Source organism: Nicotiana tabacum, chromosome 10, assembly GCF_000715075.1.
Source record: "Nicotiana tabacum cultivar K326 chromosome 10, ASM71507v2, whole genome shotgun sequence".
Classification (NCBI taxonomy): domain Eukaryota; kingdom Viridiplantae; phylum Streptophyta; class Magnoliopsida; order Solanales; family Solanaceae; genus Nicotiana; species Nicotiana tabacum.
The window spans coordinates 159,549,494-159,621,582 of NC_134089.1; the positions used below are offsets into that span (position 1 = coordinate 159,549,494).

The following is a 72,089-nucleotide window of genomic DNA, read 5'->3' on the forward strand; positions in this document are numbered from 1 at the left end:
AGCTTGTCCCACAGGAAGATTGTATAAGTGTGACATGTAGTCACTTGATTAACTAGAAATTTAAACCAAGTATGAGGATTTTGGTAATATCATCCATTTGAGAATTTATGCCTGGAGGGCACTCTGCTTATTGGGTTATAGACCTGTGAAATATTATTGGTCTAGCTTGGCACGATCAGGATCGACTTGAGGTCGGGGGATAGATTTAAATGTGGAAGTGAGCCTTATGTCAGGCCAGTTGTGTTTATTTCAGCAATGCGCTCTTTATGGAAGTATAGTCGCGGTCTTATTTCGTGGTCAGATAATTCATGTAAAGATATATTGCGATGTATGAGTTGTGAGACGGCTTGGTAAATTCCTTATGTGTTGAGGTTCCGCTCAGCGGTGATGTTATATGAGTAGGATGGCTCTTGAGACTTAGATCATGTATCGCACCTCAGTTGTGCTTGAGTTGTAGCCTATAACGCTATATGTTTCCTTGGGAATGGTATTATGCACCTTAGTGTGTTTATGACCGATATTCGGTATTTGGATATGGTGAGCTATTCAGCTCGACGTGTATCTCCTTATGTGAGTTCTATATGTGGATCGGGTAGCACACCGCCATGGGTATGTTGTTTGGATCGGGTTGCGCGCCGCAACAGTGTGAAGTTCAGTTCAGTGCCCATATTTGCTTTTATGTGTTATGTTTCCCTATTTTCTGAGGAAGTCCATGTTAGTGTGCGAGTTGAGTAGTTCCTCCCAGAGTTTACCTTCCTTTTGTATCGCGTTCGAATTGGTAGCCCACTGGCACATTGTGGCATCTTGTGGGATTTTTGATTATGTCCGAGGTGACTTATTGCCTGAGCAGTTCGTACTGGGTGAGACGAGGTTACTAGATTTGGGGTCAGTGCAAACTGATTATATGAAGTATATTATAGAGCAAAGATCATTCTTTGGTTTGAGACAAGGTAATGGAACTTGTCAGGAGTATAGATCCAATGAATTGTTGATTCAACAGTTGATTATGAATTTCGGCACATCTCTTCAGTCGTATCGGTGTTGTAAAAACTAGAGCAAGACCTATATAGGTCATGAGATACAATGGGAGCATTAGATTTGTGGAATTTCGACTATTATGTTTAAAGAATGTTATTGTGGTCCTATAAGTAAAGTGATGCAAAGTGTGAATTCAGCAAAGTTATGCAGACATGTTTGGGTACAGTGTATGGAGATTGATATGGTGGTCGTATGATGGAAACAGGCTTGGCAGGAAATTCAGGATATGGGAATTGGACCTAATGGCTTATTTGCTTGAATAAGGGAGTATATCTACAGAGTTATCGAGCTAATGTGCTCAACTGAGTGGTGGTAGCACGGGAAGGTGCATGAGGTGTTAAACAAGTGATTTCAGACTACTTCAGTGTAGTTCTCAGCACGTTCGAGGACGAACGTATGTTTAAGTGGGGGAGATTATAACGACCCGATCGGTCGTTTTGAGCTCTGACGTGTCATTCAGCAGTTTGAGGCCATGAGCAACTTCATCTCAGGTATATTGACTTGTGTGTATGGTCAGAATTAAAATTCAGGAAGTTTGGAGTCAAATCTAAATGGAAATTCTCATTTTGAAAGCTTAAAATTGAAGAAATGAACTAGGATTGGAATTTTGAGTAAACGACCTCAGAATTGGGATTTGAAGGTTCCAGCAGGTTTGTATGATGATTTCAGACTTGGGCGTATGCCCGGATTGGGTTTTGGATAACCCGGGAGCGTTTTGGCGCCTATTGTGGAAGATAACATTTTAGAAGAAATTGCATCAGTTTGGCCTAAAATGAATCTCAGTGTTATTGATGTCCGTTTGGAATTCCAAGATTGGGAGTAGCTCCGTATGGTAATTCTGGATTTGGGAGCGCGATCGGAAGTGAATTCAGAGGTCCGTAGGTCATTTTGGAGTCGTTTGGCTAAATATTGAAATTTGAAGGTTTTTGAGAAAATTCGACCGGAAGTGGAAATTTTGATATCGGGGTCGGAATGCGATTCCGAAAGTTGGGGCTTGTCCGTAATGTCGAATGTGACTTGTGTGCAAAATTTGAAGTCATTCCTGAATGATTTTGGTAAGGTTTGAGACACTTAGTCTCTTTTAAGGAAGCTTAAGTTGGAAAAGTCAACCGGATATTGACTTATGTGTTAGAGCACTCAAAATGCAAATTTTATGGTTCAGATAGCTTTGTTAGGTGATTTGGGACTTAGGAGTGTGTCCGGAATATTTTTGTGATGACCGGTGTAGAATTAAACTTGAATCGGCAAAGTTAGTATTTTGGCGAATTCTGGTTAATAGGTAAGATTTTGATCCGAGGCTCGGAATGGAATTCTGAGAGTTGTTGTAGCTTCGTTATATCATTTTGGACTTGTTTGAAAATTTTAGATCATTCGGACTAGTTTTGACGTGTTTCGACATCGGATGTGAAAATTAGAAGTTTCAAAGTTCATAGGCTTGAATCTGAGGTGAATTTAGTATTTTTGCGTTGTTTTTGGTGATTCGAAGAAACAACTAAGTTTGTGTCATATTATGGGACTTGTTAGTATACTTTGTTGGGATCCCATGAGACTCGGACAAATTTTCGAAGAGTTTTTGGAAGATTTTTGCCGTTTTGAGCATAAATGTAATGATCTAAAGGTTTATTTTTAGTTCTAGAGATCTAAATTTGATTCCGAGACTTCCGGAATTTTGATAATGAATTATAGGACTGATCTGGAAATTTTGGTCTAATTTCATCAAGTCGCGATTGGGTTTTTGACGCGAAACATGAGTAATTGTTTAACGAGCAAAATGGATATCGCACTGGGCAAATGAGCGAGTGCTAGTGCATCAGGTCTTGTGTGGCACTTTTAGCGACCAGATTAGCACCTTTAGCGACCAGATTTGGGTCTTTAGTGACCAGATTTGCTTATTAAAAGCTTCTGCATTTCTGCTCATTTTTTTTACCTGTTTTCTTGCGAAATAACACGGTTTGGGGCGATTTTTGAGCAAGAAATCATGAGAAATCTTGAGGTAAGTCACTTGTGATTATTTCTACTCCATAATATTGAATTATCATCGAATAATCCAACTAGATTACATGTTTTTGAGGTGTAAATTGGAGATTTTGGACCTAGAAATTTGAAAATAAGATTTGAAGATTTGAGGGGTCATTTGAACTCCGATTTTGGTAAATTTTATATGTACAGACTCGTGGCGAGACGAGGAATCCGGTGATGTGACTTTCGTAATTTTTCGAGAAGTGAGTCCGGGGCTCGGGTTTTGCCAACTTCGTGATTTTTAGCGTTTTTCGAGTATTTTCGATTGGGTATTGTTCCCTTAGCATATTGTGATGTATTCGCTCTGATTTTGGTTAGATTCGACGCGCGTGGAGGCCGATTTGAGGGGCAAAGGCGTCGTAAGATATAGATTTCACCGGTTCCAGGTAAGTAATGATTTTAAATGATGCACTGAGGGTTTGAAACCCCGGATTGCACAACATTCTGCTATGTTGAGATGAGACACACATTGTATGACGAGCGCGGGGTCATTTACTATTGGGGATTGTGACTTTGTCCATCCCAGTTGATATTTTTTACCGCGTAATTGATAAAGATTTATTGTTTTTCACTATGATTGGGCTTATTGCCATATTTGGGCTTCGTGCCAATTATCTAAAATCTTTTGTGAATTTACATCACTATTTTCCTCACGAATTGAAATATTATTTGAACTCAGTCCAATTGAATTATATTATTTTGTGAACTCAGCTACATTTATACTCAACTCGAGATTTATGATATTTATAATGTTGTTGAGCTGAGCACTATTGTTTTACTGATGCCCAAGAGGCTTATGATTATTTTCTGGACTGATTGAGGTCGAGGGCCATACGTGAGGATATGTTGAGTGATGTGAGGAGGCTTTCAGGCCTCGAGTGTTATATGAGGAGGCTTTCAGGCCTCGTGTGTGATGTGTGAAGGCTTTCAGGCCTATTGATATTGCGCTTGGGCTGTAGGAGCCCCTTTGGAGTCTGTACACACCCCAGTGAGTGCAGGGTACCCAGGTGAGTTGCGAGTGGGCCCAAGAGGCCGTTGCTTGTGTGTGGTGAGGTGGGAGTGAGCCCGAGGGACTGATGTTGTGTGCTGGTGAGTTGGGAGTGAGCCCGAGGGGCTGATGTTGTGTGCTAGTGAGTTGGGAGTGAGCCCGAGGGGCTGATACTATACAGAGATTTACATATTGAGCCCGAGGGGCAAGCTTTTGATTATCCTTACTGTGAAAATTATTTGTCTTTACTGTTTTAAAAGAAGAATTATCTGATACTCACTGTTTTACTGTATAACTGATTTTACTACTTGGGATAGCGCTATATTGTGTCGTTATGAGATTTCATATTTTCAGTCGTTATTATTTTTATTACTCACTGGGTCGGAGAACTCACATTACTCCCTGTACCGTGTGTGCAGATACAGGCAGAGCTGAGTTCGCTCCTGAGCGCTGATTCTTTCCAGACCATGCAGTTACTAGGAGTAACGAGATAGTTGTTGACGTCTGCAGCCCTGTTTTCTCCCTTATCTTTGTTATTTATGATAATTTCAGACTTTGTAAAATATTAGTAAACTCTGTAGTAGCTCATGACTTGTGACACCCCGATTTCGGGATGAGTTGGGATAGTTTTCCTTGTTCTATCACGTTTATTTCGCATTTAAGATTATATTGCCCATGATTTAGACTTATTCCTGCTTAGTAATTATAAAGAGATGTACTGTTTTGTTGATTGACTGGCCTTGGTCGTGACAATTTGTCCTTGATTTTCCCTGATTCTTGCTGATAATTGAGTTATGTTGTCATTTACGTTTATTTACTGATTTTATTTCGAGGTTATAGATTCCCTTACCCTATTTGACTTGTGATTGTTGTTTGGGTGAGGAAGAGCGTAAAGCACAAAGGGTGATGTCGTGTATTGTTTTGGTGAGGAAGAGCGTTAAAGCACAAAGGGTGATGTCGTGTATTGTCTTGGTGAGGAAGAGCGTTAAAGCACTAAGGGTGATGCCGTGTATTGTTTTTGTGAGAGAGAGTAAAAGCACGAAGGGTGATGTCGTGCATTTTCTACAGCTGTGTTTATTTGTTGTTATCAATTCAAGTGTTTAAATTGTTTGAATTCCTTTATTGTTGTGATCCTTTGTGTTAGAACCTACAGTGTTTGCAATATCTCACCGCATTTATACATATATATACATTCCAATACTTCAAACTTCAATAATTGTTACACCCTTAATTCAATTAGTTCCTCAACTATATCCCCTTAAACTGTGTGAGGTTGTACTTTACTTAAAAAGGAATTTCTACTATGTTTTGGTTTATTGATTTCTCGTATTAGAGGTAATGATTCATTCGATATTGTACTTTAATGGAAAAGGGTATTTTCTTTATCGAATGATTTCTAAAAATAATTTCATCTTTTCTTGTTGATTTCCTAATTGGGTTGGAAGTTGTACTCTACTTTATATCAAGTAAATGAGGCTCTTTGAACATTCTTAATTGTATTGGGTTATGGACCCTATGAATTGAGTAACATGAGAAGGTTGTTGCGAAATGTGAGACAGAAACATGTGGGAACAAGGTGCCGGGAAAAATATGATGATTTTTATTAATGATAGATTATGATATAGGCACGAGGTGCCGGGGAAAATATTATGGTTTTATTTAATAGCACGTGAGTTGTCAGTGCGGTTGTGATATAAATATGGGCACGAGATGTCGTGAAAATATAAAAGTGGGTTGAGACCTATATTATTTATGATTATGAAATGAGGCGTCACAAGGTGACCTTTACTCGAAAGAATTATATTCAAAAGATGCTTATTTGAAAGATATTTATTTGAAGGAAATATATTCAAAACATATTTATTGAAAATCATATTATCTTAAAGATTATTACTTGAAGGAATTATATGCGAAAGATTTATATTTGAAGGACTTGATTAATTGATTGCACTTGTATTTATTATTTGTTGAGAAGCATTTATAGTGTTCTTGTTGCCTGCTAATTATATCACTGGTTGATCAGTGTTGTCACCATTGTTATCTGCTTCCTATTATTTTTGTACACTATATTGTACAGGTTTATTTGGTAGTCTGGTCCTAGCCTCGTCACTACTTCGCTGAGGTTAGGCTAGGCACTTACTAGCACATGGGTCGGTTGTACTGATACTACACTTCTGTACATTTTTGTGTACAGATCCAGGTATTTGATCGATAGTACTGTTTGTTGCGGTGGAGACTCAAGGTAAACCTGCTGCAGCGTTCGCAGTCCTTGAAGTCACCTTCAATTGAGCTTATTTCCATATGTTCCCTTGTTTCGGAATAGTGATGTACTTATGTTGTATGACTACTCCTAGAAAGGCTTATGACTTGTACTACCGGTTTTGGAAATTGTAAATTGTTTAGAGAAATTTCATTTAAAGTTGGTAATTTTCAATGTTATTTCAGTTAATGTTAGGCTTACCTAGTTTAGAGGATAGGTGCCATCATGACTACTTCGGAGGGATTTTTGGGTCGTGACAGCTGGCCAAGGAAAAAAGGATACTAGAACACTCTGTAAACTAATATGTGGATTTAGCTATACAGAAAAGGGAAAAGAAGTAGAGTAGGACGATAGCTACTCTATTGCTGGGATCGGGGCGGGTTTGAATTTAAAAAAAAATGGGGCGGGTCAGTGGGTCCAATAAGGGAATGCCATGTGGAATTTAAAAGATGGGAGAGTATTTTTAACATGTAATGGATAAATATGAACCTAATGTATAACGGTAGGGATATTTTTGATAGAAAACTTTAACGAGGGATAAATAAGGCTTATTTATGATAGTAAAAGGGTAAATCAAACCCTTAACCGTAAAAGAAATATGGCAACTTGTGAAACCTAAGAAATTGAATAATAAAATTGAAATCAATTTTAGGTTAGATATTAATTGGGATGATTTAGTACTTTTATGGGATAACGTTTCTTTCTTTATTCAATAACTAAATAAGACTAACAATTAATCATTTTAGAATGTAATTTTCTTCTTTTAAAATTTTATTTCATAACCTAAACACATATTCTAATATCGAGACGAGGCACACGTGCACCGCACGTATCCTAAGACTAGTATACTAAAAAGCAAAAAGCGTCTTCTTGTAAAATAGAACGAAGGGATAGTAGCAAGGATTACTATACTTCTTTTGTCTAACTAGAGAATTGGTATTAGTACATATTTTCCCTTAAAGCCTTATAGTATCAGATTTTTTTCTCTTACAATGAGAAAAATCTAGGTTAAGATTTTACACCTTAATTAAACGATTTTAGTAGGGGTATACAAAGAAAACCGACAAACCACATCAAATCGATAATTCGAGTCCAACCAAAAAAAATTGACTATGGTTCGGTTTGATTTGGTTTGGTGTTGGGAGAAAAAGTCCGACCATATTTGGTTTGGTTTGGTTTTAATTTAAAAGAGTCAAACCGAAACCAAACCAAACCAAACCGGCATTACATGTATAAAAGTTTAAATATAAAAATATTTATTGTAATGTAGTTTATAAATATTTCTTAAACTTTTTCATAGTTATATCTTTTAATGTATTATTTCAAGTTTGGACTTATAATTTTTGAATGCTCCATAAATATTAGTAACTCAAATAAATGTTAAACCAAAATCAAATCAATATTAATGCTAAAATATGATATTCAATTCAATTGTATTAGGAATAATAATAGTATTGAATATCTATTTTTTTAGTTTTTTCATGATTTAGATAAAATGCATAACTTATTCTTTTTAGTGTTTAATCATATAACTAGTACTACTTATTAGTTGAACTTATTTTGACAACTTAGTAAGTTTAGATTATGTTCATTTTCGTTATGGCTTATTAATAATATTTATTTTATGTGATTTTATTATCTTTATTGTTGTATATTTTAGTATAATGTCATGACTCATTTTATATTTTATTTTATATTATTTTCTTGAAAAATACCTTATATAGTTTTGTCTTACTAGGATTAAAGAAATATTTGGAGCATAATTTCTATATTTTATGCTATAAAGACTTTAGGGGGAAAACTCCGAAAAAAACTAGACTAAAAAATTCTACTTCTATTGATTTGGTTTGGTTTGGTTTTTGGATTTAATAATCCGACACAATTAATTGGTTTGGTAATTAAAAAATCATAACCAACCCGATCAACGTACACCCTAAGTTTTAGAAACTGTTCAAAAATAGTTGTCTTAATATAACTCGGTTAAAGTTTTATAGTCTTTTCTAGTGGACTATGGAGATAAATTTGTTATACTTGTAATTTGGATGTTGCTAGTTTTTTTGGGGGGTGGGGGGTGTAACGACCCGGCCGGTCGTTTTAAGAATTAACGTCTCGATCTCTTATTAACTGCATTCCCCGTGTTTGTTTCTGCTATTGTAAGTTGTCAGGAAGGTTCGTTTTGGATTTCAGAGTGTTTTGGGATACTTAGTCCATAAATGAGAGTTCAAGCTTTAGAATTCAGATCGAAGTCGGAGCAATGTGAAGACATCCTCGGAATGGAATTATGTCGGTTCTGTTAGCTCCGTTGGGTGATTTCGGGCTGAGGGGCGTGTTCGGATTGTGTTTTGGAGGTTCGTAGCTTATTTAGGCCTGAAATGCCGAAAGTTGAATTTTTTATGTTTTCGGTTTGATGGTGAGATTTTGATATCGGGGTCAGAATGGATTTCCGAAAGTTTGAGTAGGTTCGTCGTGTTATTTGGGATATGTGTGCAAAATTTCAGGTCACTCAGACGAGGTTTGATAGACTTTTTGATAGAAAGCGAAATTTGGAAGTTTTGGGAATCTTTAGGCTTGGATTGGAGAATGATTTGTGGTTTAATTGTTTTTTGATGTGATTCGAGGGCGGGAATAAGTTCGTATGATGTTTTAGGATTGGTTGGAATATTTGGTTGAGGTCACCGGGGCCTCGGGTGAGTTTCGGGTGCTTAACGGAAGTTGAATTGGACTTAGGAAAATTTGAAGTTGGTTGAACCTGTCATAATCGCACTGCGTGTATGGGACCGCAGGTGCGGCACCGCAGAAGCGGTATGAGGACCGCAGGTGCGGTCTGAGGTGATTTTGAGATTGGACGCAGATGTGGCACCACATCTGCAGAAAAGAGGTCGCAGGTGCGGAAGGGTGGCTTTTAATGAAAAGTCGCAGGTGCAGGTTATTTCCGTAGAAGCGGGACCGCAGGTGCGGTCCCATGGTAGCAGAAGCGGTTTTGCTGGTCAGAAAAAGGGAAATTTCAGGGGTTTGAAATCAAAACTTGGAAAAACGATTTGGAGCTCGGTTAAGGGCGATTTTGGGAGGATTTTGAAGAGAAAATCAGTGGGTAACGATTCCTAATCCCTTTCTAGTTGTATTCTTATAATCTAATCTTAGTTTTGTCATTTAAATTCGGATTTGGGATGAAAATTTTGGGAAAAGTTGAGAAAAGTTCTTAGGCCTAATTTTGGGGTTTTGATCGAGGTTTTGGTATCGGATTTGAGAGATTTTGGTATGGTTAGACTCGTGAGTGAATGGGTGTTCATAATTTATGATTTTTACACGATTTCGAGATGTGGGACCGGAGAGGATTTTTGGGCGTGTTCCTATTTTCTTGTCTTAACTTCGTTTCCTTTAGCTAAATTAGTTGTTTGTAGTTGTATTTACGCATTGGTATTAATTTGATTAGATTTGGGTCACCCGGAGTTGGATACTTGTGGCAAGAACGTGATTTCGAATTGATTTTGAGCTGGTTCGAAGTAAGTGGCTTGCCTAACCTTGTGGGGGAAAACTCCCCTTAGGATTTAGTATTGTTGATATATGAAATGCCTTGTACGTGAGGTGACGAGTGCGTACATGTACTAATTGTTGGAAAATTCTATTTTCATTAAGTAACTATAACTGTGTTTTCTTCCCTGTTTATACTACTTGCAATTTAAGCCTACTGTTAGCTTAGGGAAGCATGTCTAACTGACTTAATTGTTTTACTTGCTCAAACTGTTTTATTTGAATTTTGTGCAGCATGCTAGGTTAGAAATACATGTTTTACCTTGGTATGAAATTTGGATTGAATTGAATATTTTTTGTGATGCTGCTGTGTATTTACTTTGGGACTACAGGACTATATCCCGAGAGATCCTCCTATATTTTTACTTTAGGACTACGGATTTGTATTCCGGTAGATCCCCTTGCACATTTATATTGGAACTACAGGACTACACCCGGTAGATTCCCACAGTACTGGGTATTTACATTTGGGACTACGGATTAGGATTCCGGTAGATCCCCGTGCACTATGAGTTGGACTACGGGACGACACCCGGGAGATCCACTGGATATTTACATTTGAGGCTACAGGACAGTATCCTGGGAGATCCCTGATTGCTATCTCTATGTGGAGTTATATTCTTTCTGTGATTTCTCTCTCTATTGTAGTTGTCATTATTCTTATCATCCTATGTTACTTCTTACTGTTTCATTTCCTTGTATATATATATGACCGTTAGGGCCCTGTCCTTCCTCGTCACTACTCAACTGAGGTTAGGCGTGACACTTACTAGGTACCGCTATGGTGTACTCATGCCCTTTCCTGCACATGTTTTTCGTGTGCAAATCTAGGTTCTTCGACTCAGCCCTACTATCCTTGAGGCGAGGCGATTTTTCAGAGACTTCGAGATATATCTGCCGCGTCCGCAGACCGAGGAGTCCCTCTCCATTCTCTATTATAGTTATAGCCCTTCTGTATTTATTTTGATTTAGACATTCTGGAGTTAGAGCACTATGTAGTATCCATAGCTTGTGATTTCATGAGATTCCGGATTTTGGGAGATCTTTTCAGTTGAGAGTGTGTATTTGTATATGCCGAGCGGCATCTTAAACGTTTTCATTATGTTATTCCGCAGTTTCTATTAGTTTTTATCCGTTGTTTCCTTTTTCCGCAAATTGTTAGGCTTAACTAGTCGTAGAGACTAGGTGCCATCACGATAATTTGTTAAAGATTTGAACTGATTTTGGACAAGAATTATAACTAAAAGCACAAAAGAAGTTCGTTAACTAGCAACAATTATATATTATATTGTTAAACACTTTTATACATGCCAAATATAATATATATATATATATATATATAAGTGTATAAAAGTGTATAATGATGTATAAACACCTGTATAACTTTGTTTTAGCTATGCAGCTGAAAACTGAAAAAAAAATACAAAAATGCAATACCCTATTTGTAATCAACATAACATAATCAGTGATAAAATGTGTGTGTTTGGGTGGGGTGGGGTGTAACGATCCGGCCGGTCGTTTCATGAGTTACCGCTCCGTTTCCCCCATTTCTGCTTCTTATTGTCTTGTTCAGCTGTATTATGTGTTATCGGATTGGTTGACTCGGGTTCAGAGAGGTTTTGGTAAGATTTGAGACACTTAGTCTCTTTTGAGTAAGATTAAGTTGGAAAAGTCAGCCAGATGTTGACTTATGTGAAAAAGGGCTCAGATGTGAATTCCGATGGTCCGGATAGCTTCGGGAGGTGATTTGGGACTTAGGAGCGTGATCAGAATGTGTTTTGGAGGTCCGGAGTAGATTTAGGCTTGAATTGGCGAAATTGGAATTTTGGCGTTTTTCGGTTGATAGGTGAGATTTTGATATAGGGGTCAGAATCAAATTTCGAAAGTTGGAGTAGGTCTGTTGTGTCTTTGTAACGTGTGTGCAAAATTTCAGGTCATTCGGACGAGGTTTGATGGACTTTTCGATCGAAAGCAGAATTTGGAAGTTTTTTGAATTCTTAGGTTTGAATCCGATGTAAATTTAGTGTTTTGATGTTGTTTTGAGCGTTCCGAAGATTGGAATAAGTGTGAATCATGTTATGGGATATGTTGGCAGGTTTTTGTAGACAATGTACGTAAACAAGTGTAAACAATACCAACTCCAAATTTCTCAAAAAAAAAGAAAAAGAAAAAAGAAAAGGTTTGAAATTCAAACTCATTTCTTTAAATTTGTTCAATGATGGTGGGTTATCTTTTTAAAAATATCTCTTTTTTTTGTAAGAGGGGAAATCCGCAGTCGCTATAACCTTTGTCCTTCGGGTGAGCACTCTGTAGTGAGCACTTTGTGCGTATTGGATAAACTTCCCCCTGTGTAATAGCCTGCAAACCACACAGGAGATGTAAATCGCACTAGGCAAACCCTGTGCAACATACTCAACCTAGAAGGCATTGAGGGGGGATTCGACAACGGTCATCCATATGGATTATCACCCTTCAAATCAACTGGGCAAACCCGTAGGGTTAAAAAAAAAAACTCTTTTAATTAGCACACTTTAGCGGTGACGTGGGAGAATTAGACACTCTGCTTCTACTTCCTTCATTAAAGAAGTGGTTAGTGTTTTAGGGTAAATTATTTTATCATTTTTCATCAATTTAACCTTATCTTGCAAAAGAGATCTTCCTTCCTTCTTAATTACTAATCTTGCAATCATCAGTCTTTCCATTAAAAGAATATGTCAAACAAGCACCATCTAATGAATAAACTATTGAAAAAAATGTAGCATAGTCATTCTTACTCTTCCATAAAAAGAAAAAACAGAAAATGAAAAAAAAAAACAAATATTTATCTAAACTAACCCTGATAAGGATTGAAAACCCAAATTTGAAGTCCCAGCTGAAAAATGGATTTGTTTTGTTGTTTAAATTAGGGAGTTTTTCCTATCTATACAATATATGAAACCTTATTACGAAAAATGTTCATAATTTGTTAATTATTCGCCCAATCCACACTTTTACTACAATTTATATATCAATCCATAATTAGGAAGATTCTGCCATTTAAAACGCGCTAAAAAGAAGGCACGAAATCTGTGTTTGATTCTTTCCACATTAAATTCGAATTTTGAAACGGAAAGAGATCACATTACTACGTAATTCTCTCATTCACTACAATTCTAAAACAACGCAAGCTTCATAAGCTCCAGTAGTCAAATTGCTTTTACAAATTCTACAACGCAATACAAATTGTAGAATTCAAAATTGTTCTTCATCGACCTCAGTACTCAAATTGTCGAACTTATATCCGTTCTTCATCTTTTTTCTGTCAACTACACGAAATCATGACAAAAATCCCAATAATGCTAAAATTGAATGGAAATTGGAATCACTATGGCAGATTTAGAGATTTTGAAGTTGATGCCATTGTGGTAGATGAGAATGCAAGCTACGAAATTCTGATTTCTACAATTGCAGAACAACTATCGATTGATACATCGGATAAAATTGTAGAAATCAAATACATTATGAACGACAATTGTCCTCCAATGAAGATTAGGAATGATATGGGGGTTCGTGTGTATATAGAGACCAAAAAGGAGAATAAGAACTTAGGTTCGTATCCTTTATGTATAAGCGTAAGAGATTTCAATATGGAATTGGCAATCACCAACAATAGCACAAGTGCAGGTATGTTTAATTCAACATTGCAGAGAGTTATTGTGTTATTGTGTTATCTACAATAGTACAACATTTATCTACAAATTAACTATATTAAACAATGTACTGAAGCTCATAAAGCAATGTTGTTTTCAAAATTATCTACATAGTTACTACATTTATCTCTATGTTGCTGCAGGTTCGTCTGGATCCCTAAACTTACTTGAATTTCCATCCTCACCAGCTATAGAGGAATATCAAAGTGAAATAATAATTGAATCTACGCAAACATATATTGAAGAAGGACAAGTTTATCAGGACAAGCAAACTGTAGCTGCTGCAATGAAGAATTTTTCTGTGATGCACAAGTTCCAGTTCAGAGTAAAAAGATCTAGTCATAGAAGGTATAGATTTATTTGTGGAGAATATATCATTTAAAGCAGTGTTTTAGTGAAGATATGTGGTTTTTATAAATTGTAGTTTAATTGTAGTTAAATTGTAGTTAATTGTAGTTTTAACGAATTTGTGTTAAAACGGTCTTTTTTGTTACTTCTACATCTATAACCTGTATTAAATATTTTATTTTTTTTGTAGCTACTGGCTTATACGCGTTGCTGAAAACTGTAAATGGCAATTCAAGCAACGTCAATTAATGATTCGGCAATGTTCAAGATAAGGAGTTTTAGCCGACAACACACATGCTCCTTATTGGACGAAACATTCATACAACGCAAACGTACTGTAGCTGTAGTTGGTAGCATGGTCGTTCCAAAGTATTGTGATCCTAAGACTGTTTACACACCAAAGGACATACAAACTGACATGTTATCCGAACATGGACTGAACCTAAGCTACATGCAAGCATGGAGAGCCAAGGAAAAGGCTTTACAGTTTTTGAGAGGGAATCCGTCTGACTCCTACAACAAATTACCCAAATATTTTTATATTCTTGAGGAGACTTATCCTGGTTCTGTTGTTAAATTGAAGAAGGTAGCAGATGATTGCTTCTTATACGCATTTGTTGCTCTTTGTACATCAATAAGTGGTTGGCAACATTGTAGGCCAGTAGTAGTGGTTGATGGGACATTCTTAAAGTCAGCCTACAGGGGGATTATGCTTACAGCAAGCACCATGGATGCAGTAGGTAAATAATGTAATAATTTTGTAGTTATTTTGTAGGCAGTCTATAAAATGTAGTTAAATTGTAGTTATTTTGTAGCTAAAGGAAAAAAGTGTAGATAAATTGTCTATATTCTAAATATATATTGTAGTTGTTATTTAATTATATTTTTATATACCTTTTCATGGCTTCCAATTAATATTTTATGAATTAAAAATGTAGGTACTATATTTCCCTTGGCATATGTTGTGGTTGATTATGAAAACGACGCGTCTTGGAAGTGGTTCTTTGAGCAATTCAAGGAGGCATATGGTGAAAGACCTTCAATGTGTGTTGTTTCAGATAGGAATGAGAGTATACCGAAGGCAACATCAATTGTCTATCCGGGCATGCCACACTACTCTTGCATGTGGCATATTTGGACAAATATAAGGTCCAAATTCAAGAAGGGACATTTACAATTACATGAATTGTACTTTGCTATAGCACGGTTATACACTCTGGATGAATTTAATGAAAGGATGTTGAAGATTAAAGAGGTAGACCCGCGTGTGAAATCTTACCTATATGATATTGGCTATCATAGATGGACAAGAGTACATGCAACGGTGAATAGAACTTTTACTATGACATCAACATTGCCGAGTCGTTGAATGTTGTAACAAAAGAGGCAAGAGAGCTGCCAATATATGATCTATTAGAGTATATGAGGACGCTTCTTGAACGTTGGACGAAAGAGAAGTTATTGAAGGCAAATGGTACTTTCACATATCTTGGGTACAAATTCAACAAAGAATTGGATGAAAACAATACATTATCTCAGAAACTAAGGGTAAGATCTGTTTGTTTTGTGCAAAAAAAATTTGCTTAATATGCATTGTTTCCAGATTGTAAATAAACTGTAGTCAAATTGTGGGTAATTGTAGATTGTAGATAAGTTGTAATGTATGTGTAGCTGATTTGTAGGTAAGTTGTGGATAATCCTTTTTAATGATTGATATATTATTATTAATTTTTGTTCTTCAATTATAGGTGAGGGCTTCAACAGATCATTTACATACTATGTTAGATGGTGTGAAGCGGTACATTGTGTGTCTAGAAACCAAGAAATGTAGCTGCGGAAAATTCCAACTTGATGAACTTCGATGTGCGCATGCTTTGGCAGCATTAAGGCATAGGAAGGAAACGTACGAAAACTATTGCTCTCCGTATTACAGAAGGAAGAGCCTTCTACTTACCTATGAAATGCCAGTAAATCCTTTTCCTGATGAAAGCAAATGGGATGTGCCACACCATATTTTGAATGAGGTAGTAAAGCTACCGGCGGGAGATAAAAGGCAGCCAGGGAGACCTCACAAGGAAAGATATAAAACATTTGATGAAATAAAGTCAAAGAAGTACAAGATGTCATGTGGAAATTGTGGAGGTGAAGGGCCTAACAAAAGAACTTGCAAGAATGCGACCAAAAAGAAATGAATATCATGTAGTTGGAATAGTTATTCAAAATAAATGTTAGTGAGTTCAAATTATCTGATTTTTTTGTGTAATCGTTCAAGTTTTTGAAGATGATTATGAAGTATACTACAATTTGTGTATTTGCGTTTAATATGATTTTATGTATTCTGTCAGGCATCTAAATTTGTCTTTTTTATAGCTTAGTTAAACTTTAATATTTACTATGTACAAAACAACTAATATTAATGAAGAATTCATTCAATGTAAAATGTTTGCAGATTGTAGTTAAAATGTACTTTAAATGTAGTCTAATTGTAGTCCTGTTAATAATTTGTAGATGATTTGTAGTTAAAATGTAGTTTAAATGTATTTAAATTGTTATATTGTTAATAATTTGTAGATGATTTGTAGATTAGTTGTGGATAATTTATTTATATGATTCCTGTATATATTTCATATTTTGGCTGTGTAACTTAATTACAAATGACAGTTATATACAGAAATTACCTAAAACTTGAAGGTATTTCATAAAAATTACTTGAAGATTAAAGGCAAATTGTATTCTAGCAAATCAGAGTACTCGAGTTTAATGTAATGAAGATAAAGTGTTGTAAACAACCAAAATGACATATTTCCTACAGTGTATTCCACTTCAACTACAAAATGACATCAACTAAACTAGAAACACAAGACTCTATTTCTTCTTTCTCTGTACTCTAGTCCTCTCATTTTTAGCAGGAGCACCCTTCCTCTTTACTAGCCTGCCTGTAACCTCACTTCACTGATTGACCCATCTTCTTGCTTCTTTGTAGCATAGTCCTATAGTAGAGCTCTATAGCGTATACGGTGTTGGTCGATGTCAGAAAGATCTTCTTTTGGGATTGTCAAATCTCCAAGGCTAACATACTCCGCAAAAGCCGCCACAAATATACCACAATCGCTGCATAAGATAAATTTTTTTATTATGTAACAATTGATTAAAATAAAATAATTAAACATATAGAAAAGGAGAATAGTTTTTTTACAGTGATCCTTCCTTTTGCTGTGGAATCTCCGCAACCATCCATTGTATGTTGAGAGGGTCTGTAACTGGTTTCTCAATGTATGCCTTTGTGGTCATGAAGTCAATGTCATTACGTTTCCCGTAGAAACCAGTGCAAGACAAATACAGAGGGATAATGATTGAAAACTTATCAACCAATGATTCAACAGTTTTATGACGGTTTGAAGACACCATGGAATCATAAACATAAAGTTGCCTGTCCACTATGTCGAAAACGAGCAACAACCAATGGAAATTCTCTACAATGTTCACAGGCATGATGACATAGTCAACTACATCCCAGGCAACATTAGCAAGAAGTCTATACCCAAGGATATATTCTGCAACATCATCATCTGATTTAACAACCGAATACTTAAGTTCTGGTGGAGAACTTTTGAACTTGTCATAGATTCGTTCAATCTTGGTCCTGAACAAGCAATCGGTTGTTGTCAACCTAGTGTCGTTGTTGGGGCCATACTTGCCTCTTTTTCTCAAATAATACATAATAACATCAATGTGCTACAAAATAAAATAAAGTCTACTATAAGATACAAAATAACCACAATTATCTACATAACAGCTACAACTTAAACTACAATTTGAACTAATCAAATAATCTAACAGATTGCTACACTTTAGCTACTATACAGAGGAACAAATTCAACAGCTGAAGACAAAACATAGTAACCTATATATCTTGTCTACAATATTACTACAATTACACTACACAGCTAAAGACAACTACAATATAACTACAATTACACTACACAGCTGAAGACAAAACACATAATGTGAAGGATTCTGTTCTTTATACTTACCGTGTTATTGATGACTTGTCCTGGGTGAGCAAGGGCATAAAACCAGTCCTTCTTATCCACCTTTTCACAACCAAAGTCTAACCAAGGCTTGATTTGGTTATCCTTTTTGGAAAAGTATTCTTTCCTCCTGTAATAACAAAAAAATATCAAATAAAAAAAATGACAGAATGAATTACATATTTAAAGTTTTAAAATGGTGAAATGACAGTGTAAAATTAAGCATTCATACCTCTTAGATACTTTGTCACTACGAAGGTATAACCAGTTGGTGAACCTTTCTATCAAATCATCATCTACATTTTCACCTATAACAGTCGTGAAGGGGTGCTTGAGGAAGAAAAATTTAGGTCCACCAGAGGTGCTACCTCCAGAACTATACAGAGGTGTGAAAGGTGATCGTGCATGTTTTCCCGGTTGCCTAGTTCTACCCGGATGAATAGGGGTTGCTTCATCTGGTATGGGCTCGCCATACATGACCAATTGTGTTAAGTTGTCTGGCAACTCAAAGTCATCCAATGTCGGACCTTTCTTGTCAATGCCTGAACCTTCAGGAACAACTTCATTCACAGTCACACCGTGAATTGGCGACTGTGGAACGTTATCTTCAATATCTGTTACATATAAAATAACATACTTAACAGCATTGTATAATTGTATAAGCAAAAATTTACTACTTCAAAGGTATATTATGATACTATACCTGCTTTTTCTACCTCAGCTCCTTCCTGAAATCCTGGTTCTTCCTCAACCATTGCTGGCACACCCCCAGGAGAAACTTCAGCTTCTGAAGATAAATGTTTAAATATGTAGTTATGCACAATATTGTTGATATAAAGTGAATATAATGAGCTTCTGATATTATACTTGCTTGTTGTGCCTCAGCTACTCCTTCAAATTCTGGTTCTTCCTCAACATGTGCTTGGAGATGTTCTGTTGAAACTTCAGCTTGAATGAATAATTTAAAAAATGAGAATTGTAGATATATGTGGGAATTTGTAGTTAAAGTGTGAATTATAAAAATTTTGCATTGTAACCTTATTGTAATGAAAGTATGATAATATACCTGCTTTATATGCCCCAGCTGCTTCTTGAAAATCAGGATATAAGTCAACATGTGCTTGAATATGTTCCGGAGAAATAGCAGCTGCAAAACATAGTGAAAAGGGGTTATAATAATTAGATAATGTTGTCTTGAAGTTTGTAGATATGTCTGAAGGAATTCTATAAATACCTGTATTGCTTGTGCTTGCATGCACTTGATCACCAATATTGAACTGAAATTGCTGGTTGTTCTCTCCTTGTTGTTGGTCATTATTTTTGGTTGAACTACCAGCAAACTACAATTTTGGGTATGTTTGAGTATATTTGATTCATATGTCATAATTAGTTTTACTACAAAAATATATATCAATTCTTACCTTTGACTCGTCCACATCGTACTTCCTATTTATCACCTTCATAACACTCTTCACAGAAATATCTATGAACTGTCGAAGGCTTGAGAGTTCCTCAAAAACAGCCTTCCTAAATTCAGCTAACTTTCCATCAACCTAAAAATTAAATATATAATTAGTTGGTAATCTTATTCAAAGTGCTACAGTTCCACTACAATTTAACAAAGATTTATGCAATACCTACAGGGCTCAATATAGAATTATACCACAAATTAACTACAATGTATAACATACAATAATTGTTATGGAATGAAGTTAAATTGTAGCAAAAAATGTCTTTATATTGTAGTTATTTATATTACCTGCTCAATCGCCTTTTCCAACTTCCTAAGCTTGCTAGTCACAGATTCAGTGTCCTCTTGACAATCTGTATCTTTGGGTTCAAATGTTGGAAAAGCAGCAGTTGGAACCTATGATGATTGAGCACCATGTGCATCTTCATACTGAATCTTGTCTGGCAGATTAAGCACTCCAATCTCTTCTCCAGATTCAGTGATGCTTGTGAACTGAATGATGGAAATAACAGTTAGTTCAAATAAATAAAAAAATGTAGATTAATTGTAGTTATTATGAAGGTAAATGTAGCATCATACAAAAGTGAAAAAATATACCTTAAGCCACTCAGGCTTGATCATCTTCTCTTCAATTGCAGTTAACTAAATATGGCCCTTTGTAGTTGACCATCTTAAAATGCGAGGTATAGATTCAGAACACCTCGTAGCAAGCTCTGTACTGACGGACGAGCAACACTCATATAGCCACACTTGCAAGGCTAATGAGCATCCCCGTATCAGATAAGAATGTACATTGGGATTAAGACGATGTCGGACAGATTCAATAACCTGCTTGAAGGTACCCCATGGGTATGACTCAAAATTACCAGACTCTATCAGAAAGAACATAAACTTGTCTATGAAAGACACATGGTCTTTATCAGAAGGACAAACAAAAAATTCCAACAGATAAAGAATGCACAACCTCACTGCATCCTCATCGTTTGCCCAAGCTTTATTTGTGACTACCTTTTTCAAATGCCACTTTTCAACCCTTTGTTTGTTCGAAAAATAGGTAGTCATTAAATGGCTAACATAAGTGGAAATGTAACCATAGTCTGAAAACTTATTCACACAATTTAGACCAGTAATCAACCCAAATCTCTCAAGGAAAAATTCAATTTTTCACCCTTCAATAGTACTGAAAAATATGAGTCAGTAGACTTTGACAATTCATACTTCATCAGAAGATGAATTGTTTGATTTTGCATACTGATTGTGGGGAGACCAAATAAGTAACTAAAATAAGTTTTTTGGAAAAGCTTTAAAGCATTTGGAGAGAGTAAAGCTTTTATCTGGTTAGGTATGCTCGGATCACACAAACTGTGGAATCTAAGCACACCATAATTAATATTTTGTGGTGCAAAGTAATGGCCATTCTGCAGAAAATAAAAAAATTATTGAACATTAGTAGTTAGCATAAAAAAGAAGCAGTAATCTACATATAACTACATGATAACTACAAAATATAACTAAAAGAAGAACAACCTACCCACACCTATAACTACAAAACAATACAGGACATCTACACATGTAAACATTATCTCAAAACAATAAGGAAGAAAAGGGTAACCACAGCTCTATAACTACAAAAATATAACAGTTAGTTCAAGTAACTCACAAAATGTAGATTAATTGTAGTTAGTATGAAGGTAAATGTAGCATCATACAAAAGTAAAAAATATACCTTATCTACAATTTATCCAGCAGACTACAAAACAACTACAAAATGACTACATTTATGCACTGTCCAAAAATCACTAGTACAATTAACCTACAAAATTGAGACAAACAATCTACAAAATTTGGACAATTACACATTTTACCAAAAAACACTTGAACAACAGATTTTTACAACCAAAATCACACTAAAAAACTGTAAAGAAAAATAATTAGTGTTTACCTTTACCAAAATCTTTTTGTGAACCAATTTTGGTACTTTTTTGGAGGGTTTCTTCTTTTTCGGTTTTGATGAAGAAGGAGAGACCTTGGGCTTTTTCACAGATGGAATTTTAGGGGAATGTTCAACAAAATCATCATCTACACACAACTCTTTGCCCTTTCGTTTGAGTTGTTTCTCGACTGGTTTTTCACCTCCACCAGCATCAACATCGTCCAAATGCATGTCTCGATTTTGCATTTTTGGGTGGTGATTTTGGTGTTAAAACACCCAAATCAAAGGATGAGATATCAGCTAATGTAGCTTTTGAAGCTTTTTTTTTGGAGTGCTGATTTTTTTCATGATTTGGGACTTGAAAAAACAGATGCAACTTCAAAATAGGATTTTGTGAAATTAACTGGAAAAGAAAATCGTGGGTAACTGATGTTAAAGGTGGGTGAGAGGTACAGAAATGGGGGAATTAACTGAAGGTAAAACGTGGGGGGTGTGGGGGTGGGAGGAGAGAGAGGCGGGTAAACGAAAATGGGAGAATATACGCTCCTAAATTAACGCCTAATATAAATGAAGCATTAATTATACCCTTAATTTGAATTGTGGTATATAAATGGTAATTTGGTATGCTGAAATGTAATTAATACAATCCTTAAACATTGAGGGTAATAAGATTTCATATATATGATACGTGATGGTAAAAATTCCTTTAAATTGTAGCATTAAAAAAAAACCGAATATTACATATCTAATGGTATGGGGCATTAGAACATCTAATTAATGCGACAACAGCAAATCACTTTAAAGATGCTCAACTGTTTCCTCCACTTCACGGATATTCACTCAGAATATATTCCCTCGTCATTACACAAAATCATGAACCACTGAAAAACCGTTTCTCCACCGCCTGAACACAGCCAGAAAAACCACCACATTCTCAGCCGCCGTTAGAAGCAGCAATCACCAGTCACTTCCCCTGTTTTCATTACACCTCTTCTTCTCCACCAGTTAATTTCCACCTCCAAAAAAACCCTCACTCCACTCACCTGACAACCCTATTCTCCGGTAATTTTCATCTCCAGCGGCTCTCGTTGACATTTCCACAAACACCTACATTACATCCATTTTACAGCATCAGGACAATACACTAGGCCCTTCCCACGGAGAATCACTTTCCTTCGTTGTTCTTCTTAGAGAAAATTCAAGCAATCACCACTTCACAGGTAGAAAATCTTTCACAGCAACGTACGCCCTTTTCACTATTGGCCATCCTTCAATCTCTCAATCAGATTCTCTTCTCCAATTTTGATATCCCAATACAGTCCATACGCCTAAATATCGACTGACGTACTCACAAACATCGCCTAGACAATATCTTGCATTAGTTACTCCATTTCATCAACAAAAAAGGGGTTGGTCACTCATTACCGGCGGGATTTCCGGTCAGGCTCGCGGTCATAGTTCGAATTCCTGTCAAGTTCCGGTACAACGCCAGATTTCAAGAGTTTAAAAGGTGCTTCCATTTTTAAGGTACATTTCTTTTCCTTTTTTTTTTTTTAGTTTACTAATATATCTCGTTTTCTTCCGTTTTCTTTTACATAATTTCCTCTATTCCATTATAAGATGTTTCTTTGTTTGAATTCATTATTTGATCTACGTGTGATGTTAAGCTATTTTTCACTGGATTAGTTTGAGATTTCGGGGAAAGTTTAAAGCGAGGCTTGAACGAGTTTAGTGTTTTTTTTTTAATTTAGTTGAGCAAAATAGAAGTATAATGGAAGTTTCTTAAGAAATTAGGTTTAGGGTCGAGATCCAAACGGGGTTTGGGATCAAAGATATTAATATTAACTACAACTAATTTTATTACTCCCCGTTTCATATTAAATGAGTTAGTTTGACTCGACACGGAGTTTAAGAAAAAAGAAGAGACTTTAGGAACTTGTGGTCTTAAAAAGTTTGTGGGATCATGACATTTGTGTGGCTATAAAAATTAAAATGAAAGTGTTTAAAGTTGAATTATTTCCAAATTTAGAAATGTGTCATTTACTTTGGAACAGACTAAAAAGGAAAGTATTTCATTTAATATGAAACGGAGGGAAGGGAGTATTACATTTGATACAACACGTGATACATCAAAAGAAGTCGATGGACATAGATGAAATCGAAATGAAATACAAAGTTACTGACAAATTGGATCAATTGAGATAAGTATCAGATTTTTTTTAAAAAGATTGATGATGGTTATGCAAAGTTAAAAGAGAAAGGACGAAAATAAATAGACTCCTAAGAAAATAGTGCTGAAACTAAATCTAAATTGTGATAAAATATATTATAAAAATAAAAAAAAGTTATAACCAAAACCAAAGGTGGATTTTCTTTTATGTCTCTTGTGCCTAGATACCCTTTTCGTTTCTTTGACGGGATTTATCTAATAGACTTAACTTTTTTATATGATTTATATAAAAAGCTTTCAAGCAATATTCATCGACAGGCCAAAGAACTTGATGAGTAGACCAATAAATTTAATCTCTATATGCAATTTATTATAAGAATATATCATACAAGAATTTGATTATACAAAGAAAAAGTGCAGATATAAAGTTGAATTTCTTTCATATTAACGTTTTAAGTTTTTTAATAACGAATAGTTTCTATTTTAATTTAGGGATAATACATAATTTCCCTCTTGTACTTGTCTTGTTTTTTCATTGGCACACTTAAACTTCGCAGGGGTCCTATGACCCCCCTATATTTGTTTGAAGTGGTATAAGTACCGGAGATGGTATTTATACCACTTCAAATAAATATAGTGGGGGTCATAGACCCTTGCAAAGTTTAAGTGTGCAACTGAAAACGAGACAAGTACAAGGGGGAATTATGTATTATCCCTTTAATCTATGCATTACTTAGTTACATATGTTATTTATGTTTTTTTAAATTGAAGAGATTGTTTATTTTCAACAGATAAGGACATACAATTGTAATAAGATAAAAGTATACAATTTAAATATTTATGTTGAGTTAATGGTTATAATAATTGTAAATATTGAGATAATTTATATCTAATTATAGTGTTTTTAGAATGTGTATTTGTTTTTTAATACATAAATTCTGTAGAATGCCAAAACTAAATCTATATAGCTTGAGTTTTATACCCTTTTGTTGATATGAAGCCCTTCAATGTTTTAACTAAACGACGAAAATTTCATTTACTAAAAAAGAATTCCTAAATCTAAAAACAGTATAACAAGAATTAATTAAATAACTATTTCTAAATATTTGAGAAATAACTAAACGACTATTTTGTCCAGTATGAATTGAATTTTTTAAGGGTAAAAAAGACGATTGACATTTCGCTAAAGGCTTTTAATATAGTATAGATATATGATAATGTGAGTTATTTTAAGTAGGATTTGATTCAAAAAAAGAAGTTAGAAGGTTGTGTTGTTTTATTTTAGCCAATTATAGTATTTACCGCACATTTTGCACTATTTTATTTGACATCATTATTTTAAGAGTACCAATAATATCCTTCAATGCGATTTTCTTTTTAATTTTTAAGTTCATTTTGGTTTAGATTTGCTTCTTTTCTTTATGGTCGGCATATTCCATTAAAAAGTTAAATTTAAGAGTTCTTAAATTAAATTTGAAATTACAAATCATAATATGCAGGCTCATTTTTTTTTTGATTTGCACCGGATGTCCGAGTCTCTTCGAGCCCCGACTAATCCGGGGGTGCACAGGCCCTCGGCAAGGAGTTTCCCGCAAGTGCACCACGGTTAATCATAATATGCAGGCTCATTATCTCTGTAATTAGTGTTATCTTTAAATGATGCACATATATTATTAAATTTAACACTAATTTATTAACCAAAGTAAGTGTTTAACCAATTTTGTAAGCCGACTTGCTAATTGATAAGTAGATAACAACTTATGTACATTTTTTTGTAATTTGACATTTAAAAGCACTCTTTGGAAATATTGGCATAACACAAATAACAAAAAAAAGCACTTTTCAAATGATTTAACTAAATACAAACTACTACTCTTCCAAAGCACCTTTTTAAAGCACTTTTGATAAAAAGTGCTTTTCGAAATAAGTTGATTTTTTGCAACTTGGCCTAATTGGCTATGTGAAATTTTGGGGGTAAAAGAAGGGTGTGACAATCCACTCTTTTTTTGTTTGGTTAAGTCCGGTATTAAAGTTTTTTAAGAATTTATACTATTTGGTTTGATTTTGTGTTTAAAAAAAGAGCCTAACTGGCCAAATTTACCTATTTAGTATTTTGTAGATAATTATTTATGTTGCTTCCAAAATGTTATATTGTTTTTTGCTCTGAATTTTGGCCTTGGGCTTCTCTTTACAAATTTGTCTTTTCTCTGAGTATTCTTGTGACATATGTTTAAAATATTTTGATTTGATTTTTGAAATATAAATATGTAGCATGCAGACTCGATATACCGTAGATTTTCAGGAGATCCGGCGACTAGGTAAAATGCTCTTCCTTCCTTTTAAGAACTACATATCTCTTCCCTTTTAAATATTTTGTGAACATGGTGTGGTCTACTTGTCCTTGGATACCCTTGGACTCTTGTTTCTTTACAAACCTAGTAAAATCTGTTGAACCAAGCTCTTTGTGACTGTTTTAGGCCATATAGAGACTTTCTTAATCCATAAACCTTAAAGCCAACTTTACTTCAAAGCCTGGAGGTGGATCTATATAAACGTCTTCATCTAGTTGTCAGGTGACTTGTGTAGATTGACTGCAAAATGGTAAGAGCAGTGTCATTAACAGCCAAAGCTATGTGAAACAAGAGGTTGTCGCTTCATGGATGAAGCCATGTGCTTTAGTGGAAGTGTGCGCTTAAACAGTAATGCATTAAATGATCTCAATGAGAATTAGTTGGCTCTTTGAATCTCAACTTTGGAAAGTTGGACCAATGTCGGCATTATTGCATACTGGATGTTGAGATTAGTTATTTTAATTATAATTCGGTTGTTGTAGTGCGAAATTCATATATGTTTGATATTTCTTGAATCTTTCGTAAATTGTGCGCCTTCACTTCTCGCTTTTTGGTTCAAGCCCTCCGGGCTTGGGCGCTTTTTTGCTCTTTTCGTTTTTGAGAACACCGGATAAAACTTAAGAGTACCATATTCAGTTTTGCCACTAGTGCAAATGTCTCTAGATAGTCAATTGATACGTCTGGTTATACCCTTTAGCGGCTAGGGGCGCCTTGTATCTCTCTAGAAACTATGCAGTTTTTTGAACACAATTTGCAGCTTCTCCTTTGGCAACTCTATGACCTCCCAAATCCTCTTTTATATTATTATTATTTTTGATAAGGTGATAATTTCATTAAAAAAGGGTGAAACATGCCCACATACAAGATGTATACCAAAAAGTAAAAAACCTTTTATTATTATTATTATTATTATTATTATTTCTTCAAGCGTTCTCATTTCCTCAAGAACAACCTCCTTCCATTCGGGAACCTTTAAAGCATCCCGCACACTCGTTGCTATCTCCATACTAGATAGCTGTGAGGTAAATGCAGAAGATATTGATAACAGATTTTTATAACACAAAATTAGACATAGGGTATTTGGCACAACTCCTGGTACCTTTTTGTAATGCAACGGGACAAGCTCAGATGTTTAGGCTCAGAGTGAATAGACTGGAAGTTAGGAAGATCTATGTGAGTGAATAATATATGGAGATCACCTGAAGGCTCAGTACAAGTATGAAAAATCTGGGGTGTTTCTCCTTGAGTAGACATTCAGTTCTTTTGTACTTGTTTGATCACCACTTTTACCTCTACAAATGTCATGGGTTGGCTTTCTAGGCTTAGAAATCCAAATTTTTACTAGTTAAATCACTTGATTCTGTATCACCTGACTCTATTTCTATCAAGGTATTTGGTTCAATTGTTATCAGTGGTAGAGAATCTAATTATTATCAAAGGAGTTTGAATTTTCTCCCATCTTTTCCCCCAGAAAGGAGAGCCAAAAATCATTGACTCTAAGAAAGCGAGATCCATTTTAACAAATATTTTCTTAGAGCTCGGGTTATAACACTTGTACCCTCTTTGAGTTGGGGGCATAACCTACTAAACACACATTTCTTAGCTCAAGGATCTAATTTCTCACGATTATTTACATGAGTGAAAACACTACATCCAGATACTCTTAAAGCTAAATTGGTTGTCAATTTACAGATTAGGAAGGTATCTTGAATAACACTTAAGAGGTGTCCTAAAACCCAGAGTGAGAGAATCTTGGTAGGTATCTTATTTGTTAAAGATGTGATAGTCATGAGTGCCTCTCTCCCGAGATACTTAGGAACATTATTAGTGAATGGTGTAATACCCCTGTAACTGCTAAGAGATGTTTACTTTTCCTTGTAGCTACCCATTTTTTGGTTGGTATCAGGACATGAACTTTGATGCATCATTTCTTTTTCCGAGAAGAAATCGCCTAAGGTTTTCATTAAAGTACCCTTTACTATTATCACTCATAACACTCTAGTTCTTTCCTGAAGTTGTGTCTCAACCAGTCTAACATATCCGAAAAATCTCCATCATTGCTGATTTATATTTTTTGATATACCTAGCAGTTACGATCACCAATGAAACTTTTAAACCACTTTTTATGTAACATTTTTGACCGCCCAATAGTTTGATTCTATATTCCTAGAAGAGAAAAAATGATGATGTTTAGCTAATTATTGAACTTCACATTTAGAAGATGGATTTTTATTCTGAAATGACTCAGGTAACAAGTGTTTTAAATAATAACAACTTGGATTGACCTAATATTATATTTAGTTTTCAAATTGTCATTTCGTCTCAAGATGAATAGGAAGATTTGTAGAATGCCCCAAACTCCTCTTCTAAAAAAGAGAGGATAACTCTTTGTGATTTATACATGGCAGTAGTCTTTCCAGTGATCTCTTTTTGTTATTTGATTTGTAGGGAAAGGTGGATTCGGACGAGTTTATGAATGCAAGCATAAGCTAGACGAGTCAACATATGCTGTGAAAAAGATACCTTTTCCTGATCAAGAACATGCAGAATATCTAAGGTAATATTATTTATTTAGCATAAGATAACTTTATTTTGTATGGTTTTATACTGAAAATATTTGTTTCTTCTCAGAGAGGTGAAAATTTTGGCAGCTCTTCAGCATCCAAGTGTCATCCGCTATTATCAGGTATATTTTTTTTTGCTCTCTGTATGTAAATATTTGTCACGACCCAAAGCATACACTTTGTAAGCTTATATTATTTACACCATAGTTGTTGTGTACTTGGTGCCAAGTTGATATAAAATTCAATCTCTTTCCCAGTAACTATCTTTAAACTAGGTACATTGGTCCTCGTGTCGCTGAAAGTGGCCAAGGATACATATCATCCTTCACTCATTAGTTTCTTAGCGTTCCGGAAAGAGATATTTTGGTTGAAGGCATAATGGAGTCACCTTTCAACTCAAAGCTAGGGTCGCTCAATATCTCAAATCTCACTGTCATCAAATGGCAGTTGAAGATAGCATGGCACGAGGCTAACCAATCCACTCCCATGATAACATCACAGTCAACTATACTAAATACTATTAAGTCGACCAAAGTGCCCCTTCCCTCAGTCCTGGCTACACATGAACGATAACCATGATACATTGTCAAGGATTCTCCTACTCATGTGGCAACTAGGAATATGATCGGTCAACAGTTCTGAATTTTTCTTAATTCTTCGTTGTAAAATATGATGACATTAAGAATGAATAGAACTAGGGTTAAACAGAGCTTAAGCATCATGAGAACACAAGTAGCTAAGACCCTAAAGCTTTGGCCTTCTTACGTCAAGTGGTGCCAAGAACTTTGCCTCCTTGTGCGTCATTCTCTTCAACAAATCTACAATCTAAACATAAGATTTATCCTCCCCGTGGGTGAGGGAGCTAACACTTTGATACGGATATTTGTTTGTCCCTTTTGCGAGCCACTTCACCTTGTCAAATACAGTCAGGTTGGAGTTGTTCATAGCAACAGATAAACTGTGTCTCGTTGGCTATCCAGAATAAATCTAGCCATAAAAGCATCCTCAAACTTCTCCCAACTAAACAATGGTGGTCCTCTCCGTCTCCGAAGACTCCCACTAGCTACCAACCGTGTCTTCGGTCTGTAGGCGGTTAACTCAACAGCTTTGTCACTTGTACACCCAAGCATCCTCAGTATCCTTTTAACCTTATCTAAGAACAATTGCGGATCCTCTGTATATATGCTCCAGTAAACTCGAGTTATTTCAGCTTCAGGAATTTTTGTAAGGTACCCAGAACACCTATAGCATGTCTAGTATACTCAACTAGCTACATAGCTGGGGGAGTCTTTCCTTTGTTGGCTATCTTCTTGATGACGTGTCCTGGATGTGATTTTTTTATTTTATGAACGACATGGTGGGGGTTGTTGAGAGAACTGAATTAGTCCAGTCTGACTTGTCTGGGCTGGGCTCTTAGCGCACTAAAACAATAGATTACGGGCTTTCTTAGTCCTTGGCTCCTTATACTTTTGGCAACAACGGGAACTCCACCAAACGACCCTAAAGCTTTGGCCTTCTTACGTCATGTGGTGCCAAGAACTTTGCCTCGTGCTTCATTCTCTTCAACAAATCTACTATCTAAATATAAGATTTATCCTCCCCTTGGTGAGGGGAGATAACACTTTGATACGAATATTTGTTTGTCCCTTTTGCGAGCCACTTCACCTTGTCAAATACAGTCAGGTTGGAGTTGTTCATAGCAACTGATAAAACTCCAGTTTAGCAATTCAAAGCTCCTTCGCAATGCATCTCGTTGGCTATCCAGAAGAAATCTAGCCATGAAAGCATCCTCAAACTGCTCCCAAGTCAACAGTGGTGATCCTCTCCGTCTCTGAAAACACCCACTAACTACCAACTGTGTCTTCGGTCTGTATGCGGCTAACTCAACAGCTCTGTCACCTGTACACCCATGCATCCTCAGTATCTTTTTAACCTTATCTAAGAACAATTGCGGATCCTCAGTATAGATGCTCCAGTAAACTCGAATTATTTCAGCTTTAGGAATTTTTGTAAGGTACCAGAACACCTATAACATGTCTACTATACTCAACTAGCTGCATAGCAGGGGGAGTCTTTCCTTTGTTGCTATCTTCTTGATGACATATCTTATCATTCTTTTCCTTCATCTCAAAAGGGCTCTAACGAGGTTCGGTGAGGAGTTACCAACCCGTTTGGGAGCTCTTCCTTGCGCTCGTTCTCTGGTAGCCACTCGAACGTCGAGCCTTTTCTACGCCTCGGTCCCTTTTTCTCTACTTTGCGCCTTTCTCTCGGCATAGCCCTGACGACCACTCGACTTCGTGCCATCGAACTTGTTGGCATCTTGAGTCTTGGGGTGTTCTTGTTGTGTCTTCTTGCTTTTTCCACGGTCTCCCCCATCTTTGACATTGCTACCCCTTGACTCTTTGCCTTTGCCTTTGTTGTACTTGTCATGCCTGAAATCCATTGAAAACTCGGCCTCCACTATGGCTAGATCTATATCTGCAGCTTGTCGGCGTTGCAACACGTGCTTAGCCCAATTTTGCAACCCGTTTATGAAGTGAAACACAAGTCTTCACTGGTGAGATTGAGAATTTGAAGCATTAAGGTGGTGAACTCCTTGACATAGTCTCGTATACTCTCTATTTGCTTCAACTCCCAAAGCTTGCGTCGTGCTTTGTACAAGACATTATTTGGGAAGAATTGACGCTTGAACTCGGCCTTGGGCTAATCCTACGTGCTAATGGTGCATAGATTTTTCTCCACGTCGGCCATCTTTCTTCTCCATCACAGCATGGCAATCTCTGAAAGGTACAAGACAACAATTTTGATCTTGGCCTCATCGTCTCTCACTTTGCCATGCTTAAAGTAGTTTCCCTAGTGCCAAAGGAAGTTCTCCACTTCTTGAGCATCGCGTACACCTTTGAACACCGGTGGCTTGTGATCCTCGATTTTGGCCTCCCTCGTCTCAACAACATTGTTGGCCACCTCGGTCACGCCAACATCAACCTCTTCAATGCCTATAGGCCTAGGGCGGTGCCTCCGGGCTTTTGTTGGAGGCATTTTCCTTTTTGTTCAGGCCCTTCATGCCAACGGCATTCCGAGTGATTGGCTTGGGTGTTAGCAATGTTGATTTCTCAGTCATTCGCCATTCCTGTAGTCACCACCTTTGCTTAGATACCACACTGTCATGCAGTGTTGTCAAAGGCGAAAAGCTCTAAAAAGCGCTCTAGGTCAATTGTGGCTTTAAGCGCAAAGCACAATTCATGTGGGGGCTTTAGTTAAAAAAGGCGCAATGCAGAAAAAAATAAAAATATATACGTAATTCAAGAGAAAAGTAACAAATTCATTCATATTATTTTTCTTAATAACTAATACACTTATTTGTCGATTATATTTGTAGTCTAGCATTGCTCCATTCAAGATAGAACTCATGGGCAATAAGGGGCACGTCTTGGTGCCTTGTCTACATTGAAACGCAACTTAAGCGAGGCAAAGCGCCCTCCTTGAGCTTTTTTGAGCTTTAAGGCTTAAGCCCTCCTTAAATGAGCCTTTGACAGCACTGCTGTCATGTCCTTAGTCTTAAACTAAGTGCACGTGCGGCACTTGACAACTCGCTCATGATCTTGCACAACTTGCTCACGTTCTTGCTATGCCTGAAACAGGTATAGACTATTTTTAATAGATCCTCGGCTCATGCTACGCATAATCAAAGTTTTGAGAACGGAAATATAATAGTTAAAAATTCATGAAAAGAAGTAGTAACAACAAAAGGGTAGCAACAACTCAGAAGCAACATCAGGCAGTAGGAATAAGACCAAACAAAGAAAACACTAAAACTACTGGTATGTAAAGGGGGAGTACGCTCTACAACCTACTAACTTTCTATCATAATTCTCGACCTCCACAACCTCCTATCAAGGGTCATATCTTGGTATGCTAAAGATGTGCCATGTCCTGCCTAATCACCTCCCCCAGTTCTTCTTCGGTCGTCCTCTACCTCTCCTTAGATCCACCATATTCAACCTCTCACATCTCTTCACTAGAGCATCTGCACGTGTCCTCTTCACATGCCCGAGCCATCTCAGCCTCACTTCTAACATCTTCTCCCCACGGAGGTCACTCCTACCCTATCTGAAAGTATGCCCACACAACCATCTCAACATCCCCATTTCTGGTACCTTTATCTTCTGGACATGAGAATTTCTTGACTGGCTAACACTCCGCCCCATACAACATAGTTGGTCTAATCACTATTTTGTAAAACTTATCTTTGAGTCTCAGGGATACATTCTTATCATACAAGACACCAGATGCAAGACTCTATCTCATCTACCCCGGTCCAATACGATATGCGACATCCTCGTCAATCTCCTATTGTCTTAGAAAACTGACCCAATGTACTTGAAACTCTCTTGCTTGGGGATGACTTGTGAATCGGGTCTTACTTCCATGTTTGCCTCATGGTTCACATCACTGAACCCACATTCCAAGTAGTCAATTTTTGTCCTGCTCAACTTGAAACTTTTAGACTCCAGGGTCTGTTTCCACACCTCCAGCCTAACATTAACTCCGCCTTCCATCTCGTCAATCAGTGTGCTACGTCATCTGCATATAACATGCACTATAGCATCTTTCCTTGAATGTACCACGTCAATTCGTCCATCACCAAGGCGAATAAGGACGGGCTAAGAGCCGACCCCCTGGTGCAGCCCCATCACGACTTGAAAGTGTCTCGAGTCTCGTCCCACCATCCTTACCGGGTTTTAGCTCCATCATACATGTCCTTAATCACCCTGGTGTAAGCTACAAACGCTTCTCTAGCCTCTAAACACCACAATAGAACCTCTCTAGGTACTTTGTCGTATGCTTTCCCTAGTTCGTTGAACACCATATGCAAGTCCCTTTTCCTCTCCCTATACTGCTCCACCAATCTCCTTATAAGATGAATTGCTTCTGTGCTCGATTGCTTGGCATGAATCTGAATTGGTTATTGAAAATAGGCAGAATGGCCTAGTAAACACTTGTACTTGTTCGTGTTTGTCACCTCGGTCCCCGTACTCAACGAAGTTTCATTCAAACACTTATAGTTATTCGAAGTCCGTATTTTAAAGTCCTATGACCATTGACCAAGTCTACGTAGCAACTTAATGGCTGAGCTCGACAAAATACGTGTATTTCACGCGTATAAGGATCGTGAATATAAGTATTTAAACCAAAAATGACTAAAATAAGAAAAAATAGATATAACAAATTAAATTAAAAAAAGAAGAAGAAAGAAACGTCATCAAACCCTCCTCCACGTTCTACCTTCCTACCTTCACCTTCACCCTAGCCTCCACCTCATTTTCATCTCTCCCCCTTCTTCTCACCTTATCTCCCCTCCTCCATTTTAACCTAAACCCTACTACAACACAACCCTTCTCCACCACCTCTTTATCCACCAATGATATTCCTCACCACCATAGATATGAAATCACAGCCAGATTGGCCCTATAATTTTTGGGAACCTTTCCCGCACCACTATTCCCCAACTTTTGAAGACAAGCTTTTGCAAAGGAAAAAAATAGACATATTGACTAAAGATCGCGGGTGAAACATTCTTCTCTTTCTTTTTATTTTTTTTGGTTTTATTTCTTGGGTGTTTGGTTTGAAAGAGAATTTTAGGATAAATTTTTTTCCCTAATCCATTCACTGTCTGGGTTTTGAAAGGGTGACATGAATTTGAATTGAAGAGGAAAGATAGTGGCGATTTTGGAGTAGTTGCGGCGATGGTGGCAGCAGAAATACCATGGCTGGTTGAATCGATTGTAGTAATGGAGAAAAATTAGAATAAAAAAAAGGCTAAGTAGGTTTAATTGTGTGCTTTCATATGGAAGAGGAAGGGTGGCAGTGTGTGGTAGTGGTGGTGGCGGGTGGAAGAGGCAAATATGGAGTGGTGGAGAGAGGAGAAAGGTTTGGGTTTTTTTTTGGAGAAGAAAGGAATGGGTTATGAGTTTGATTTTTTTATTAAAAAATATGTTTTTAAAAATAAATAACGACGTGTCATTAATTTATATGAGGTGGATCCTTTATATCAGCGCGAATGAACAACACACGGTATCGGAGGTGTTTAAGACTAATGTTTTATACAAGTTCAAGTGTCTGGTTGAAACAATCTAGAGTAGGGGACCGGGATGTCAAAGCCGAATAAGTAGAGGTGCCTGTCAGGCTATTCTGTCTTGAAAATAAACACACTTCTCCTCACTCTTATTTCACCATCCTCTCCTAAACTTTCATAGTGTGACTTAGTAGCTTGATACCCTATAGTTGTTGTAATATTGGATGTCACCCTTGTTCTTGTACAACTGTATCATTGTACTCCACCTCCATTCCTCGGGCATCTTTGAAGTCCTAAAAATGACGTTGAACAATTCAGTGAGCTACTCCAAGTCTGCCTTACCGCTTTTTTTCAAAAATTCAACCAGAATTTCGTCAGGTCCGGTCGCTCTCCCCTACTGATCTTACGCATAGCCCTCTCAACCTCCTCCACCTTAATATCCTTACAATACCCAAATCTCGGCGACTCTCGGGGTATTCAAAATCACCCAACATAATGTCCCTGTCCCTCGTTTCATTCAATAATTTATGAAAGTATGCTTGCCATCTTCGTCTAATATATGCCTCTTCCACCAATACTTTATCTTCCTCGTCTTTGATGTACTTCACTTAATTCAGGCCGCAGGCCTTCCTCTCTCTCGCCATGTCTAGCCTGTATAGTTTCTTGTCCCCGCCTCTAACCCAAGTTCTTCATACAAGCGCCCAAACGTTGCCGTCTTCGCCGCTGTAACCGCTAATTTCGCCTCTTGCCTTCCTTATATCCCTCCCTATTTGTCTTCTTCTCCTCCTCGCCTTTGCTCCCCACTAACTTTAGATATACCTCTTTTTTTGCTTCCACTTTCCCTTGGACCTCTCTATTCTATCACCAGTCCTCTCTATGACCACCAACGTAGCCTTTCGAGACCCGTAACACCTCTCTAGCTGCTTCCGTGAGGCTTTTGCTGTCAAAGTCCACATACTACTCGCATCCCCAGTACTCCTCCCGGCCCTCATAGCTCTCAGCTTATCCTCCAACTCCTGAGCTTTGTCTTTAGTCCAGGCTCCCAATTGATCTTAGGCTTACCACACACAAACCTTTTCTTCCTCTTCTTCTTCCTGTTCCTCTTAACCCCCAAGTCCATGACCAAAAGCCTATGTTGGGTCGAGAGCGTCTCACTCTGAATAACCTTGCAATCCATGCACATACTTTCGTCACACTTCCTAAGAAGTAGGTAATCAATCTGGGTTTTGGCCACCATGCCCCAGAAGGTAACTAACTGCTCCTCCTTTCTATGGAAACTCGAATTTGCTAGCACCAACTCAAAAACTTTCCCGAAATCCGACAACAAAGTACCTCCTTCATTTTTATCACCAAAACCGAAGTCGCTGTGAACATCGTCATATCCTTTGGAGGTCGTGCCGATGTGGTCGTTGAAATCTCCTCCTATAAACAACTTCTCGGTTTGGGGATACCACGCACAACCTCGTCCAAATCTTCCCAGAAGCGACTCTTGACCTCTTCGCCTATGCCCGCTTGAGACACGTATGCACTAATAACATTGAAAGTAAGCCCTCCAACAACTAATTTAATGGCCATGAGCCTATCCTTCACCCTCGTGATCTCTACCACTTGCTTCCGGAGTTCCATATCAACCAAGATACCTATCCTGTTCGTACCCCTCACGCCTCCCGAGTAGAACAACTTAAACCTGTCTACATCTTGTATCTTAGTTCCCACCCATCTAGTCTCCAGGACACAAGCCATATTGATCTTCCTCTTAGGGAGAATCTTTACTAACTTTATAGATTTTCCCCTCAAAATTTTCATGTTCCAGGACCCAAACCTCACCTAGAAGCTTCCCTGCCCCCTTACCGCCCTTGCCTTCTGCCCCACCCGAGGACATGATATTACTTTAGCATCTAACTCTAAAGCCACTACACTTTAGGTAAAACTAAGCTAGACTAGCCCTTTAATCAAGCAAAAAGCCTAAAAAATGTAATACAGATTGAAACTTAAAGACACTAAGAGATGGTACGAAATACCAAGCAAATAATGTGCTAAATCTTGGGCAAACTAATTACTTAACAGGGAATGAAGACAAAAAAGTCGAATAGGTGAACAAGAGGTACCAACTCCCGAAAGCTAGAACCTGGAATGTTGTCAGGGACGACTACGCGTTGCTGCAGCACTCGACTAACCTTCCATAATTAGTGGAACAAAAAATAGGAAAATTTTATTCATTGCTAGTTTCGAAAATAAATATTTACAATGTATACGAAAATTAAATATGTTTTGCATTAGTGATATCTGAATATGAAATCTGCAATGTATCTATATCTATATCTAGGGATAATCACATCTCAATATATTGAAACCATACTTATTGGGGATTCCATCCCGATAGTCTGACCCCAACCCAATTGTCTAGGTAGTCATGTACTTCATGTGTACATCACGTGAGTCGGACGCCATCCCGTCAGTTATGAATGCTAGCCAATCTGAATCTACCTACTGTATATAAGTAGCATAATCTGATACTGCCACAATTGTGTTTAACTTTCTTGTGATGGCACCCTATGGGGGCAACCAGGATTTTATGTTCGTGGGTGCTAATTTTTCTTGATGTGTAATAACTACTTAATTTTTTGGTTGGTAGGTGCTTTCTTTTCCTTTTATATCAGATGCCTCAAATTTCTTATATAACTATATCTATGCTGTGTAAAGTTTAATGGGTGCTAAAGCACCTAAATTTAGTACGTAGCTCCGCCCCTGCACGGGGGGATGAATCGACTCATACCTTTTCAGCTTTCTACCAAACCATACTTTAATCTTAAGACATATATCCAAAACGTATATAATGCGTAAAGCTTAAAACATTTAAATAAGATATTCAATAGCTGTACTTGAGAAAATATAACCAAGTTTGGAACAGTATTCTGGTAATCTGAAGCAGACTTTCGCAAGTCACCATAGGAAAAAATATTATGCATCATATCATAAAATTGGTACCAAGCTACACATTTAAAATGTTTGCCTAAGCCGAAACTCATCAACACAAGCATGTACTTATCCTCACACATGCAAGGTTATAATACATATACTTAAAGACATTTTTAGAAATATGAAAAGGTTATAGAACATACATATTTCAATTGAAATCATGCTAGTTATGAAAAGCTAGCTAGATATGGATAGATTTCTACTGGCGTTAGGTTCTTAACATTAATATATCTTGGTACTTGTTTCTAATGAACCCTTCAGGAATCTATAAATAAAAAATAGTGTAATTTTTGTAATGTTTTCCTTAATTTTACGCCTCTTAAAGACGAGGGAATTTCAGATCACTGCTACACTACTTAATTATTATGTTTTTCCCTGTACATATATCATATGAACTAGGTAAAGAATAGATAGAGACTAATGATACAAGGATTATCTGTCACAAAGGAAAACTTTAAACTAAGGATAAGACAGATTTGGAAGAAAAAGCACTTACATATTGTTCTTGTAGCTTTGAAATGCTGGAAACAAGTTTGACAAGGCTGGTGTTTTGACATTACATTGCCCTTTAAATAGAACTTGCAAGTGGCGGTTGTGTTAGTTCCTTTCTAGAAGTTCTTTAGTGTTTAGTAACCTTATACTTGACTAATAAGTATTCTAATGTAAGTTGAGAAAGACAGTTAATTGGTTTCCAATTCTTGTAGGTAGTGTTAGTGATTAGAAGCACTAGCTACTAGGTGTTTGGTAACAGATACTACTTGCAAACCAGTGGTTGTTTTACAATTTTGTCCATTGTTTTAACTTGTCCATTATATAAAGAAACATGTTAGTATCTTTTATGCCACTATATTCCAAGTTTGGAAAGGAACACAAGAAACTTTTCCTTGTAAGAATACCAAAGTGACTTTGACATTACAATTTTGTCCATTGTTTTAACTTGTCCATTATATAAAGAAACATGTTAGTATCTTTTATGCCACTATATTCCAAGTTTGGAAAGGAACACGAGAAATTTTTCCTTGTAAGAATACCAAAGTGACTTTGACATTACTTAAATTCTCATTACGGAATTCAGTTTGCTACTTTAGTGATGTTTAAAGTATGCTCCGGGTAGGGGATTACAATACTTTTTTATTTTTGGTTCCATGTAAACTTTATTTGGAGTGCAACAATTTAATAGAACAAAATGAATTGACTATTTGAATTGTTCCCTTTCATTTCCAGTGTTGGATTGAACTTGGTGTTTCCGATGTGGGATCATCATCAGATGAAGATGAGATGATGAGCGAGGCAACACATACTTTGTTTGTTGCTATGGAACTGTGCACAAGGTTTGTAAAGTTTAATTAGTCCCAAATAATTATTATTACATAAAAGTTCTCACATATTTTTATTATTTGTATCTTTAGCACCCTTCATGCTAGACTGGAAGCAAAGATAGAGAAGGTGCCTGTGTTCCGCTATCTCAAAGAGCTGCTGGAGGGGTTGCAATTCATCCATGAAAAGGGAGTTATTCATGGAGATTTGTCTCGAGACAATATCTTCCTGGATGATCATGATCATATTAAAATAGGAGATTTTGGCTTGGGTAAGTTGTTTATTCCATTTCCTTTTGTTTGTTTATTTATTTATTTATTCCGTCAGTATTAATTAGGTTATAACTTTTATGCCCCAACAAGCAATAACCAATTAAGAAGGAAAACCATTAAAGAACTTCTTTAGCATCAGTGAAATTAGGAATAGCTAATACAAGAGCTTCAACCATAGCCTTCTTTAAAGCTCTGAATGGTTTCTCAACTTCTTCATCCCAATTGAAATCAACGGTGGCTCAATCAGATATGTGACCTAAAACAAAAACTTATAAGAGGCTCTAATTTTTTTTTAGTAATATTTAATATATTTTATTAGATGTTTATTCTTATAGTTTCCTAAAATACAAGAAAGTTAATTATATTTGGATAATCAATTTTGTTTCACTTGTCAATATGGTCAGTACGTGTAATTTTCATGAGTCATTGTTGATCTTAAGTTAGTTCGTATTGATTTTAATTTACAAACTTTTTTCAATTGAGGCAATTGTTAGAGAAAATATTAAATTTATTCTATAAGCAATAGAAACATTTAAAAAAATAGAATTAAGACTTACATATGCAAATTAGAGTATCATCTTCTATTTGTACAATTTCCTATCACTTTTAATTTCAAAAGTTGGTAGAACCATCAATTTCATATATCATTATGCTTCAAAAGATATTCAAGGTTAATAGCATATGTGGCCAAGCTTCTCCAAAGGCAAAAATGCTTTTTCTTCACAAAAAAAAAAGTACTATCTTTTTTAAGAAGTTGAGGTGTTTGCCCAAGCTTTTAGGAGGAAAAAAGCTATAGGACAACACATTTTTCTAATCTAATCATTTAATAATCTAATTAGCTTATTTAAATAGATACTCAAAGAATTGAAAAAATTAAATGCATTAGACAAAATTAAGATAGGAAGTAGCTACAAATTTTGTCACCTACTATTTTCAATCGTAATTACATTTAATCATATTTTAAAATTTACTTATTATAAACTTTAAAAATATGGATTTAGTGTTTGATAAAAAATTGACAACATATGATTACAAAAGTTTTATTTTTCACTAATAATAAATATATAATTATTTGGGGCCTTAATTTTTGGGGGACCTTAAGCCGCTGCTTTAGTGGCTCTAGGGTCAGTCGCCCCTGATTGAGATCATCCAAAATCTGAGCCAATGCATTTGTACGTGATGTTTATGTATGTTGTACTTCAAATCTGAACTGTTAGTAATTGAAATGCAAGTCTAGTCCTAGCCATCCACGTCTACTACTCATTACTCCTAATCAGCTAGCTTAACCATTAATTGACCTTAACTAACTTTTTAACTATCCGTGTGTTTCAATTTAAATGACACTTCCCTATTATCCGTTCCAAAAAGAATGACACATTTCTATATTTAGACACAATTTAACTTTAAATTTTTTATTTTACCCACTTTACTCTAATTAATGAGAAGTTTTTATAGCCATACAAATATTATGGCTCCACAAAGCTTTTGCCCCTTAAGCTTTTAGGACCACTTGTTTTAAGTGTTTTTTTTGTCTTAAACTTTGTGCCAAATCAAAGTACATCTAAATTGAAACGAAGGGAGTACTTATTAAGCTGGATCATAACAATTACTTGCAGCGTTTTAACTTGCCTTTTTCTACAATAACTTGCAACTTTTTAACTTTTCTTTTTCTTTCATTTAGCTCGTAACACCGGAGATGACTCAATTCCTATTGGGGATGGATTGGGTAATATGATGTATCGAGCCCCTGAGTTGTCTATTGATCCTCGTTTAATTAGCACAAAATCCGACATGTTTTCTCTCGGATTAGTGCTTTTTGAGTTGTCATGTCCATTAGCAACTGGATATGAAAGAGCCAGGCAATGTGAAATTCCAGAAGAAACGGTAGATGAAACTTCCAGAGAAATAATTTGTCAGCTCTTGAAGAAGGATCCACAGCAGCGTCCTTCAGCAGCTCAGTTGCTTCATCGTTACTTCCCGTAGTTTTAGAACCTAAGGTATGGCTAACGACTTCCGTTACTATAACAATATACTTATGGCTGTATGCTTCCTCTATGTAATCTGTACTAACTTGTTCCATTTTCTACTTTCCCTACTTATTGCAGAAAAGGACATCCGTGCAGGTTCAAAGGGACTACTATATTAGCCTGTTAGATATTGTTGAACCTTCTCTCTGTATATATAACCATTGGGCTACTCTAATCTTCTAAAAGAAAAGTTTCTAGGCAAAGGAGAAAATGGCAAAAAAGATTACACTCTGTAGCAAATTTTTAGTTTCTTTAAATAATTTTTGTTCTTTTACATGGTCTGTAATAGTACATTTTTGTCATGTTATTTCTTCATTGCCCTTCTCACTAATGAATTAATGACTCTACCCGAGAATCATTACCATTGAGTTATAGTAGTTACTTCTTCCGTTCGCTTTTACTTGTTCACTATACTAAAATATTTTTTCAGTTTTACTTGTCCATTTTAACAAATCAAGAAAAAAATAATTCCTTTTCCCGTTCTACCTTATCATTAACTACTCATTTTCTAAGAGTTTTTGAAATGATATTATTATTTTGGGTAAAATTATAAATTAACTTCATTTCTTTAAAGAGGCATGCAAAATCAAAAGTGGACAATTAAAAGAATGTGTACTTTTCTTAAAAGATTCTTTCACTGATGGTGAAGTACAAGTAATGAAGGGACCCCAATTCCTTTGCTAACTTTTATTCAACGGAGGGTAGTTTTGGAGTGAAGACCTTTACTTCTGAATTATTATAACAAAGTCATTTCACACAAAGAAATTTTTTGTAAAAAAATGGGATAGAGGGATTAATAAAAAAGAATTGATTTAAGTTTTTACTACTATATGAATGTAGTTTTTCTATTCGGACGTGTATATCAAATTCACACGACTCAAAAAGGATTTTATAAAAGCTTATATTATACAAATTGGAGTAGATAGAGAAGTATACCTAAGCTGAAAATTAGTTTATTAGCAGAAATTAAGAATTAGAGAATTTCAAATACCTTATAAACTATATGGCAGATTTTGGTAATCAAGAAAACATTAGGAGAGGTTTGTGCCACAGAACTTAAATTTATCTGAAAGGAGTAGCTGATAAATGTTTGTTCTGTGCACTGACCGTGTATAATTTTTCCAAACAATCAGGTTAAGTTATTTGCAATAATTAATAGATAGTTGTTTATAAAGATATTATAACCGTGACAATAAAGTATATAACTTGTTATATCATATTAATTATAATAATAAATTAAAAATTCTTTACAGTGTCTATTTATGTAACTTAAACTCGTACACGTATATCATGAAACTACTCATTTTTCAAACACACAGAAAAAATTGCAAAATGAAGAGGAATAATTTATGATACCAATAATATGAAAGAAGAACATCCAACCCACAAACTTAATGCAATAAGGTGAGTGACTTAGAACATTATAAACTCCTCTAAAAACTCTTACACAACCAATGATGAATAGACAAGTGAGGTTTGCTTAGTTGGTAAAAGCATTTCTATCCACGATCATTAGATTTTTTGGGTTTGAGTCCCACTAAAGGAAAAGTGGGAAAACACTATAAATCCGCCTAAACTGGGAGGGATTTTTTTTTTAAAAAAAAAACAATGATGAATAAGGTATTCTTTAACACCCTCCCGTACGTGTAATCCATTTCTGAGGTTGACACATGGATTTTTTCTCCTTTTTCCTTGAAGTATTGAGAGAAAGAGAGGAGAGAGAAAGCTCAACATGATTGGCCTGGAGTAAAGGAGGACAAATTAATTAAGATCAATAGGCTAATTAATGACTAGGCCAGCAGCAATGTTGGATTAATGGCTTGATGGATTGAATTACAATAACAATAACATATTCAGTGTAATCTTATAAGTGGGATTTGGGAAGTGTAACGCGCATGCAGACCTTATCCCTATCGTGTGAAGGTATAAATACTGTCACCGTTAGACTCTCTACTCAAGAAGAGAAAGAAAAATAGATACATATACACAAAGATAAAAGCATATCACTTATAAAAGATAATTGCTACTCTATTAGATAAGTTCTATGTCCTAATAATCTCTCTTACTCCATGAATATACTCAACCATCATGGATCCAATGGTGGATCTACGCTTGGCGGTATGGGCGGCTTTTGTCAAACTGTTTTATATATGGATATATAATACTTAAAAAAGTCTATAAAGTGGTCATGAGCACCCACCGTGCTAAAATTAGTTAAGCACCCACGACCTGTAAATTTTGGATTCGTCAGGATCACTTCCTTTTGGACATAGTGTGTAGCATTCTTTTGAAGTGGTCTACTTGACAATGAATCCTTAAGGCTCCAGGTTGATTGTAGCCAAGTTCAAGAGCAGAAATGTCAAGTAGAGTTACAATACAAGGGTGTTTCATCAATTTCATTGGTATCATTACTCTTTCCATTTCTTCTTCATTTCCTACAATCATAGGGATGTATCCTTTTCGAATTGCTTGATCGTCTTTCTCTTGCATATCGCTGAATCTCACATAACTATCACTGCAGCTATATGCTGTACATTTTTTCTCTCTTGCTCCAAATGATCTCATCCTCCCCATTATTTTTGCCATTTGTGAGAAAAACTACTATAGCTAGCTTATGATTTAAGAATTTGCATAAGCTACACTTGTACCCTCTTGAATATTTATACTAATGCAAATGTAATAAAGGAAATATATAATTTTTTTAAGATGTCGTTTAATTAGTTGTTATATTAAGTGACTCCAGGGTCATCACTCATCACCTGATTAATGCTTTTATAAATTGTTTGGTATGAGTATATATTCTCTTAGAGAGGAAATGATCTCCTATGGCCAATTACAATTTAAATAGAAGAAATAATCTTACAATGATTTCTTGTGTTATTTACTTATAATTATTTCATGTGAAAAGGATTACCTTTTACGTGTATATATATCTTTTGTTTTTCTCTCTGTAATATAGAAGAAAAAGAAAAAGGGGAGAAAAAAAAAGAAATAAAGGAAGAAGAAAAAAGCTCGGCTATGGTTATGCTAAATTTCCAATCTCGATTGATTAAAGAGCAGTCCAGTATATAAAATATCCCCGTTAATACAAGATAACCAATCTCATTGATTATCCTTTTTAATTGCTTTGGGTGTCGTCTTCTATAATATGTATAAAGAAAGCGACGATCAGGTTGGAGTATACCACAAAGATATTGCACATTTAAAAAAAAACGATATTGGCGAATCATCAAGTAAGGTTGGTATTTCTTAATTTCTTTATTGGTTGTGTTTGAAGTAGTTATATCAACTAAAATTTTCTAAGTGAATATTATTTTCTCAGCTATTTAAAGTTCCTAAAAAGAAAAGAAAGACTCAAGAACGTGATTTCTTTTTCGAATTAGTTAATTAATTTAATAAGATATTTAACAAGAGATATGGATTAGAATATAACATGCACGCAAGGTTATGGAGTATTTGACTAAGTGAAGTTTGAACAAGAAATAGGGACTACAACTTGCTCCAATGAGAATAAAAAATGGGAAAATGATACTATATAGTCGCTCGGGAAGATCCATCCCGGAATATATATATATATATATATATATATATATATATATATATATATATATATATATTATACATTTTTTTGGCTATCAAATATAAAATTCTTTTGGTATATGATATTATTCTTACTTTAGCTTTGCAAGTAAAAACCCAGCTTTTTGACCATTGGTTAAAATAAAAAGCGTATTACTCGTTCATTTTCTTTTTCAACGGAAAACTAAAAATATTAAGAGTCATTTTTTAAAAGTTAGTATAGACTAGTATCATTTTGGCGACACTGCGAATATTTGTTTCTATAATTCTTGGAAAACAAGGAAATTAAAATATTTGAGTTTTCTTTCTCCAGTACTTACCTTTGGAGAATTGAGATCATTAATTAAAGGACAAGTAATACATTAATTATCATGAGTTATTAAAAATAAAATTGGAGATCATTATATTTTGAACATACTTTATCATTCCTAAAGACTTTGAGAAGGTCTCTTTTGATCGGATAAATAAAGGGATTACTCAAGAGATTGTGTCATTAGATTTGATTCTTGATATCAAGCATGTTTATTGCCATGAATTATTCATGCGTTAATTAATTAAGAATATATTTAAATGCATGACATTGCTTACATCACTTAATTAGTAAATTGATGTTGGGTTTTATATGTATGGCACCAAACATGCTGTATCGATCTATGTAGTGTGAGATGGTGATTGAAGCCATTTATGTGCCTTCTTCTTTATGGTGATTAGGTTCTGGTCAACTTTTGAGTGTATGCCTATTATGTTTGGCCAGGAAGAAACAGGAACGAAGAATCGCGAGCAGCACGGTGCATAAAGCATCTCATATTCACGCAGGGTTTGGGGAAAGGCCGCACCCCAAGGAATGTGATGTAGATAGCCTACCCTACGCAAACATTATTGTTTGCTTTCCATCTCGAACCCGTGACCTATAAGTCATACGGAGATAATTTTAACCATTACTTCAAGGCTCCCCTTCCATATTCACAAAATGAGCTTTCCTTCTCTTTTTTTTCCCAACCAAATATATATATATATATATATATATATATATATATATATATATATATATATATTATACTCTAATTATATATATAAAAGCTATTATACATATATACTTAGATATTTTGCCTTTGTTTTAGAAAGGATTTCTATTAGATAAAGGATAAAGGAAGGAGAAGGAAGACTGGGAACGATAAAAATTAAATTCACACTTATTGTGTAAGAGATTTTTACCGGTACCACTAGGCAATAAACTTCGGGAAACATTACGGGTTGTCGCCTGCCTTTTTCATTAAATAACCCTTAATCACTTATAGGGCTACTTATCGGCAGATTGGGCGGATATTTACGCTTAAGGTTCGGTTTATAGGTTATTGGCTTACAAATGTAGGGCGATGTACACAAATAATCATTAAGAGCACATGTCTTTACTTTAAAGCCAGTGTTTTAAATGTAATTAGTCTGTAATCACTGGTTTAATAAACTTTTACCTGACTGGACGAAAATACCCTTCTGCTATAACTTATACCTACGCTTTTATTAAATTTTACCTGACTAGACGATCAGCAGCAGCAGCACCAGATTGTGATCGTCGAATTTCAAACTCTAGAATTGCAGAAGCTTCTCTTCCGATTTGAAACTATAGAATTCAACTTTCTCGTCTCAAAATCAACATAAATTTATAGTAAGTTAGGCTTTTGTGTATTTCTATTGATTTTTATTTCGTTACTAGGAATTTGATTTTTTTTTTGAATTTCTGGATTGATAAGGTTAAGGACATCGCGTCCTGTGATAATTCTATAAAAATTGAGCACATAATGTTAAGGATTTGGTGTCCTTAACATGACCGTTGTTACTAATATTAAGGACATAGTGTCCTGATTTTGCAAATTGAATTGAAAAAGTTAAGGACACAATGTCCTTAACCTTTTTGCTGTTCTTCTGAATATTAAGGACATACTGTCATAGTTTTGCAAATTATTTTGAAAAAGTTAAGGACACTTGGTCTTGAAGTTTGAGTTTCAAGTTGAAAAGTTAAGGATATTTACTCCTGAAGTTTGAGTTTCAAGTTGAAAAGTTAAGGACACTTGGTCCTGAACTTTGACTTACATGTTCCAAAATTAAGGACATTTGGTCCTTAACTTAGAGTTACAAGTTAAAAAGTTAAGGACATGCAGTCCTTAACTTCAAGTTTCAAGTTCAAAAGTTAAGGACACTTGGTCTTTAACTTTGAATTTTAACTTCAAAAGTTAAGGACACTTGGTCCTGAACTTTTATTTACAAGTTCAAAAGTTAAGGACACTTGGTCCTGAACTTTGAGTTCCAAGTTAAAAAGTTAAGGACACTTGGTCCTTAACTTTGAATTCCAAATTCAAAAGTTAAGGACACTTGGTCCTTAACTTGGTCTTGAACTTACAATACCTGTTTTTAATTATACAAGGATTGCTCTATAATATATGTTCTGAGTTTCCCATTCTCTTGACTTGCAGGATGGAAACAATATGCATTATAGTTGCTTTTAATGGTAGATGGACTGAAGACTATAAGTATCTTGATCATCAAACAAAGCTTGTTATAGTACCTGAGGCAATTCGGTTTGAAGATTTCATTAAACAAATCTTTGAAGTTATTGAATTGGATAAAGACAAGTTTGAAGCAGTGATATGGTTTGATATCAACCTTGGAACAAACAAGGGAATGCTTATATCCAAAGATTTAGATCTTCACACATGTATGGAGTTACTAAAAAGTCATTCACTCTTCAAGGGTTGTCGTTTCATTGTTGATATTTCGGAAAGAGTTTTTGGATCAACAAGAACCTTTGAAGATGTCAACAGAGAAACTCAACATGACAATCAAAACAAATGCCAACACATAATGGAAATATATATGGTTGAAGCTCAACCAATAACTGAAGAGGTGCTTCAAACATTGATTCTATTTAAGTAGAAGGACAAAACATTATAGAGATTGACAACGAACAAACTTTGGGTATTCAAGTCTTAGAGAGTGCACCGGTAATCGAAGAAGTTGCTGAAAAAACCTCTATTCAACTAACTAGACGAAGGTCAAATTTGAAAAAAAAAGAATCCCAACTACGATATTAAGAGAAAATGCTTCGTTGGATGAAATAAAAGTGGGATCAATATTTGACAAAAAGAAGAGTTTAATTAACTATTTTTCGAATATAGCAATTAAAGGACATTTTGAATTCAAGGTTGTTAGATCAAGCTCAACAAGATATTCGTTGAAATGCAATGATGATAGGTGTGGGTGGTGTGTGCGTGCTTTCAGAATTAAAGATTCAACACTATTCAAGATAGTAAAGATTGAGAAAAATCATGACTGCTCAGTTAACACTATGAAAGCTGATCAAAGGCATGCAACTTCAAAGTTGATTAGTGGTTACATTATCGACAATCTTCGAGACCCAAGGTTTGAAGTTACACCAGCCTTTGTCATGGCAGAAATGCAAAAATTGCATGGACTAGACATTGGGTATCACAAGGCGTGGCGTGCTATTTAATGTGCTTCCGCTTTAATAAGAGTAACTCCTGAAGAGAATTATGAATTATTGTCCTCATACTTGTATATGATGAGAAGTAAAAACCCGGGAACATATACTAACATAAAGATAGACGACATCAACAGGTAAACCATCAAAAAAGAATTTATTAGTCTGTTTTATAAACTTTAGACATGTTGTCTTTAACCAGTTAAAAAGTTAAGGACGTGTTTTCCTTAACTTTCATGTGTGCAGTCAAAAAGTTAAGGACACTTAGTCCTTAACTTAGAATTGCAAGTTATAAAATTAAGGACATGATGACCTTAACTTTTGATTTTGTTAGTCTAAGTTAAGGACTCCATGTCCTTAACTTTTGAACTTTAAACTCAAAGTTAAGGACTGCATGTCCTTAACTTTATAACTTCTAACTCTAAGTTAAGGACTGCATGTCCTTAACTTTATAACTTGTAACTCTAAGTTAAGGACAGTCTGTCCTTAACTTTTGACCTTGTTAGTATAACTTTAGGACTACTTGTCCTTAACTTTTGGCCTTGTAACCTGAAGTTCAGGACACCGGTCCTTAACTTTTGACCTTGTTAGTCTAAGTTAAGGACTGTCTGTCCTTAACTTCTGTTAACCTTGTTTTATACTATATTTTCAGGTTTGTTTATATATTTTATGCATATGGATCATCAATATCTGGTTGGAATCATTGTAGACCAGTGATTGCTGTTGATGCTACTTTTTTGAAGTCAAAATTTCATGGTGTTTTAATGATTTCAGTTTCAAAAGATGCAAATAACCAAATTTTCCCACTAGCCTTTGGAATAGCAGAATTTGAAAATAATAATTCCTATGAGTGGTACATTAGTGAGCTTCGCAATGCAATTGGGAGCCATGAGAATTTAATTTTTTATCAGACATGCATCAATCTATTGCATATGCCATCGCAAAGGTATATCCTGAAAGCCACCATGAGATTTATATCTATCATTTGGAGCTGAACCTAAAGCGAAGGAAAGTGAAAAGTGAGGTCATAAAACTTTTTCAAACTGCTGCAAGAGTATACAGGCGCAAAGAATTTGATCTTTACATGTCAGATATAGCAAAAGTAGATAAGAAAACTTATGACTACTTGATGGAAGAACCACCAGAAAGGTGGGCACGTTCTTGTAGTCCACGACGAAGATATGATATGCTCACAACAAACATAGTTGAGTCAATGAATTCTGTCCTATTAGAAGCAAGAGAGCTACCTATATTAAGAATGATGGATTTCATTCAAGTGAAGCTACAACGTTGGTTTTATGAAAAAAGAAATGAAGCAGAAGGAACTTTTTATGATGTTTCTTGTTGGGTAGAGGAGAAATTGAAGAAAAAGATAGATTTAACATTTACTTTGAATGTAAGTATTATGTTCTATGTTTAGGTTATTATTTTAATATAATTTAACATAATGTACTAACTTATAATTTTTCAACATTGAAGGTCTTCCCTGTTGATTCATGGCGTTCTAGAGTTGAAGAAGAAGGAATAACTTTCTTGTTGGACTTAAACAAAAGAACATGTGATTGTTTTCAGTTTCAATTTGATGAATTACCATGCATACATGCAATTGCAGCTATCGAGAAGAGAAACATTAAGAAGTCCAAGTTTTGCTCGCACTGGTACTTAAAGGAATCTTGGCTGAAAATATATGAAAGACAAATACATCCTGTAGGACATACTGATTCTTGGATTGTACCAGAGAGTGTTAAGTCACAATTGTTAAACCTCCATATTTCAAAGTGCCACCAGGTAGAAGGCAGAAGAAAAGGCATATTCCAGCTACCGAGTCATCAAAAATAACATTCAAATGTGGTCGTTGTAGAAGAATTGGTCATAATAGAACAACTTGTATATATTTTCCGGCAGTCCATCCATTTTCAAGAAAGCATAGAGAATAGTAGATATATCCACTTATGTTTATCGACTCTTTTAAGTTTTTGCTATAAATTGGATTCATTTAGATTATTCTTATTTGAGAAGATGTCTGAATTTTTAAAATTTCTTTCTGCTTACGTTCTTTTTGTTTCTTTTGAGTTTAAAGTCCAAAAGTTAAGGACAGACAGTCCTTAAGTTTGATTTATAGGTTCAAAAGTTAAGGACATGCAGTCCTTAAGTTTGACTTACAGGTTCAAAAGTTAAGGACAAACAATCCTTAACTTTGAGTTTCAAGTTCAAAAGTTAAGGACTGTCTATCCTTAACTTTGACTTACAAATTCAAAAGTTAAAGACAAACAGTCCTTAACTTTGAGTTTCAAGTTCAAAAGTTAAGGACATGTAGTCCTTAACTTTGACTTACAAGTTAAAAAGTTAAGGACACTTGGTCCTTAACTTATAGTTCCAAGTACAAAAAATAAGGACACTTGGTCCTGAAGTTTGAGTTCCAAATTCAAAAGTTAAGGATTCAATTTCAAAAGTTGAGGACACATGGTCCTGAACTTAGACTTTCAAGTTCAAAAGTTAAGGACACTTGGTCCTGAAGTTTGAGTTTCAAGTTCAAAAGTTAAGGACACTTGGTCCTGACATTTCAGTTTCAAGTTCAAAAGTTAAGGATACATGCTCCTGAACTTTGACTTACAAGTGCAAAAGTTAAGGACACTTGGTCCTTAACTTTGAATTTGAAGTTCAATTACACTTGGTCCTGAACTAATACTTACAAGCTCAATGGACAAATCAATACTTGACAGAAACAAAGAAATTAATAATATGATGCCTTCATATTACTTATGAAATTGTAATTTTGCATAGATGTGACAAAATATTATGCTATGCAAACAAAATAAAAGTGCCTTTTCAGGAATTTACAAGATATTTTAGAATTCATATGGATTCTTTATAGCAATTTTATACAAAAAATCAACCACAACTAACTTTCTTTACAACTAAACTACAGCTCCTTCGAACAACAAATTTCATTTTCACTATCATAGTCGTCGCCAACATTTTCTGGTGGTGTATCATAACCAGAATTTTTTCCACCCTCCATGTGCCCAAAGGTTTGCTGCATGTTCTTTTCTAAAGTCTTTTATGTCTTCAGGTTGGAATTTCTCCGCATCCTTTCCCATCATCAATAACTCCACATACTTGATTAGGAATGCACGACAATCAGTCCTAAGAAAAATATAATATATGGAGTCAATTAAACAATAAATCTAAAGTACATATAAATTATATAACAAATAACAACACGTACGATCCAGTTTGGTGTGGTGATCTTTGCCACTGAATATCAAATTTGTTGAATGCATTTCCAAAAGACTTGTGATGTTTCTCAAACTGTGAGAACTTTAGCAAGTGGGGGATCATGCGTACATACATTTCAATGTGATTCATTCCTGCCTCATATGGCTCACTATATATGGTATCACACACATCAATCTTTTTCTCATTCAAGTCCAATACCCCCCCAAAAAAATGTGTCACAACATCATTATCTTCTGAAGGAAGCCGACATGGAAAAAGAATTTTGTCTACCTCAGTCCAAGCAATTCCACATCTAAGACTGTCACCCCACACATATGGTGTCAGAAACAATTGATTATCACCACACCAAAACTCATCTGCAACATCTTTATTGAAATCCTTATACACAAGCACCATATAGTTATAAAAAAGTATATATGGTTGTGCAACAAAAAGGATGGTCGCGAGGGTGGTAGCATTCCTTCTTTCTCATATAATATAGGGCAATGCCAAATGCTTCATTAAAAGGCAAAAAATAAAATAAATCCATCAGTCATAAAATAATTAAAAAATAATAAATTAAGAATAAAGAAAATAAATGCCTTGCGAATTATCAAACATTATCATCAAGTACAAAGCTACTATCTGAAAGCTCAAGGAAGAACATTTTGCTACTGATTTTTTGATGATACAATTTGTATGGATTCTTTCTCACACCATTATCATCAGCATATATATCAGTTTGTCCCCTGAAAATTTTGAAAATATCAAAGTTAGAAGTTAGTCCTGAACTTAGACTTTCAAGTTGAAAAGTTAAGGACACTTGGTCCTGAAGTTTGAGTTTCAAGTTGAAAAGTTGAGGACACTTGGTCTGAAGTTTGAGTTTCAAGCTCAAAATTTAAGGACACATGGTCCTGAACTTAGACTTACAAGTTCAAAAGTTCAGGACACTTTGTCTTTAACTTAGACTAACAAGTGCAACTTCAAAAATTGAGGACACTTGGTCCTGAAGTTTAAGTTTCAATATGAAATGTTAAGGACACATGGTCCTGAACTTAGACTTTCAACTTCAAAAGTTGAGGACACTTTGTCCTGAACTTAGAATTACAAGTTCAAAAGTTAAGGACACATGGTACTGAACTTTGACTTACAAGTTCAAAAGTTTAGGACACTTGGTCCTGAACTTTGAATTCCACGTTGAAAAGTTAAGGACACTTGGTCCTAAACTTAGACTTACAATCACAGAAGTTAAAGACACTTAATTTTAGGAATTTCAATATCAATATACTTAGTCCTAAATTTAAAATTACAAGTTAAGGACACGAATTTAAGCAATTAACAAATAATGAAATACATTTAGGGACTTACGCTTTTTTGCGACCTTTCCTTTTCTCCTTGCCCAACCACCCAATGAATTTCTTCAATAATTTTGCATCATCTTTGGCATAATGAAAAATACATGTACGAGTATATTTTGATTTTATCCAGCTCGTATTATTGGGAGTATTTTCATTGTGCGCCATCGATGTTCCTGTTTTTCTTTCCTGTTCAAAAGGAGATTTCAACTGCCAACTAAGCTTCTTATTCCTTTTACCTCAACCAAGCTCTTCTTCAACATTTCTTTCAACCTCCATAGACAAACCCTCATCAATGCTCATTTGTGTACTTGTAGAAGTAGGAGTAAGAATAGAAAATGATGGACAATCATAACCAATACTATTTCTCTTCCTTTTCCTAGTATATTGGTTAAGATCTTCATCTTTGTTTTGCTCTGCAGACAACACTATATATATTAGTTTCTCGTCACGTGCGTTGCACGTGTATGCCCAATCATATAAGAATATTATTTTTGAAATGTACTAGCATTTTCAATTATGAATATAATATTTAGGAAACAATCAATACATGTCTTGTTCACACTGCCTTCTTTTATTTTCTCAACAGACAATTGAGCTGATATATTGGTTGCATTTTCTTTATCTTCCAACTGCACATTTTCTTTATCTTGCAACTGTTCTCCATGTTTTCAATTGCAAATTCACAAGATTCTGCAAAATATTTATAAGAGCTAACACAATTAGTACTTTTTACTAATCTTTGATTAAAACAAATATGTATAAAATTTAAAAAATACTATCTAACTGTTTGCAACTGTCAAGATCATCACAGTTAAATCATTATCTTCACTAGCATTTTCTTGGCTTCCAATATTGTCGGTAAGAGAGCGAGGTGTAGAGAGATCACATGTTCCATCTATGCATTTGGAAACAATCTCACTTATGCTTGTTCCTTGGGTATTTTCTAAGTCTTGAGATTGTACTTCACTTTTCTCTTGATACTCCACTCCATCTTCTTCCCTTTCATCTTCAAAAGATTCTATAACATTTACAATTAGTACCTATTCGAATAGTTCACTAAAACTAACATTCAACATATCATGAAAATTCCATCTAACCTTGATTGGCATAATTTTGAACTCCAAATTTCTCTTTATATGAGAGAGGTATAGACATATCATATGTTCCTTCTAAACATTTGCATACAATCTCATTGACACTTGTTCCCAATAGACTTTCTAAATCCTGAGATTGCACTCCACATTTACAAATTTTTTCTATTACTCCTATCTTTTTTGGATTTTTCAAGTCGTGACATTCTACTACATTTTGAACTTCCACTCCATCAATATATTCTACATATGTTTGTAATCACAAAAAAACTTATATGTATTACGCTATTGAATATAAATTTCAATGATAGAAAATTCAAAATCTATATCTAACCTTTCCCAGTTTCAGTGCCAATATCAGTTTCATCATCTAGATGTGCATCTCTATAATCGCTTTCATACTGAACTTCTGCATGCACATCCGTATCATCACATTCACCACCACCTGCATCTTTGTTAATTGTAACAATAGGTTCTATACCATCACAATGACCATCAACTCCATCTTTAGTAATTTGAACACTAGATTCTCTCTCTATGTTCCTTTCATCAGGTTTCACAAAAATCTTCAACAAAGTATCAATCTTTGATCCTAGACTTATTTTTAAATCCTGTAAAAGAAACTAAGTTAGAAAGTTAAGGACAGGTAGTCCTAAACTTCAAGTTACAAGTAAAAAAGATAAGGACATGCAGTCCTTAACTTAGAGTAACAAGTTCAAAAGTTAAGGACACTTGGTCCTAAACTTCAAATTTCAAGCTCAAAAGTTAAGAATAGACAATCCTCAACTTAGAGTTACAAGATCAAAAGTTAAGGACAATAGGTCCTTAACTTCAAGTTTCAAGTTCAAAAGTTGCAGTCCTTAACTTTGAATTCCAAGTTCAAAAGTTAAGGACCATGGTCCTGAACTTCAAGTTTCAAGTTCAAAAGTTCAGGACAGATGGTCCTGAACTTAGACTTACAAGTAAAAAAGTAGGACATGCATTCCATAACTTTGAGTTACAAGTTCAAAAGTAAAGGACACAAGGTCCTGAACTTAGACTAACTGAAATTAATGATATTACCTTGATATTATTTTGAATCTTTTTTATGATATATATATTTTCTGATTTATTCTAGTAACTTCAGCATGCAGATCCTTTTTAAACTTCTCTAATAATCTCTGAATCAAAAATCATAAAAACAAAAAAGTCTCTTAAGAAAAAAAAATTCAAATAAAAAAGTAATGCTATTCAAAGATAGAAAACTTACTTTAACAATTTTCTTAAGCATGGCTTCATCAAATTGTGTGGAATAAGGCATTGAGCTTTAATCTTGAGAAATTGGCTCATGCACACTAACAGACTCTGTATCTTCTTCAACAAGAATAAATGGTGCCACCTCAAACAAATTATACAACTATTATATAACAAAAAAAAAGTTTTTAGAACTAAAACAAATAAACAAAAAAAAATAGCTAGTAATTAGATTAACTTCCATTTTCATTATGGAAGTATTTTTTTACCCAGAGAATCATATTGTGGAGATTTCATTTCCGAATAACATAACATCCGAGGAAAACTACATTCTCGAAAGTTCACAAATTATTTTCCTGGAAAATAGGCAATACTTCTATAATCCAAACACACAAAAAGCAAAAGGAAAGCCAAGTATAGTGTAACTATCCTTGTCTTTATCTTTGTCTTTCTCTTTCTCTTTCTTATTGTCATTCTCATTCGGTTTCAAACAACTCTTCAATGATTTTAATAACATTTCATAACAAAGAGAGCCCCAATTGAAAGAATAGCAAAGTTCATCATCATCTATAATTTTCATTATCTCCTCGGACACATTCCTATTCTTCCGCTTCCCCCTCAAAATAGATTCAACAAAATAAATTGTTGCCAACTTCACAGCATCATCATCGCTGCCTATAAATGATGCAGCTGTACCATTTGTGTGACTAGTAATAAAATTAAACAAATCACCCGACTCAACTCTATCCTTTCCGGGGAAATAGACTTTCGAAAGCCTATTCTCTTTTTCATGCAAACCTTTGATGTTCAGTGAAGAATAACACTTCAAACCAGTAATTATATGAAATGCTTCATGTCACGACCTTGATTTCCCACCTTGAGGAGTCGTGATGGCGCCTACTGGTGAAAGCTAAGCAAGCCAACCATTTTCACAAATTACCTATTTCCTATTTTAATTCTTTAACAAGTGTTAATCAACAGTTATAAACAACGGAAATTTAAAGCAAGTGGAACAAAACGATAAACCATTTGAATATGTATCCAATAAAACACCTTAAGCAAAAATCTACCCAAAACTGGTGTCACGCTTCACGGACAATCTAGAATTACTACAAACAAGGTCTGAAAGATAAATATTACACTGTTTCGAAAATACGTAAATGAAACGGGATGAAGGGATAGAGGGAGATGCCAGGTCCTGCGGATGCCTGCAGGACTACCTCAGAATCACCGACTGGAATGAAGGCAGCCACCCACACTAAGGTCCGAATGCTGCTGCTCGGGAATCTGCACACAGTGCAGAGAGTAGTATCAGCACAACTGATCCTATGTGCTGGTAAGTGCCTAGCCTAACCCCGGCGAAGTAGTGACGAGGCTAGGACCAGATTACTGATAACGAGGGATTTTGACGTGTTTCATGCTCCTTCTTGCTTATGCTTTGATTATAAATTCTTACAAAATAGTCCCAAAAGGCTCATAAGTTGTGCTTGATTGCAGGTTTGATCGATAAAGTGACGAAATATAAAAGATCGGCTCAAAAGGAGTGAAACTTGCTCAATTACCAAAGACAAGGCAAACTAAGGACAAATAGGCCTAGTGCGGCCGCACTACACTTTGTGCGGTCCACACTAGGGGATTCAGAGAACTGGCAAATCAAGCTTCAAGGCAGTGCAGTCACAATCGATCTTGCGTGGTCCGCACTGAAGGATCCGCGACCGCACTACCATTTTGTGCGGTTCGCGGAGGAGAAGATCAGAGAGATGTCCAGTGCCAACTTCAAACCCATGCGGTCCGTGGTCATATTTGTGCGGACCGTGCTAGTTGCCTCTGTGGCCGCGGTCCATTCTGCGCGGTCCGCGAAGCCTGAGTTCAGAGAGCCAAGACTTCAAGTCCAAGATCCTAGTGCGGCCGCGGTCCATTCTGTGCGGTCTGCACTGACCTCGCAGGGGCATTTTTGTCAGGTTTTTCTAGCTTAGTATAAATAGAACATTTTTCCATTTTTAGGGTATCCGTTATTTTCCAGAACGAAGCTGTGCTCGTGAGAATCTATTGCGTAGCCATTTTTGGCATCTTAACTTAGATTTAACGATAGATTCTCTACATTTACATTAGCTTTTAATTAATATGTCTTGTTCTTCATCTATTTCTCTATTTTCTTCTTCAAGCATGAGTAGCTAAATCCATTAGCTAGGGTTGTGGCTCAACCCTAGTGTGGGTAATTGATGGGTGTTGCCATCTAGGGTTAGATTGACTATGAGTGTTTGCTATTTGGGTCAATTTTATTGTTTAATCTATGAATTGGTGGTTGCAAACACTGGTTTGTGCTAAGTTGACTTGGCTCTTCTTGAGAAAGAGAGCCTAAGTCTCCAACAAGGAATTGGGATGGACTCAAGAGAATTGATAGTCCTAATTAAAGGGTTAAACCTCGAGAGAGTAATTACCCGACTTGAACCCTAGTTGCTTGAGCTAATTTGCCTACCCATTTGGTCTCTCGAGAGTCAATTGGGCAAGATCACTCTCTCTACCGAGAGGTGTGAGAGTGGGTAAAATTGTGCAATGGTTATAACATATTTCACCAATCATGTCAATCGAACCTTAGAAGCATTTACCCGTCAATTAGCCATATAGGTGAAAGTCACTACCCTAGTGCCTTTCTACCCGTTAGATACAACTCTAGCAATTTTCTCATTAGCATAATTTAGTTTTAATTAGTAGTTGATAATATTAGTTTGTTAAAGAAAAATCAAAGATGTTTGGAAGCGACATTTGGAACAATTACACGACTCTAGTCTAGATAGATACTCAACTCCCTTCCTAGCTCCCTGAGGAATTCGATCCCGACCCTCATATCGGGTAAAAGCTATTGCGACCCTCTCTTCCTACTTTGTATTAGCGCGGAGTTGGCAACGATCACTTTTTGGCGCCGTTGTCGGGGAGCTAACGGTTTTGGCTATCTATTTAGTTAGTTTTGTGTATTGTTCTTCTTTCCTTCTTTGTTACTTACTTGTTTGTGTCATTACTCAGGTACCGACTTGGCTTTAAACAACGCTAATGACCCTTTTGGAAATGTCATAGAGGGGGAGGAGGTAGATGATCTTGAGCAAGATGAGGTGCTTCTTGCACCTCAAGGTCAACGGAGAGGCTGGAATGCCAATGCCAATCCAAATGACAATATTCCAGACCCTCCCCCGGTTCCTCCAAGAGTGGCTCCCAGAGTATTACCGAACGAGGGCTATGCAAGTGCTATTGTCCCACCCCGAATCCGGGCGGGCAACTTTCAGATAACCACTTCTTTTTGTCCCACTCCTTTTTGTGCGGTTCGCACTGGCCTATTTCTGCAATTGTGTTTGCAACTGTCTGTTTCTATTCTACAATTCTTATTGCACTGATGTCTCACTGTCTCTGCTGATACTAACAATGTTAGATGTTTGTGCTTCTAGACAATGGTTAAACAACGAGGCAAAGGCTCAAAACAACCCGACCGAGGTGATTCCTCCCCGGGAGGGAAGCAAAGGTTGGTAAAACTCACTCCCCAGGCTAGAAAAAACATAAAGAACATGAGGAAAGCAATTAAGGCAGCTGACAGAGCCTGTGATCAATCGGGGAGTGAGTACTTGCCTTCCCAAGACATCTCCTCTGACTCAGTTCCAACTCATTTCGTCTCCAACTTCGGATTGACTGATGATTCCTCTCTACAATCACCCATTGCCCAAGCTCCAGAGCATATACCTTCTGAGTTGTCTGAGGGCTTAGTAGCCGGCAGTGGCGAGTACTCCACCTCCCCCACAGCTTCATTATCCGGGGAGAGTGCAGATGGAGGTGATGAGGGAGATGAGGAGGTACCTGAGGGGGGTGAACCTCAGGTTGGGAGGATTGCCCATACTAGGAAACCCAAAGTCTGGGAGGGTAGGTTTGTAAGCCAAGTACTATACCACAAATTCAAGGAGTGGTGGCTGGTGCGAAAACTGATTTTGGAGAGGAGTTTCGTAGATAGAGATCTTCTACCCCTAAACTCCAATGTGCATAGACAGTTTAGAACAAGAGTGGGGTGGGAGAACTTTATAGATAACTACATGGAGGCAAATGAACACTTGATCAAGAAGTTTTACTGTAATGTAGCCCACATCGTCAAGGGTTCCAAAGTGACCAAGGTTCGAAACAAAAAGGTATTGTTCGACAGGAAGTCTCTAAATGAGTATTTGGGGTTCAATGAAGAGGATGAGAACCTCTATATGGCAAAGCTGGAGATGGGCGAGGAGGTCCATCCATGGTTAGCTCAGTACCTGGCAATCCAAGGTACCGTTCCGGAGTGGTTGACTGTTGGAGTGAAGATACTACGGAGGACTCTTAACTTTGAGGCGAGGGGTTGAGAGACATTTGTATGCAGCCGATTAGACCACACTTCCCATGATCAGACTCTACCTCTCTATCGGGGCTGTCCTAGTTGCTTCTATCATGGCAGGGTACCCCATCAATGTGGGGAATGTGATGTCCCGCATCATCTCTCTTGTGGGTACTGAGACTGACAGGAACTACCTTTCCACAACACCCTTACCATGTATTTCAGAGATTTGAAGGTAGAAAAGAGGCGGTTTGACATCAAGGTAAAGGCTACAACCCCATTCTTATGGTATAGTCTGAGGGGACCAGACAACCCCAAGGACAAGAGCTACAAGGCACCTGCTTCTGCCCCAACTAGCTAGTCTGAAGAGCTAGTTTTGGTAGAGCCCCCCATTGAGCCTGCCTCCACCTATACTGAGATGCCTCCCGGACCCTCCACTTTAGATATTCCTCCAGGCCTTTCCACATCAGCAGGCCCAGAGATATATCTACTCGGGCCCATCCTATCACTGCCCATCGGCTGGACCAGACGCTTCAGAGTTTAAACAACTGGATGTATACTGCATCATCCAAGTTGTCTACAGACCTCCACTATTGCAGCTCAGCTGGCCCCTCAGCCAGCACATGTCCCACAGTCTATAGAGGATGCCTTGAAGAAGATAATTGAAAACCAGGAGAAGATCCTCAGTATCCAGGCTGATTTGGCAAAGGCAGTGGATATACATGGCAATGCTCTGAAGGAGCTTGCCAAGGAGCACAAGAAGCTGCGCAAGACACGGGCTTCCAAGGAGTCCGTGAAAGAGCTAAGGGCGGATGTGGATAGACTGAAGGCAGACCAACTGCCTTTAGACTTATTGTTTGAGGACCCAGCTCAAGTAGTAGTGCCAGCATTAGAGCCACAGCAGGAGCAGCAACCTTTGAAGAGGAGGAGGATGATCCCGAGCGCAGATGATACCATCATCCAGTTGGCGGACCCATCGGAGGTTTCCTCTAGTCAACCACATGATGTATCTGGTACACAGCCTGTCTAGGTCCCAGCAGCTGAGCAGCAGGATATCGGGAACTAGTCTAAGGTTCCCGATCATACAGAGGACCCAGGGACCGCCCATGATCCGATGCAGACGGACACGGCTTAGGGAGTTTTCATATCCTTCCTCTATTTTATTTTTGGTGCTTATTTGATTTAGTTGACATTGGGGACAGTGCCAGCTTTTATTTGAGGGGGTGCGCCCTTAATCGTTGGATGATTGTATATATACTGATTTAGTTTATGCTTTCTTGATTTTCTTTTGGTCTGTATATAATCATACATTTGGTTACTTTTATCGAACTTTTTATCTTTCATTTGGTCTGTATATAAAGTTACATCATTGTATATATTCATTCCCCATTGTATAATTCAATTCCCCTATTGTATATATTCTTTCTATTTCAGCAAAATTTTTCGTTTTTATCTCTTAATTATATTCGTAGCTTTTTGTTTCGTTTTTGATGCTTTCAATAAGCCTTTGGTTTTCTTAATACCACGGTTCTTTCCAAAGGTAGAGTATTATGTGAACCGGGTGGCTCTTCCCGATGATGGATGGCGTGACAACCTTCTTAAGGGTTTGAGTCCGTTTTTGTTTTTGTTTTTGGTAGTTTATAGTTAAGGGTACCTCAAGCAAAGCTTCACTTGGGCCTAGCACATTTTCCTTTAATCCCATGGTCAAATACAAAATGTTGTGTTTAGGGTGGTGAAAGTCGTTACCTTGAAACTCTTGTGTTGTCCGATAATCATCAAGTGGTATTTTGGGACCATTGTGTGCTCAAATCGTGTCTAAGGTTATTGTGGGCCCTCGACTCTATGTCTTTAGCAATCCTTTAGCTTGTGTGGTGAGAAATCAAATTGTGAGTCCATGTCCCGAGCCATTGGTCTAGAACTTGCCCTGAATGTTTGTTGAGGCAAAATCTTAGGTGAAATTTGACTTGAGAAGTGATTATAGGCTCTCCTTGATCCAAATGATAGTCGAACAATTCTATAGCCTACCAATGATATGATCCCTAGTAAACCCTTTTGAGCCTTAAACCTTTTTCTTTCAGAAATCATGATACAAGCCTATACCCGTTCTAAAACATACCCTCTCTTGGCACTCGAAATTTCCTTGAGCATATGGAAAAAGTATAAGTTTGGGGGGGAGAGATGAGGAATGGAACAAAGTGGCAAAAGGTACAAAAGTTAAGAAAAGGAAAGGCAATGAAAAAGAAAGAAAAGAAAAAGACAAAAAGAAAACTCAATGTGAAAAAGAATAAAAAGGAATTCAAGAGAAGCAAAAGAAAGAAAGGCGTGGAAAGTTGAAAAAGGAGAAACGTTTTGAATTGCATAAGAAAGAGAGATAGTGTGTCTCTCTAACCCCTTATAAAGAAGTGAGAAGACTCAACGAGTCAAGAAAACTGTGTCAAATCAATCAAAAGAAGTGCTTAAGGGAAGATGGAACCCACTTGGACAAAACATTTCCTACCATGAACCAAAAGCCTTCACAATGACTCTACAAAAGCCCTATATAATCTTGAGTTGAATGAAGCTTACATTAGTGGATACTTACATAAGGGGCAAGCATATGGTACTTAAAGCCGTACTTGAGACCTTTTCTTGAGAGAGATGAGTGAATTCCCATTAACCTCGGTTTGTGTGCCAAATACTCTAAAAGGTAAGGTTTGCTTAGGGAGAGTTTAGGATGTGTGAGTTTGGGTTCCACAATGACCAAAGTAATTGAGAGAGCTCTTTGATGTAATGAGTCAACTCTTGATGCTCTTGTGTCACACTTGATCCATGGTTTTTCAAATGTTAAATGTTGTTAATGATCCATTTGTATTAAGGGCAATTGTTAGTCCCAATTGATGCTAGCTAAGGCTACATTAGGATAGCTGAAAATACTTGGATTTTCCCTTAAGGGGTGGGTGTTATTTTGTTTGATTGAGGGCAAGCAAAAGCTTAAGTTTGGGGGAGTTGATAACGAGGGATTTTGACGTGTTTCATGCTCCTTCTTGCTTACGCTTTGATTATAAATTCTTACAAAATAGTCCCAAAAGGCTCATAAGTTGTGCTTGATTGCAGGTTTGATCGACAAAGTGACAAAATGTCAAAGATTGGCTCAAAAGGAGTGAAACCTGCTCAAGTACCAAAGGCAAGGCAAACTAAGGAAAAACAGGCCTAATGCGGCTGCACTACACTTTGTGAGGTCCGCACTAGGGGATTCAGAGAACTGGCAAATCAAGCTTCAAGGTAGTGTGGTCGCAATCGATCTTGCGCGGTCCGCATTAAAGGCTCCGCAGCCGCACAACCATTTTGTGCGGTCCGCGGAGGAGAAGATCAGAGAGATGTCCAGTGCCAACTTTAAACCCATGCGGTCCGCAGTCATGTTTGTGCGGACTGCGCTAGTTGCCTCCGCAGCCGCGGTCCATTCTGCGCAGTCCGCGGAGTCTGAGTTCAGAGAGCCAAGACTTCAAGTCCAAGAGCCTAGTGCATCCGCGGTCCATTCTGTGCGGTCCGCACTGACCTCTCAGGGCCATTTTTGTCCAGTTTTTCCAGCTTAATATAAATAGAACATTTTTCCATTTTATGGTATCAGTTATTTTCCAAAATGAAGCTGTGCTTGTGAGAAGCTATTGTGTAGCCATTTTTGGCATCTTAACTTAGATTTAACGATAGATTCTCTGTATTTATATTAGCTTTTAATTAATATGTCTTGTTCTTCATCTATTTCTCTATTTTCTTCTTCAAGCATGAGTAGCTAAACCCATTAGCTAGGGTTGTGGCTCAACCCTAGTGTGAGTAATTGATGGGTGTTGCCATCTAGGGTTAGATTGACTATGAGTGTTTGCTATTTGGGTCAATTTTATAGTTTAATTTATGAATTGGTGGTTGCAAACACTGGTTTGTGCTAAGTTGACTTGGCTCTTCTTGAGAAAGAGAGCCTAAGTCTCCAAAATTGACCCAACAAGCAATTGGGATGGACTCAAGAGAATTGATAGTCCCAATTAAAGGGTTAAACCTCGAGAGAGTAATTACCCGACTTGAACCCTAGTTGCTTGAGCTAATTTGCCTACTCATTTGGTCTCGAGAGAGTCAACTGGGCAAAATCACTCTCTCTACCGAGAGGTGTGAGAGTGGGTAAAATTGTGCAACGGTTATAGCATATTTCCCCAATCATGTCAATCGAACCTTAGAAGCATTTACCCGTCAATTAGCCACCTATGTGAAAGTCACTACCCTAGTGCCTTTCTATCTATTAGATACAACTCTAGCAATTTTCTCATTAGCATAATTTAGTTCTAATTAGTAGTTGATAATATTAGTTTGTTAAAGAAAGATCAAAAGATGTTTGGAAGTGACATTTGGAACAATTACACGACTCTAGTCTAGACAGATACTCAACTCCCGTCCTAACTCCCTGAGGAATTCGATCGTGACCCTCATATCGGGTAAAAGCTATTGCGACCCTCTCTTCCTACTTTGTAGTAGTGTGGAGTTGGCGGCGATCACTTACCAAATAAACCTGTGCAGTTATATCATATATAGTGGAAATAAACAAAAATATACAAATAAGGATGTGAGGGGGACATGCTACGGGGGAATATTATTTACCAACAGTAGCTCAGAAGAAAGCATAAAGAACAATCTAAAATTTTGAGGTAGAAAGAATAAGGAAACTGTAACCAATCAATAACCACTTCTATCATTTATAGTTGCGGCGCGCAACCCGATCCAAATCATAAAAACATTGTTGCGGCATGCAACCCGATCCATATCATTTATCACTGTTGCGGCATGCAACCCGATCCAATTATAATGTTGTTGCGGCGTGCAACCCGATCCAAATATAATATTATTGCAGCGTGCAACCCGATCTGAATATAATATTGTTGCGGCATGCAACCCGATCCAAATATAATATTATTGTGGTGTGTAACCCGATCCAAATATAATGTTGTTGCGGCGTGCAACCCGATCCCAATATACAATTCAACACCAATCACAAGAAAAGAGTCCCGGCAAGGGAACAATAAGGAAAACAATTCTATCCTGGCAAGGGAATAAACAATATAAGTAATTACATCCCGACAAGGGAGTCAACTATAACCAAACTTGTTCTAACATTTAACTTCACAAGAGAAACCTCATCTAGCACCAATACTCAACCATAAGCAACTTCCATGAGAATAATCATAATTCTTGCCCAACACAGAAAATCAACAACTTAGGCATTCGTAGTACTTATTAAGAACGCAACGATTCCAATTTAAGACTCACGGGCATGCTTGACACCAACGTATAGATAATCGTCACCATGCCTATACGTTGTACTCAACAAACAACACATAGCAAATAGGACACAACTCCTAATCCCTCAAGCTAAGGTTAGACCAAACTCTTTTCTCGAACTTCCATGGCCAACTCAAGCCTCAAACACCGCTTTTCCTTTAGAATTCGCCTCCAAATAACTCGTATCTAGTCCAAATTGATTTAACAATATCAATAAATGCTAAAGAATTCATACCCAATGCTTAATTATAGGTTTCTATCATTTTTCCCAAAAAGTCAAAAATCGGCCCCTAGCTCGCTTGGTCAAAACACAAGGTTCGGACCAAAACTCGATCACCCATTCACCCACGAGCCCGAATATGTAATTAGTTTTGAAATCCGACCGCAAAACGAGGTCTAAATTTTAATTATTCAAAAAGCCCTAACTCTACCCAAAATCCCAAATTCTACCATGGAAGAATAATATTTAAGCCTAGAAATCAAATGGGTGTTAATGAAAATTGAAGAAAACGAGTTTAAGATTACATACCTATGGTTTGGTGTTGATTTTACTCTTCAAAAATCGCCTAGGTTCTGATTTTGGGGAAGGAGATGTGAGAAAATGTGTTATTCTCGTTTCTGTTACTGTTTAAAAGAGCTTGGCGATAGTGTTCATCGCGTTCGCGAGAACACTGTTGCGATCGCGAAGAGCTGCCAAACATGGACTTACGCGATCGCGAAGGGTTGGACCCCCTGTCCCTCTTATTCGCGAGCCTGTGCACGCATTCGCGTAGAAGAACGATCACCTCCCAGACCAGCCCCCATTTACACTACGCGTTAGCGGGAAATGGGTCGCGTTTGCGTAGAGCAACCCTCCAGTGCTCTGCGTTCGCGTCCCTTACTTCGCGTTCGCATAGAATAATTTCACCCCGACCCAAATTTCCCTTTCGCTATCGCATGATAGGCTTTGCGATCGCGAAGCATAGAAGGCCTGTGCATTAGAAACAACAGTTCTGCAATTTTCCTAAGTTCAAAAACCTTCCGAGACATATACGAAACTCACCCGAGGCCTCGAGGATCCAAACCAAACATGTACACTACCTCAAAAACATCATATGAACTTACTCGTGCGATCAAATCGCCAAAATAACATAAATAACTATGAATTTAGCATCAAAATCATGAAATCAGTTAAGAACCTCAAATTTTCCAATTTTCTCAAATACGGTCCGATTCACATCATTTCAAGTCCGTTTCGTACCAAATTTCACTGACTCAACTTAAATCACATATAAGACCCGTACCGAGCTCCGAAACCAGAATACGGGCCCGATACCATCAAATTTTAAACACATTTCATTTTCAAAAACTCATAAATAATCCAGAAAATATTTTTCTTTAAAAAATTCATTTCTCGGGCTTGGGACCTCAGAATTCGATTTCGGGCATACGCCCAAGTCCCATATTTTCCTACGAACCCTTCGGGACTGTCAAATCACGGGTCCGGGTCCGTTTACCCAAAATATTGACCGAAGTCAACTTAAATTCATTTTAAAGTCAAAATTCATCATTTTTCATAGATTTTCACATAATGGCTTTCCGGATACGTGCTCGCACTGTGCATGCAAATCGAGGTGATACTGAAAGAGGTTTTAAAAGCCTCGGGGAACAAAATTTATTTCTAAAATAAGTGATGACCTTTTGAGTCATCACATTCTCCTCTTCGAACTGACATAAGAAGGAAGTACCTGAGTCGGAGAAAAGATGGGGATAATGGCTCCGCATATCGGACTCGGACTCCCAGGTCGATGCCTCAGCAGGCTGACCTCTCCACTGGACATGAATGGAAGGAAAACTCTTCGCTCTCAACTGACGAGCCTGCCGGTCTAGAATAGCTACCGACTCCTCCTCATAAGACAAGTCCTTGTCCAATTGGACAGTGCTGAAATCTAACACGTGGGATGGATCGGTGTGATACTTCCGAAGCATGGACACATGAAACACTGGGTGCACAGCTGATAAGCTCGGTGGCAATGCAAGTCTGTAAGCCACCTCTCCCATTCGATCAAAGATTTCAAACGAGCCAATGAACCTAGGGCTAAGCTTGCCCTTCTTCCCAAATCTTATCACGCCCTTCATAGGCGTCACTCAAAGAAATACCCGCTCACCGACCATGAAAACCAAATTATGAACCTTACAGTCGGCATAACTCTTTTGCCTGGATTGAGCTGTACGAAGCCTATCCTGAATAATCCTAACCTTGTCTAAGTTATCCTGTACTAGATCCGTACCCAACAACCGAGCCTCTCCCGGCTCAAACCATCCAACCGGCGACCGACATCGCCTACCATACAAAGCCTCATAAGGATCCATCTGGATACTCGACTAGTAGCTGCTGTTGTAGGCAAACTCTGCTAAAGGCAAAAACTGATCCCACGAGCCTCCAAAGTCAATGACACAAGCTCGGAGCATATCCTCCAAAATCTGAATGGTCTGCTCGGACTGCCTGTCCGTTTGAGGATGAAATGATGTGCTCAACTCAACCCGTATGCCCAACTCTCGCTGAACTGCTCTCCAAAAATGTGAGGTAAACTGCGTACCTCAATCCGAAATGATAGACACGGGCATGACATGAAGACGAATAATCTCATTGAATATAGATCTCGGCTAACCTCTCGAACGAATAGGAGACTTCCACAGGAATGAAATGTGCTGACTTGGTCAACCTATCAACAATAACCCACACTACATCGAACTTCTTTTGAGTCCATGGGAGTCCAACAACAAAGTCCATAGTGATACGCTCCCACTTCCACTCAGGAATCTCGATCTTCTGGAACAAACCACCAGGCCTCTAATGCTCGTACTTAACTTGTTGATAGTTCAAATACCGAGCCACATATGCAACAATGTCCTTCTTCATTCTTCTCTACCAATAATGCTGCCGCAAATCCTGATACATCTTAGCGACGCTCAGATGAATAGAGTACCGGGAACTATGGGCTTCCTCTAAAATCAACTCTCGGAGTCCATCCACATTAGGCACACAAACTCGACCCTACAATCTCAAAACTCCATCATCTCCTAAGGTAACCTGCTTGGCACCTCCATGCTGCACCGTATCACTAAGGACACACAAATGAGGATCATCATACTGCCAATCTTGGATATGCTCCAATAAAGAAGAACGAGCGACTGTGCAGCTAACACACTGTTGGGCTTAGAAACATTCAACCTCATGAACTGATTGGCCAAAGCCTGAACATCCAAAGCAAGCAGTCTCTCGCCGACCGGAATATAAGCAAGACTACCCATACTGGCTGACTTTCTACTCAAAGCATCGGCCACTACATTGGCCTTTCCTGGATGATATAAGATGGTGATATCATAGTCTTTCAACAGCTCCAACCACCTTCTCTGCCTCAAATTTAGCTCCTTCTACTTGAACAAGTACTGCAGACTCTTGTGATCCATGAACACCTCACATGCCATGCCATACAGATAATGCCTCCAAATTTTTAACGCGTGAACAATGGCTACTAACTCCAAATCATGAACTGGATAGTTCTTCTCATGAATCTTCAAATACCACGAAGCATAGGCAATGACCTTACTATCCTGCATCAACACCGCACCAAGTCCAATACGAGATGTGTCGCAATAAACTGTGTAAGGCCCTGAACCTGTAGGCAAAATCAACACTGGTGCCGTAGTCAAAGTTGTATTGAGCTTCTGAAAGCTCGCCTCACACTCGTTCAACCACCTAAACTAGGCACCCTTCTGGGTCAACCTGGTCATCGGCGTTGCAATAGATGAAAACCCCTCCACAAACTGACGATAGTAGCCTACCAAACCCAAAAAACTCCGGATCTCTGTAGCTGATGCAGATCTAGGCCAGTTCTTGACTGCCTCTATCTTCTTCGGATCAACCTAAATACCCTATGCTGATACAACATGACCTTAGAATGCAACTGAACTCAGCTAGAACTCACACTTTGAAAACTTGGCATACAACTGACTATCCCTCAAAGTCTGAAGAACCAATCTCAGATGCTGCTCATGTTCCTCCCGGCTGCGGGAATAGATCAAAATATCATCAATGAAGACTATCACGAATGAATCCAAGTAAGGCCTAAACACTCGGTTCATCAAGTCCATAAAAGCTCCTGGGGAATTTGTCAACCCGAATGACATCACCAAGAACTCATAATGCCCATACCGAGTGTGGAAAACTGTCTTAGGGATATCGGATGCCCTAATCCTAAACTGATGGTAGCCAGATCTCAAGTCAATCTTCGAAAATACCGTGGCACCCTGAAGCTAATCAAACAAATCATCAATCCTCGGCAATGGATACTTATTCTTGATTGTAACCTTGTTCAACTACCGATTATCTATGCACATCCTCATCGATCCATCCTTCTTCTTAACAAACAACACCGGCACACCCCAAGGCGAAACACTAGGTTTAATGAAACCTTTTTCAAGCAAGTCTTGCAACTGGTCCTTCAACTACTTCAACTCCGGTGGGGCCATACGATACAGCGGGATAGAAATGGGCTGAGTGTCCGGAGCCAAATCAATGCAGAAATCAATATCCCTGTCGGGCGGCATACCCGACAGGTCTGAAGGAAATACTTTAGGGAACTCACGGACAATAGGCACAAAATCAATAGAAGGAACCTTGGCACTAGAATCACGAACATATGCCTAATAGGCCAAACACCCTTTCTCGACCATTCGCCGAGCCTTCACATAAGAGATAACACTACGGGTAGAATGACTAGGAGTTCCTTTCCACTTTAAATGAGGTAAACTCGGTAAGGCTAAGGTCACAGTCTTGGCATGACAATCCAAGATAGCGTGGTAAGGTGATAACCAGTCCATCCCCAATATGAAATCAAAATCCACCATGTCCAGAAGTAACAAACCTACACGAGTCTCAAGACCCCCAATCACAACTATACATGAACGATGGACTCAATCTACCACAATAGAATCACCTACCGGTGTAGACACATATATATGAGCACTCAAAGAATCACTAGGCATGACCAGATACGGTGCAAAATAAGATGACACATAGGAGTATGTAGACCCTGGATCAAATAAAACTGAAGTATCTCTACTACAAACCAAAATAGTACCTGTGATAACTGCATCGGAAGCCTTAGCATCAGGACTGGATGGAAGAGCATAACATCGGGGTTGGGCCCCACCTCTCTGAACTACATCTCTAGGACGACCTGCTGCTGACTGGACTCCACCTCTAGTTGCCTGATCTCTACCTCTAATACCTCTACCTCCACCTCTAGCACCTCTACCCCCACCCCTAGATGGTGGAGCGAGAGGTGGAACACCTAGTGCCTGTACCATAGCATGGGAACCCTGCTGCTATGACTGAATACCCATCAATCTCGGACAAGCCCTCTAGATATGACCATACTCACCACACTCAAAGCATCCACTTGAGTGTTGCGACTGAGGAAACTGAGACTGCCCCTGGCGACCTGAATGACCACCCCAAAAAATCTAGAGCGGCGGTGCACTGATAGGAGCTAGTGGTGCATTGTAGGGCTGCTGATCAGAATATTGCATATGAGAACCACGACCACCTGAAGCGCCGCGAGAAACCTGAAGTGCTGACTAAAAAGGCCTAGGAGGATGGCCTCTACCATACGAATCCCTGCCTCCAGACGAGGCGCCAGTGAATCTGCCTGAATGGCGAGGCCTCTTGTCAGACCCCTGACCACCTTCCTGCGATTGGACCATCTCAACTCTCCCGGCCATATTGGCCGCCTCCTCAAAAGAAATCTCATTCCCTGTCTCCTTGGCCATCTGAATTCGAGTAGGCTGAATAAGTCACTCAATGAACCTCCTCACCCTCTCTCTCTCGGTGGGAAGTATGATAAGAGCATAATGCGCCAAGTCTATGAATCTAGTCTCATACTGAGTAACGGTCATAGAATCCTGCTGGAGACGCTCAAACTGCCTCTAGTAGATATCTCTCTGAGTGTGATCACTACCAATTCCACACTACTAAAAAGTAGGAAGAGAGGGTCGCAATAGCTTTTACCCGATATGAGGGTCGGGATCGATTTCCACAGGGAGCTAGGAATGGAGTCGAGTATCTATCTAGAATAGAGTTGTGTAATTATTCCAAATGTCACTTCGATATTTTTTTAGGTTTTTGATTATAAACTACTATTATCAAACTATTAATTGAAACTAGATTATGCTACGAGATATCTGCTAAGTTGTATCTAATGGGAAGAAAGGCACTAGGGTCATGACATTACCTAGGTGGATAATTGGCGGGTAGATGTTACTAAAGTTCGATTGACGTAATTGGGGCTTATGCTATAATCGTTGCACAATTTTACCCACTCTCACACCTCTCGGTAGAGAGAGTAATTTTTCCCAATTGACTCTCTCGAGACCAAACGGGTAGGCAAATTAGCTCAAACAACTAGGGTTCAAGTTGGGTAATTACTCTCTCGAGGTTTGACCCTTTAATCGGGACTATCAATTCTCTTGAGTCCATTCCAATTCCTTGTTGGGTTAATTTTGGAGACCTAGGCTCTCTTTCTCAAGAAGAGCCAAGTCAACTTAGCACAAATCAGTGTTTGCAACCACTAATTCATAGATTAAATCATAAAATTGACCCAAATAACAAACACCCATAGTCAATCTAATAATAGATGGCAACACCCATCAATTACTCACACTAGGGTTGAGCCACAAGCCTAGCTAATGGGTTTAGCTACTCATGCTTGAAGAAGAAAATAGAGAAATAGATGAAGAACAAGGCATATTAATTAAATGCTAAATGAAAATACAAGAATCTATCGTTAACTTGAAGCTAAGATGCCAAAAAATGGCTACAGATGAAGCTCCCACGAGCGTAGCTAAGTTCTGGATATATCTCATGACCTATAAATGGTAAAATGTTCTATTTATACTAGGCTGAAAAAATTTGACAAAAATACCCCTGCGGGGTCAGCACGGGCCGCATAAAATGGACCGCGGCCACGCTAGGATCTTGGACTTCAATTTTGGGCTCTCTGACTTGGGCTCCGTCGACCGCGTAGAATGGACCGCGACCACGAAGGTAGCTAGCGCGATCCGCACAATCGTGACCGCGGATCGCATGGCTTGAACTTTGGCATTTTCAATCTCTCTGAATCTCCCTTCCGCGGACCGCACAAAAAGGTAGCGCGGACGCGGAGCCTTCACCGCGGACCGCCAAATCTATACCGCGGCCGCATTACCTGAAGCCTATTTTTGCCAACTCTCTGAGTCTCTCTTCCGCGGACTACATAAAATGATAGCACGACCGCAGAGCTTTTACCGCGGACCGCGACATGTGTATTGCGGCCGCGTTGCCTGAAGCCTGATTTTGCCTTCTCTCTGAATCACCTAGTACG

At 37.2% G+C, this 72,089-nt stretch overlaps 1 protein-coding gene across 3 annotated transcripts; it reads left to right on the top strand.

Annotated features, from left to right (window-relative positions):
- Window positions 1–22,136: 22,136 nt before the first annotated feature.
- On the top strand, window positions 22,137–41,392 carry LOC107831522 (eIF-2-alpha kinase GCN2). Of its 3 annotated transcripts, XM_075223467.1 has the most exons (10): window positions 22,184–22,528; window positions 22,628–22,835; window positions 24,978–25,083; window positions 25,750–25,796; window positions 28,278–28,386; window positions 28,461–28,515; window positions 38,673–38,779; window positions 38,858–39,036; window positions 40,719–41,034; window positions 41,143–41,392. In XM_075223467.1, the coding sequence occupies exons 4-9, from the start codon at window positions 25,751–25,753 to the stop codon at window positions 41,018–41,020; spliced, it is 798 nt and encodes a 265-aa protein (XP_075079568.1). In that variant the 5' UTR covers window positions 22,184–22,528; window positions 22,628–22,835; window positions 24,978–25,083; window position 25,750; the 3' UTR covers window positions 41,021–41,034; window positions 41,143–41,392. The 3 variants fall into 3 exon arrangements, with proteins under 3 accessions (XP_016514778.1, XP_016514780.1, XP_075079568.1); XM_016659292.2 differs by having other exon boundaries at window positions 22,137–22,835; window positions 24,978–25,114; XM_016659294.2 differs by lacking the exon at window positions 24,978–25,083 and having other exon boundaries at window positions 22,137–22,835.
- Window positions 41,393–72,089: the final 30,697 nt, after the last annotated feature.

Excerpts from the sequence above, each read along its gene's own strand:
- LOC107831522 (XM_016659292.2), top strand. The coding sequence starts at position 25,751 with ATGCAGACTCGATATACCGTAGATTTTCAGGAGATCCGGCGACTAG. Across the intron at positions 28,516-38,672 it reads GTGTCATCCGCTATTATCAG|TGTTGGATTGAACTTGGTGT; the intron begins GTATATTTTTTT and ends TTTCATTTCCAG. Across the intron at positions 39,037-40,718 it reads AATAGGAGATTTTGGCTTGG|CTCGTAACACCGGAGATGAC; the intron begins GTAAGTTGTTTA and ends TCTTTCATTTAG.